Genomic DNA, 70,128 nt, shown 5'->3' on the forward strand with positions numbered 1-70,128 from the left:
CAAAAATTTTGGCCAGGGGCTGAAGAGATAGTACAATGGGATAGATACTTTCCTCGCTGCAGTTAATCTAGTCTCAATCCCTGGCATCCCATATAGTTCGCTGAGCCTGCCAGTAGTAACTCCTGTGCACAGAGCCAACAGTACACCCTGAGCACTGTGCCAGGTATGGCTCAAAAACCCAAAGAAAAAATATATGATTTATAGTTATTAGGGCTGGAGCGATAGCACAGCGGTAGGGCATTTGCCTTGCACGCGACTGGCCTGGTCGAGCTGGGTTCGATTCCTCCGCCCCTCTAGGAAAGCCCGGCAAGCCACCGAGAGTATCTCGCCCGCACAGCAGAGCCTGGCAAGCTCCCCGTGACGTATTCGATATGCCAGACACAGTAACAACAAGTCTCACCATGGAGATGTTACTGGGCCCGCTCGAGCAACTCGATGAACAAGGGAGGACAGTGCTACAGTGCTATATTTATTGTTTCATTAACCCCATACATATTGCAATGTGCACTGACAATAATCACATGTTCTTGGGGCTGGGGAGATGCAGCCCAGCTGGAAAGTCACTTACCATGCAAGCAGCTGCCCCGGATTTGATCTCCAGCACTACACACGGTTCCTTGAGCAGTTCTAGGAGTGACACCTGAGCACAGAGCCAAGAGTAAGCTCTCAGAATTATAGTGTGTGGTTACAAAAATAAAAACTAGAAAACAAAAATATCCACATTCTCAGGTCAGGCTCAAAGGGCTGCGTGCTTTCAGGAATCTCAGGTTTAATTCCTGGCCACCTGGTCACCTGAGCGCTACCAGGGAGTGACCCCATGAACACAGGTCCAGAGTGGATGTTTTTTTTTGGTTTTTGTTTTTGTTTTGTGCCTGCTTTTGTTTTTACCGGAAGCTCAGGTGGCACATGACAGTTCATGAAACAGCTTCAGAGGTAAGAGGAGAGGGAAACAGAAAATAAACTGGGATGGGGCTGGAGCCATAGCACAGCGGGGAGGGCGTTTGCCTTGCACGCGGTCGACTGACCTGGGTTCGATTCCCAGCATCCCATATGGTCCCCTGAGCACCGCCACGAGTAATTCCTGAGTGCATGAACCAGGAGTAACTCCTGTGCATCGCCGGGTGTGACCCCCCAAAAAATAAATAAAATAAACTGGGGTGGGAAAGAAAAACCGCCAGGAGGAGGTAAGAATTGGCTGTTTCCTTCTCAAACTGTTTTAGGAGCAGAAGCGGCTGCCTCAGAACAAGGACGGATTCCTTCTTTCAACCCTTGGCGAGGGAGAGGTCAGGGAAAAAGCGATCACGATCACGACCATCCTGTTGTTCGTCGATTGCCTCGAGCGGGCCCCAGTAACGTCTCCTTCGCCCTAGCCCTGAGATTTTAAAAAGTGCCATCTTCAAGGCTCTTTCAGGGTTAGGAGAATGAGGCCCATCCTTGTTACTGGTATTTGGCATAGTGGGTACGCCACGGGGAGTTGGCCAGACTCTGCCGTGGGGGCAGGTGACATTCGGTAGCCTGCCAGGTTGTCCAAAGTAAGAATGATATAAGAAAATAGATAATAAGAAAAAGCAAAAGGTGTCTATTGCTTTGGTCCTCTTGAATCTCAAGGAAAAGGGGGAAAGTGCTGTTTTTGTTTTTAACTTAGATTTCTATTTGTTTAACATACGCCTCAGAGACAGGGCCCGATGCAAACAGGATGAGAACGCTATTGCTATTTGAAAGAGCTATCTGGGAATATCACGTTTCACTCAAATGAGAGAAAGAATCCGGAGTTCGGACCTCCTTTGACAGTCAAGAATCAGGGACGCTGTGTTTGCCAAAGCGTCGAAAATCAGATGGGCTGGTCACATAATGAGATTTAAAGACGACCGCTGGACTAGAGCCGTTGCCGACTAGATTCCACAGGATGTCAAAAGACCGCGTGGCCGCCCACCTACCAGATGGTCAGACTTCTTCATCAAGATCATGAACGATCGGTTTGAGGCTCTTTGTGTTCCTAGAGTGAACAGACGCCATTGGGCTACACTAGCACGTGACAGGGACAAATGGACATGTAACTGGCGCCCGCTCGAGCAAGTCGACGATTAACGGGAAGTCAAGTGATCAAGTGATCTATTTGTTTCATGCTGATTTATTCTCAGGCCATAAGTTTACACCCAGGCAGCACTGGGCCTAGCCCAGATGGCCAGGCCCACCCTCCCCATCCCCCTTAACAAGAATAACAACAACAAAACATGTTTTTGTGGTTAGGAATATAGCTCCATGGTAGAGCACTTGCATGGGTGAGGCCCTGGGTTTGATCCCCAGTACTTAAACAAATCAACTCCAAACCAAAGCACGTGTTCTTGAGTGATCCTATAGTACTGTCTTGTTCCACAAACCAACAATCATTTCTTTGTAGGGGCAGACTCAGCAATACTAGGAGACACCCTGTGTTGCTGAGTTTACTTGCTGTGAAGCATGTCCACTAACTCTCCCTGGCCTAGAAGGTGTTTCTGTTGGGGAGGGGTACTGTACCTGCAGACATTTGGGGTCTCCTCCCAACTCGGTGCTTGGGGGTTGCTCTCTGCAGACCATACAATGCCAGGGGTGAAATAAGGGTCAGTCACAAGCAAGTCACATGCATCTTAACCTTTGTACTATTTCTCTGGTCTCGAGGGGGTGATTTATTTATTTATTTTTTGCTTTTTGGGCCACACCCGGCGATGCACAGGGGTTACTCCTGGCTCTGCACTCAGGAGTTACTCCTGGCAGTGCTCAGGGGACCATATGGGATGCTGGGAATCGAACCCGGGTCGGCCACGTGCAAGGCAAACGCCCTACCTGCTGTGCTATCTCTCCAGCCCCCATCGAGAGGGTGATTTTAGATACTGTGGAGTATTTAAAATGCAAAGCACAGATACTATCATGTAATAGTCTATCAAGTTGTCTACAGGTCATTTATTTCTTGTTTTCAATATTTGGATCATTTCAACATTTTTAGTATTTATTTCTCAATAGACTTATTGTCCCACCTTCACCTTGCGTCAACCCTGGTGGATGAAACCTAGTTTCGTCTCAGTTCACATTTGGTTGTTTTTGTGTTGGGTCACACCTAGTAATAGTGTTCAGGGCTTACTATTGGCGGGCTGGTGGGACTCTATGAGGTACCAGGGATTTAACCTTGGTGAGTTGTGTGCAAGGCTAGTTTCCTAACCACTAAACCATTGCTCTAGTCCCACATTTTTTTTGGGGGGGGGTCACCCAGCTGATGCTGGCTGTGGGGCTCTCCTGGTGTGGGGCTGGGTGATGATAGCAAGGGGTACTGCGCCTGGTGGTACTGGGGAAACGTGCCAGGACTTAACCCTGGGGCTCCCATAGGGTAGCAGGGACTCCGACCCAATACTCAAGCCCTAGCAGCATCTTCAGCACTCTTCAGCCCAGAAGGAGTGGGTGGCCTGAGAGACAGGACAGCAGGTAGGACAGCAGGTAAGAAGCCGACCCAGGTCAGATCTCTGGCATCTCATATGGTGCCACAAGCTCTGCCAGGAGCGGTTCTGCGCACAGAGCCAGGAGTAAGCCCGGAGCACCACTGGGTGTGATCCTAAAAAGCCAAAACCGAAACGGGAAGGGAAGAAAGAGGAATAAGTGTTCACGAGAGAACACAGCTTTCCCAGAGTGGAAAAAGCAAGCAACCAAAGATACCCACTCAAGGGAGGACACGGGCTTGGGAGGGCAAGCCTGGTTTTCACCCCCTTTGCTTTAGTTTATCGGTTTTCGGGTCACCCCTGTCCATGCTGCTGGCTCTGCGCTCTGGGACCATCACTCCTGGCCTGCTGGAGGAGACCGTACGGGGATCAAACCCGGGTTGGCCTTGGGCCGTACCCAATAGACTATCTCTCCAGCCCCCTCCTTTTCTCTTTTTTTTTTTTTTTTTTGGGTCACACCCGGAGATGCTCAGGGGTTCCTCCTGACTACACTCAGGAATCACTCCTGGCAGGGCTCGGGGGACCCTATGGGATGCCAGGGATTGAACCCAGGTCTGCCACGTGCGAGGCAAATGCCCCACCCACTGTCCTCTCTCCAGTCCTTGGCTGAAGTTTTTTGGAGGGGGTCACACCCAGCCATGCACAGGGGTTCCTCCTGGCTCTGCACCCAGGAATCACCCCTGGCGGTGCTGGGGGACCGTATGGGATGCCGGGGCTCGAACCCGGGTCGGCCGCGTGCAAGGCAAACGCCCTCCCCGCTGTGCTATGGCTCCGGCCCCCCCATGCTTTCCAACATTGTATCACGCATGAAATCTCCGTGAAATTCAGAGAATACCAGGAATGTTCCTGTCCCTCCAGGCCTCAGCGCCCGGTCCTGCGGGGCCAGTGCCGGTACCGGCCTCGGAGCCGCCGGGCCGCGCCCAGTGGGGCAAACACGTGCTCGTGCTCCGGTATTTCTCAAGCACGCCGCTTGCTTTCCAGTGCTCCTGGCGGCCCCGTCAGGCCTCCCCGCGTTAACGACCGCTCCGGGGGGTGGCGAAAGGCGATTCTTGCTGGAGGCCGGCGGGGGCCTCCGTGCAGGGCCTCCGACCGGCTGCGGATGGGGGGAGGGAGCCGGCCGGAGCGGCGCCCCGGAAGCCGGCGACGCGTATCTCCCCCCATCTCGACTCCCTGCACGCTCCCCGCGGTGTCCCCAGGAACGGACACGCCGTTCCCGGCCTTTCCTCCCCGGGGGCCGCCCGCGCCGAGGGCCGCCCGCCGCCGAGCCCGGGCCGCCCGCGCCGCGCACGAAGGAGGCGGCGGCCGAGCCGAGCGGAGCCGAGCGGAGCCGAGCGGAGCCGAGCGGAGCCGAGCGGAGCCGAGCGGAGCCGAGCGGAGCCGAGCGGAACGCAGCCGAGCCGAGCCGAGGAGCCGAGCGCAGCTCTGCCGAGCCGAGCCGAGCCGAGCCGAGCCGAGCCGAGCCGAGCGCAGCCGAGCCGAGCCGAGCGCAGCCGAGCGCAGCCGAGCCCGGCCGGAAAGCGGGGGTGGGAGCCCGGCCGCCCCCACGGCCCCGCGGCCCGCAAGCCCCGCCCATTCCTCCGGGCACCTCGTGGCCCGGGCGGGTTTGTTTATGAATCGGCGCCTCCTCCCCGGCCCGGCCCTCCGCCCGCCCCCAGGGTGGCCCCGGTGACAGCTCGGGGCGGGGAGGGGGCCGCGCCCGCCCGCCCCCTCCTCGCGCTCCTCCCGCCCGGCCGCGCCGCCCCGTGCGCCCGCATCGGGGTCCCGCGCCTCGGCCGGTCGCTCCGGGGAGGACGGAGGGCGCCGCTTGGGGGTTTCCAGTTCAAGAAGGAACTTCTCTCTTTCTCTCTTTCTGTTTCTCTTTCTGTTTCTCTTTCTTTCCTTCTCTTTCTTTCTTTCTTTCTTTCTTTCTTTCTTTCTTTCTTTCTTTCTTTCTTTCCTCTTCTTTTTTTCTTTCTTTTTCTTTCTTCCTTTTTCTTTCTTTCTCTTTTTTCTTAAAATTATTTTTATTAGTGAAACACCATGAGGTACAGTTGTAGACTTACAATTTTTTTTGCTTGGGTTTCAGTTGTAAAATGATCAAATACCCATCCCTCCACCAGGGCCCATTTCCCAACACCACGGATCCCAGTATCCCTCCCACCCCATCTCTTTTTTTCTTCCTTTCTTTCTTTCTCTCTTTCTTTCTTTCTTTCTTTCTTTCTTCTTCCTTTCTCTTTTTCTTTCTCTCTTTCTCTCTTCCTCTTTCCTCTTCCTTTCTCTCTCTTTTTCTTCTTCCTAACTCTTTTTTTTAAACTATTTATTTATTTATTTTGCTTTTGGGGTCACACCCGGCGATGCTCAGGGGTTACTCCTGGCTCTGCACTCAAGAACTACTCCTGGTGGTGCTCAGGGGACCATATGGGATGCTGGGAATTGAACCGAGGTCGGCCTCCTGCAAGGCAAACGCCCTACTCACTGTGCTATCGCTCCAGCCCAGTTTCCTCTTTCTTCCTGTCCTGTCCTGTCCTGTCCTTTCCTTCTTTCCGTGCTGAACTGCCAAACGGGAGGCCGGGCACCCGAGTGGCTTCCTCCTAGGAAAGGGGATTCAGGATGTCAGAGGAGCCTGAGGGGAATGTTTATCTGGAAAGCCTGAGCCCCAGGGGTCCGATTTAATGGCTCGCCAGAGTTCTCTTTTCCCCGCTGGGGGTCTCGGCGCCCCTCCGGCCTGGCCTGCCCTTTGCTAGCTCGGTGGTGGCATTTTGACCACAGTCTCAGCGGTCCTCTTCCCCACCGAGCCTCCAGCCACCTCTGGTTCCCATTTGGTCCAGGGTCTTCGCATTCCCGGGGCTGCAAGCGGGCCTGACCTCTTGCCGCGCTCCAGAGAGATCCTCGAGAAGGTTCGGCCAGAGTTCAGCTCCAACAAGAACTGAATCCTGTGGCCTGAGCTTCCCAACTCAGGGACAGAATCTCTCATGTTCTTCTCCAGGGACTTCACGACCTCCAGAGTCACCAGCGGGTTGCCTGGTTGGAGAAAAGGGTTTTAGTTCCAGGTTCAGCCCAGGTAGAAATAAATGAATCATAGTACTCCAGGAAGGAAGTAAAAACATCAAAGCTAGAGAATGAGTTATTTTACTTTATTTTTTTTTGCTTTTTTGGGTCACACCTGGCCATGCACAGGAATTACTTCTGGTTCATGCACTCAGGAATTCCTTCTGGCGGTGCTCAGGGGACCATATGGGATGCTGGGAATCGAACCTGGGTCGGCCGCGTGCAAGCCAAATTTCCTACCCACTGTGCTATTGCTCCAGCCCCGAGAATGAGTTATTTTAAAGAAATAAAATCTTTATCGCTAGCTGGTCTGAGATTTCTCAACAGGTTCTGGAAGAAATCCCACTTGGTGCAGATTTCTGAGTTTTGTTTCTTTCCTCAGCAGTTGGCAGGGCCTGCTTCCTCTGGCTCCAGGGACCGCGCGGTGCCAGGGGTCCAACCCGAGGCTTCTGCAAGCACAGTGCCCTTGGAGCCTTCTCCCTAGCCTCTGTCGTTCTTTTGTTGTTTTTGCTTCACACCTGGAGATGCTCAGGGGTTACCCCTGGCTCTGAACTCGGGAATCACTCCCGGTGGTGCTCGGGGACTTGATGCAGGGATGGAGAATGAACCTGGATCAGCTGGGTGTAAGACAGGTGCCTTACCTCGCTGCTCCATGTCTCTGGCCTCCTGCCTTTTTTCTTTACTGTACTCCTTTGTCACAGGCAGGACAGGTAAAAGTCATTTTAGTCAGCCTGTGAACCCAGTGCCTTATACATGCAAGGCAAGACTTCCAGTCTCGGCTGCTTATAGCTCAAGGCTTTTTTTCTTTTTTTTTTCTTTCTTGCTTTTTGGGTCACACCCGGCTATGCACAGGGGTTCCTCCTGGCTTTGCACTCAGGAGTTACTCCTGGTGGCGGTGCTCAGGGGACCCTATGGGATGCTGGGAACCGAACCTGGGTCAGCCATGTGCAAGGCAAATGCCCTACCCGCTGTGCTATCTCTCCAGTCCCTATAGCTGAAGCCTTACTGAGATGTGTCCTAATGATGTAAATCATGGATATTTTTTTGTTTGTTTGTTTACTTACTGTTTAAGGCCAGGAGGGAGAGGGAGAAATTTGGTCCACATCTGGCAATGTTGGGGCTACCCCAGTTCCGAGCTGAGGGATTGATGGCGGTAATCGGGACCATACAGGGCTGAAGATCAGGCCGGTCCCTTGCACACAAACCATGTGCTCAGCCCTTTGAGCTGGCTGTCTCTCCAGCCTTCATGTGTTTTTTAATTTGGAAATTGTTTCCAGTTACTAAATGCCTAAGTAGGAAATTGATGTAAACCGAGTAGTGACTTAAAAGGAAGAGGAGGGGCCACAGTGATAGTTGAGCCAGCAGGGCACTTGTCTTGCACACAACCAACTGGGTTTGATCCCTGGCTTGATTGATGGTTCCCAGACCCTCCAGGAGTAAGCCCTGAGCTCAGCGGGGTGTCGCCCAAACCCCTCCCCCGCAAAAAAAAAACCCCAAGAAAAATGAGAGCCAGAGAGATAGTACAAAGGTTAACAAAGGTTAAGATTCATTTGCAGGAGACAGGCATTGGTTTGATCCCTGGCACCTTACACCACTGGAGGTCCCTGGCACTACAGGACCTGAGCGGTTACACAGATTCTGGCTCTCACATTGAACTATCGGTCAAACATCTCCAGGAGAGGGGCTGGAGAGATGGCACAGCGGGTAGGGCGTTTGCCTTGCACGCGGCCGACCCGGGTTCGATCCCCAGCATCCCATAGGGTACCCTGAGCACCTCCAGGAGTAACTCCTGAGTGCAGAGCCAGGAGGAACCCCTGTGCATCGCCGGGTGTGACCCAGAAAGGAAAAATAAAATCTCCAGGAGAGGCAGTGTGATACAGCATGGGTAAGAGGCTGCCTCGCATGTGGCCAGCTGACCCAGGTTCCATCCCCAAGACCACATATGGTTCCCCATTACTGCCAGGAGCGATTTCTGAGCGCAGAGCCTATAGTCGACACGGCTGTTTGTTTACCATAGTGAACGCCACTCCCTTCCCCTCATCCCTCCCACCACAAAAAAGGAATTGCCAGGAAGGGCTGCACAAAAAAGGAATTGCCAGGAAGGGCCGCAAGGTTTCCTGAGCACTGTTTGGGAACCCCCGAAATGAAGAAGTATAAGGCTGAGTGTCAGTTCTTAAAACTGATATCTGGGGGCTGGAGTGATAGCACAGCGGGTAAGGCGTTTGCTTTGCACGCAGCCAACATGGCGAACACAGGTTCGATTCCCAGCATCCCATATGGTCCAGGAGTAACCCCTGAGCATCACCGGGTGTGACCCAAAAAGCAAAAAAAAAAAACCCAAAAAACAAAAAACAAAAACTGATATCTGGTGGCCAGTGATAGTACAGCTGGCACCCCATCTAGTGCCCTGAACCTGCCAGGAGTGATCCCTGAGTGCAAAGCCAAGAGGAAGTCCTGGGCACTGCTGGGTGTCAGCCCCCCTCCCAAACTAAACAACTAATATCTGGAGAACCATCCATTATATTTAGTACTAGTCTTCCACTTCCAGCTTGGGTTACAACTCTATGCCAGGCCCGAGGATACAATGGGAAAATGGATAGGGTCCCCAGGATTGCTTAGTCTAAATTAGATACTTCTAACTGATGGCTGCTGGAGCGATAGCACAGCGGTAGGGCGTTTGCCTTGCACGCAGCCAGCCTGGCCGAGCCGGGTTCGATTCCTCCGCCCCTCTCGGAGAGCCCGGCAAGCTACCGAGAGTATCTCACCCGCACGGCAGAGCCTGGCAAGCTCCGCGTGACGTATTCGATATGCCAGACACAGTAACAATAAAGTCTCCAATGGAGACGTTACTGGGCCCGCTGAAGCAAATCAATGAACAACAGGAGGACAGTGACCGTGACAGACCGAGTATTAAATATCTGAATGAAATAGGAAAAACTTCATGATTCTTATCAAGGATAAAAGTAAGATGTAAGCATGAGACCATGAATTTGACCCCTGGTGCCACCCTCCTATGTCTAACACGGTCCGCAGCTCTGCTGACTGGGCTCCAAGGCACAAAAGTGTACATGAAGGTGTGCGCAGCCCTTCTGTTGAGCGCGGTGGCCAACAAGTGCAACACTGGCAAGCACATGTGTGAGCACTACAATCAAAATGTGGGTGAGCACCACAACTTAATGAGTGAGATTCTTGCTCATTGCACCAACGTTAACAAGGCCAGGGTTCTTTTTTGCTGTTTGTTTGTTTTTTGGGTCACACCCGGCAATGCACAGGGATTACTCCTGGCTCTACACTCAGGACTTACTCCTGGCGGTGCTCAGGGGACATATGGGATGCTGGGAATCGAACCCGGAGTCGGCCGCGGCGGTGCTATTGCTCCAGCCCCCAAGGCCAGGGTTCTTTCAGAGCCTTTTTGGCACTGCAAAAACAACAGGCTGCCAGAGAGATAGTATAGTAGGTAAGATGCTTATTTACCTTGCACACAGCTGCCCTGGGTAGGTTTGATTTCCAGTATCTCATAGATACTGGAGTAATCCGAGCGAGGCAGAGCCAGGAGAAACCCCTCAGTATTGCTGGGTGTGGCCCCCAAACAAACAAATAAGAAACCAAACCCTGGGGCTGGAGCAATAGCACAGCGGGTAGGGCGTTTGCCTTGCATGCAGCCGACCTAGGATGGATTCCCAGCATCCCATATGGTCCCCCTGAGCACTACCAGGATACTACCAGGAGTAATTCCTGAGCGCATGAACCAGGAATAACTCCTGAGCATCACCGGGTGTGATCCAAAAAGAAAAAAAAAAAAGCAAACCCTACAATAACAGAGGCTGGAGAGATAGTATAGAAGGTAAAACTCCAATATAAGTTTTGGATATATAAAAATATAAAATAAGGCATTTGTCTGACCTGGGTTTGATCCCTGGCACCCCATATCATCCCTCAAGCTGGTCAGAAGTGGTTCCCTGAGTGAGTAAAGAACCAGGAGTAAGTCCTTAGGACAGATGGGTGTGGACACAAAACAAACAGAAATCAAAAGACTAAGAAATTGTTAGTTCTGAGGCTGGAGAACTAGCACAGGGGTTAAGATACTTGCTTTGCAGGACTTGAGAAAGAGTGCAGCATGTATGGTACTTGCTTTTATACGACCAACATGGATTCAATCACTGGCACCCCATTTGGGCCTAAACCCCGCTAGGAGTGATCCCTGAGGGGCTGAGGAGTGATAGCACAGCGGGTAGGGCGTTTGCCTTGCATGTGGCCCGACCCAGGTTTGATCCCCAGCATCCCATATGGTCCCCTGAGCACCGCCAGGAGTAATTCCTGAGTGCAAAGCCAGGAGTAACCCCTGAGCATCGGCCGAGTGTGACCCAAAAACAAAACAAAACAAAACAAACAGAAAAAGGAGTGACCCCTGAGCTCAGAGCCAGGAGTAATCACTGAGCACTGCCGGGTGTGCTTACCCCAAAAAAGGAAAAAGCAAGAGAAAGATACTTGTATGTAAGTGACCCTGATTCAATCCTCAGCACTATCATTGGTCTTTGAACACCACCAGATGTAGACCCTAACTCTCAATAATGATTTTTTTTCTTTTTTGGGTCACACCCAGCTATGCTCAGGGGCTACTCCTGGCTCTGCACTCAGGGATTATTCCTGGCGGTGCTTCAGGGGCCATACAGGAGGCCAGGGATTAGAACTCAGGTTGGCCACATGCAAGGCAAACGCCCCACCCACTGTACTATCCTCTGGTCCTCAATAATAAATTTTTAAAGATTGGTAGTTCAGAAGAAGGAAAAGTTGATTCTGATCTTAGGTTTTTTTCTCTTCCTCCTCCTCCTCCTCCTCCTCCTCCTCCTCCTCCTCCTCCTCCTCCTCCTCCTCCTCCTCCTCCTCCTCCTCCTCTTCTTCTTCTTCTTCTTCTTCTTCTTCTTCTTCTTCTTCTTCTTGGAGTACTGCTATTTATTCAGCCACTGATTAGCTGATTGAATTGGGCATGACCTCCATCTTGCTTTATTTTTTTTATTTTTATAATTTTATTTACTGAATCACTGTGAGAGCAGTTATAAAGCTTTTGGGTTTAAGTCTCGGTCATACAATGAAACACCCGTACCTTCACCAGTGCCCATTCTCCACCCCCAAAAACCCCAGTATGCCCCCACCCCACACCCTCCCCCTACCTGGGGGGCAGATGATTTCCACATTACTCTCTCTCTCTACTTCTATTACATGCAGTATTTTGACACCAGACCTAATATTATTATTTGGGATTTTACCCTAACACTCAGACCTGCTGAAAAGGCAACAGTAGACATTTGTTTTCTATTGCTGGTTATGAATAACATATGATGTTGTGTGGCTGCAGTAGTGGCTGCATGATTTTGAAATTTCGAAATGTTAACACTTAAATCTGGAGGGACCCATCATTGTTACTGGTATTTGGCATATTGGGTACGCCACGGGGAGTTTGCCAGACTCTGCTGTGTGGGCAGGCTACATTCGGTAGCCTGCCAGTTTGTCAAAGATGGGTCTCATTCTCCTAAAGAGCCTTGAATATAATCTCAGGGCTAGGATGAAGGAGACGTTACTGGGGCCTGCTCGAGGCCATTGACGAATAACAGGATGATCTGTGATCTGTGATCTGAAATCTGGAGGGATTTCTGCCAAAACCTGCTGGCTTCCGAGATTCGTTCCTGAGTCTCTGGGATCATGGCCCTTAAGCAGCTTGATCAGGAGCCAGAAAGGACATTCATGGGCGGCGACTCGGGGTTTCACTGGGACATGGAGGAAAGGGTCGGCTCCACTCCCATCCCGTGAGGGCCCACGTGTCTCGTCACTGAGGGTCCAACCCTGACTGCCCAATGGCCTCTGGAGGATGGCGGCCACCAAGCCGCCTAAGGGGAGCAGGCGGAGGGACAACACCCTTTCCCCCCTCAGGGCTTATTTCTGACTGTGCTAAGGGATCACTTCTGGCAGGCTCAGGGGGCCTTATGGGAAGCCAGGGATTGAATCCAGGTCAGCTGCCTGTGAGGCAAGAGACCTCCCTGGTTTTGGCCTTTTGAAACCCAAGAGAAGTATGCTCTGGGGCACTCCCAGGAACTTCAACAAAAACAACAAGAAGGTAAGTTAGCAATTGCAGTGTCCAGTCATGCAAAATGGGCTGGAGTGTGTGCAGAAAAGGCTATGAAGAGCCCTTCTGGAACATCACTAATTAGTAGACATGAGGCTTCTTATACTACAGCCGGGAATTATTTTTTTCTTAGTCTTCGGGTTTGAACCCAAGTTCTCATACATGCAAGGCAAGTGCTCTATCATAGAACTATATCCCAGGGGCCGGAGCGATAGCACAGCAGGTAGGGTGTTTGCCTTGCATGCGGCCGACCCGGGTTCGATTCCCAGCATCCCATATGGTCCCCCGAGCACCGCCAGGAGTAACTCCTGAGTGCTGAGCCAGGAGTAACCCCTGAGCATTGCTGGATGTGACCCAAAAAGCAAAAAACGAAAAAAAAAAAACTACATCCCAGTCCCATAATTTGTGCTTTTGTTTTGTTTTGTTTTGCAGTCACACTGGGCAGTCCTCAGGCGACTACTGGCACTGTGCTTGGGGATGATGATGTCTGGCATGCTTGGGGGATCATTGGTACTAGAGACTGAACTCCTGAGCTCCCTGCATGCAGAGCCATGTACTCAGTCCTTAGAGCTCTCTGGACCCAAACTTTGTTATTCCAAGTGATTTTTTTTCTTTTTGGGTCATACCCAGCGATGCACAGGGGTTACTCCTGGTGGTGCTCAGGGGACCATACGGGATGCTGGGAATCGAACTCGGGTCGCCCGCATGTAAAGCAAACACCCTACCCGCTGTGCTCTCTCTCCAGCCCCAGAGTGATTCTTAAGGAAAATAAACTTCAAATCATTGATATTGCTTTCTAAACAGTCATCAGGAGTTATTGACATGATTTCACAAATGATTGTCTAGACACTGGTGAGAGAGGAATTTTAAGTTTATTTTTAAGTTTATTCTTTTTTAAAATTTTATTTATTATTTTTAGCATTTTGGGTCACACCTGGCAATGATCCTCTCAGAAATTACTCTTGATGTCGCTCTGCGGACCACGTGGGATGCTGGTGATCAAAGCCTGGTAGGCCAGGTGTAAGGCAAATACCCTACCTGCTGTACTATCGTTCCGGCCCCTAAGTCTATTCTTTTATTCATTTTTTTGCCTTCAAGGAAAATGTGTTGGGGCTGGAGCTATTGCACAGCGGCTAGGGTGTTTGCCTTGCATGCAGCTGACCCGGGTTCGATTCCCAGAATCCCATCTGGTCCCCCGAGCACCTCTAGGAGTAATTCCTGAGTGCAGAGCCAGGAGGAACCACTGTGCATTGTTGGGTGTGACCCAAGAAGAAAAAAAGAAATGTGTTCAGGTTTTGACAGATGAATTGGACAACCCGGATCCTAGACTATTATCAAGAGGCAAACATATGCAAGGGCATCTCTTGCTGATACATGACAAATTCAGTCCTATCTGGGATGAACGAAGGAAGCGCTCAAATTGAGAAAAAAAGCCATGGGTCTTGGATTTCTGGATTAACACTTAACTCTTCTCTCGGGTCTGGGATCACGTTAAACCCTGGTTCCCATTTAAGACCAGGAAAGGAAAATAAACCTTGGCAGTTTAAAGCATTTGAGTCTCGGTCTTCCCGTCTGTAAAAGGGTACACTCATTGGGCCAAATTTGTTGAAGGGTCGGAGTCAGGCTGTAGTCCCCAGAAAGTTGGTGAGATTGAGCCAGGATGTTAGCTCCGCCCGGTGACTGCCCGCAGCCAGTTTAGGTGTGGTCTTTCGCTGACTCCACTAAACAGCTGTCTGAATCTCTCGAGCGAGCTTGGTTACCGAGATGAGTAATGCAGTTTCTTCCCTCCAGGAAGTTTCTTGCCTTCTGGAAGTTTCTCCTACCTAGTTTCTTCCCTTAATGTTCCTTAAGTCGGTCGAGGGGCTAACTCTATTTTTAAAATGCACATGCGTGGGCTGGAGAGAGGACTTGACAGATGAAGACACACACGTGCCTTGCACACCGGTCTGAGCCCTGGGTTTGAGCCCGTGGTGGCCAAAACTTTCCCAAAATTTTTTTGGAAAGAAATTGCTTTCTTTCCAAAAAAAAAAAAAAGAAAGAAATTCACTTTCTCAAGAACCTCGAGACCTCTGCCTTTTTTTTTTTACTTAAAAATGACCTCACAGTCGGGACAGGCTCTCTCCACCAAAAAAAGGGGCCGAAGGAGAGAGGAAGAATGGAAAGTCAGAAACTTTGGGATAACATTCAGCTGGCAAAGCGCTCGCCTGGCACGCGGCAGAGCTGGTCTCGGTCGCCTACACCCCCGCGGGGTCCAGCCGAGTGGCCCCGGCAGCGAGGCAGAACCTCGGAAGCTCAGCCGGGTGTGGCGCCAAAACCAAAGAAGAAAAAAAAAGAAAGAAAAAAGCCCGAGGTGCCTCCGGAAAACTTTTTTCGACTTTGGCCGTTGCAGAAGCCGGGGGCTCGCTCCGCTTCTGCGCTCACGGGGCGGTGCCAGTTAAGGTTGGGGGTGTGGGCGGGAAGGAAGTGACTGCGGGGACCTTGACCTTGATTGGAGGCTCTCGGCACCGCGCGCCCGGCTCAAGGACAAACTTTTTTTTTTGCAAAAGTGAGCGCGGCCTGGCGGGGGTTGGGGGTGGGGGGAACCGTGACCTCTCGGGATGGGGCTCGGCGAGGCTCCCGCGACTCGGCCGGCCGGGCAGGGACCGGCTGCGCGCGCGCGCGCGTGGCCGGACCTTGCCCGCTGCCCCCCGCCCGCCCCGCCCCGCCCCGCCCCGGGTGGACACCCACGTCCAAAGGCATCTGCCCGCCCGGCCGCCGCGGGGGAGGGGCGGCCCTCAAAGTCACCGTGAAGGGCGACGGGGCCCGCGGAGCCTCGAGCACGCGGCGGCGAGGCGGCCGAGCGCCCGGGCCCGCGCCCGCCTCGGGGGGCGCGCACGGCCCCGCCCGGGCACCCCAGCCCGCCGCCGCGAGGCCGGCCCCCGAGGAGGGCCAACATGGCGACGGGCGCTCCTGGCACGGCCCTGCTCCCTCCCCCGCGACCCGCGGCGCGGGGGACGCCCATTGGCCGGGCGGAGGCGGCGCCTGGGCGGCCGCCCGGCCTCGAGCGACCGCCGCGGCCGCCCATTGGCCCTCCCGGCGCCGAGGGTCCCGCCCCCGGCGCCGCCGCGCCGCCCGGTTGGCGCCGAGCGCCCGTCTCGCTCCGCGCCGGCCCAATCACAACTTTCTTGGCCGCCGGCCCGGGTCCCGATTGGCCTCGGTCCTCCCCGGTCCCGCCTGCCTCCCCAGGGCCCCGCCCGCTGGGGCTTTGCCCAGGCACGTCCCGCGCCCGGGTTGGCCGACGCGCTGTCACTTCTCCCGCGCGTCGCCCTATCCCGGCCTCGCGGGGAGCCCGCCTGCCGGCCGACTGGCCCGCCGGGACGCCCGTCAGCCGCAGCTCCCGCCCAGCCCCACTTCCTGCGCCCGCCATTGGCGCTCGCCGCGCGGGCGGGCGTCCTGCGGGGCGGGCCGCCGGCACGCAACTTTGTCTTACGCGCCCCGCGGCGCGGGCGCGCCCCGCCATTGGGCCGCGCCGCCGCCGCTCTCCGGGAAGTCCCGCCCCCCGCCCTCCCTCATTGGGCGGGGCGAGGGCGGCGGGGCGGGGCCGGCCCGGGCTGGTGGCGCGCTGCTCCCTCCTCCCGACCCCCCCCCGTCCGGTCCGGGCTCGCCTGCCTCGTCAGCGTCCGCGTTTCCCCGGCCCCCCCGGCCCCCCCGGACGGGACCCCGGCGCTCGCCCCTCGGCGGCCACCATGAGCGGTAAGGCGGGCCGCGGCGCGCTCGGGGCGGGCGGGGGCGGGGGGCGCGCGCGGGGCGGCGGGCCGGGCCGGGCCTGAGGGGCGGCGGGCGGGCGGGCGGCGGCGGCGGCGGCGGCCTTGGTCCCGCCCGGGGCGGAGGGAGGGGAGGGCGGAGGGGCCGTGGCGGGGCCTCGCGGGGAGGGGGATGGGCCGCCCGCCCCGGGGGAGGGGGCAGCGCGGCCTCGCCCGCCCCTGGCCCGCCCCGGCCGCGGGGGCCGGGCCTCGGCCCCCACTCGCGCCCGCCGCCCGCGGCTCCTCCCGCGGGGGGCTGGCGCGGCGGGCGGGGGCGGCCCGGGGCGCGCAGGCCCCGCCCGGGCAGCCAACCGCCTCCCGGCCGGGCGCGCCCCGCCCCACCCCACCCGCCGCCCTCCCCCCTTCGCCCCCCCGCCCCCTCCCCCTCCCCCGCGGCCGCCCCGCCCCGCCCCGCCGCCCGCGCCCCGCCCCGCGCCCCGAAACCGCGCTCTCCCCGCGGGGCCCGCCCTCGGCGCCCCGAAACCGCCCGCCCGGACCCCCGGGCCGCCGCGCGCGCGGGATCAGCCGCCGCGGACGGTTCCCCGCGCGCCCCCTGGGCGCTCGTGCCCTGCCCGGTCCCCTCCCTCCCGGCGCCGCTCGCGCACGCACGTCCTGCTGCTGTCTGCACCGAGTCTCACCTCGCCGCGTCCCGGCCACTCGCCCGTTTTCCCCCTCGTCTTAGTCCATCTCTCGCCCCCCCCCGCCCCCCCCCCCGCGGCCCCTTCCCGTCCAGGAGGCGGCACACGCCGGACGGACATGCCCTTGCGCGTGGTTGTCCGCGTGCGCCCGGGCGGCGGGCGTCGAGGCCCGGCCTGACCCCCGGGCACCCTCCGCCCACCCCTGCCCGTCCCGTCCGGAGGCCCGGCCTGACCCCCCGGGCACCCTCCGCCCACCCCTGCCCGTCCCGTCCGGCGCCCCCGTGGGCCCGCGCTCCCTCGCTTCCTGCACCCTCTCCTCCCCCTGACCGGCCTCCTCTGTCTCCCGCCCCTCCAGACCAAGACCACCCCCTGGACGAGATGGCAGCCGTGGTCAAGATCGAGAAAGGAGTCGGCGGCAGCAACGGGGGCAACGGCAACGGCGGCGGCGGCGCTGCCTTTCCCCAGGCCCGGAGCAGCAGCACCGGCAGCAGCAGCGGAGGCGGCGGCGGCGGCGGCGGACAGGTGAGCGTGGCTCGGGCCAGAGCGGGGACGATTGGAGAGGCTGTCGGTGGTCCTGCTCGTCCAGCGAGGACCTTTTCCGCAGGACGGAAAATTAGAAAGGGCGCAACCACCTCACACCACCACTCCGCACGCAGCTAGGGGGACGAGCACAGAGGCAGGTGACTTGGAGACCCCCACCCCCACCCGAGAATCTCAGCAAAAGAGGTCAACTTCTGTGTGCCCACCCGGTTTCGCTCTTAGCACTGCTTTGCTGTTGATCTGCTACATACGCCCCTCGGGCTGGCTGCTGGGTGTCACTAACTTCTTTCCTCGCCCTTATTTTCTGGCCAGGAATCCCAGCCATCCCCTTTGGCTCTGCTGGCAGCAACTTGCAGCAGAATTGAGTCACCCAATGAAAACAGCAACAACTCCCAGGGCCCGAGCCAGTCAGGGGATACAGGTGAGCTTGACCTCACGTCCACACAACTCTCACAGGGTGCCAATGGCTGGCAGATCATCTCTTCCTCCTCTGGGGCTACCCCTACCTCAAAGGAACAGAGTGGCAACAGTTCCAATGGCAGCAATGGCAGTGAGTCTTCCAAGAACCGCGCCGTCTCCGGTGGGCAGTATGTCGTGTCCGCCACTTCCAACTTACAGAACCAGCAAGTCCTGACGGGACTCCCCGGAGTGATGCCTAACATCCAGTACCAAGTGATTCCGCAGTTCCAGACCGTCGACGGGCAGCAGCTGCAGTTCGCTGCCACCGGGGCCCAAGTCCAGCAGGACGGCTCTGGTCAAATACAGATCATCCCCGGTGCGAATCAGCAGATCATCGCCAACCGAGGCAGTGGGGGCAACATCATTGCTGCTATGCCCAACCTGCTCCAGCAGGCGGTCCCGCTCCAAGGCCTGGCCAACAACGTGCTCTCAGGACAGACTCAGTATGTGACCAACGTGCCGGTCGCCCTGAACGGGAATATCACCCTGCTGCCCGTCAACAGCGTCTCTGCGGCTACTCTGACTCCTAGCTCTCAGGCAGTCACGATCAGCAGCTCTGGGTCCCAGGAGAGCGGCTCGCAGCCAGTCACCTCAGGGACTTCCATCAGTTCCACCAGTTTGGTGTCATCACAAACCAGTTCCAGCTCCTTTTTCACCAATGCCAATAGCTACTCCACAACGACCACCACCAGCAACATGGGAATCATGAACTTCACCACCAGCGGATCAGCAGGGACCAACTCTCAGGGCCAGACGCCCCAGAGGGTCAGCGGGCTGCAGGGATCTGAGGCCCTGAACATCCAGCAGAACCAGACACCGGGAGGCTCCCTGCAGGCAAATCCGCCGAAAGAGGGGGAGCAGAACCAGCAGGCGCAGCAGACGCAGCAGCAGCAGCAGCAGCAGATTCTGATCCAGCCGCAGCTCGTCCAAGGGGGACAGGCCCTCCAGGCCCTCCAGGCGGCGCCATTGTCAGGGCAGACCTTCACAACCCAAGCCATCTCCCAGGAAACCCTCCAGAACCTCCAGCTTCAGGCTGTTCCGAACTCTGGCCCCATCATCATCCGGACACCGACAGTGGGGCCTAACGGACAGGTCAGCTGGCAGACGCTCCAGCTGCAGAACCTCCAGGTCCAGAACCCGCAGGCCCAGACAATCACCTTGGCCCCGATGCAGGGTGTCTCCTTGGGACAGACCAGCAGCAGCAATACCACCCTCACACCCATTGCCTCAGCTGCCTCCATCCCTGCGGGCACAGTCACTGTGAATGCTGCTCAGCTCTCCTCCATGCCTGGCCTCCAGACCATTAACCTCAGCGCGTTGGGTGCTTCAGGGATCCAGGTCCACCAGCTTCCAGGCCTGCCGTTGGCTATCACGAACACCCAAGGTAAGGCCCCCGATCTTCGGCTCGTTTTCAAAGCTGAACCTGGAAGAAGAAGAGGGGAGACCGAGGAGGTCGGGGGGCGGGGATGAGTAGCTTGTCTCAAGGGCTAGAGGGCTAGTCTTCTAGACAGATTAACTAGAGGGACAGCAACAGTTCTATTTTAGGTCTCTTGGAGCAGACTCGGTGGAAACTTTCTCAGTTAATCTGAGGAAGGAGTTTTTCTGATGAGTGTCTCTGGGGTCTTTATACCTCACTGCCTCTGCGTAGAACAAATGTCAGCGGATTGACTCTGCGAAGGGCTGGATAGCAGGTATTTTAGGCCTTCTAGACTGCTTACCGTCTCGGTCTTTATTTTTTCCTTCTTCTTTTTCCATTCTGGGTCACTCGAGGTAGGTGCTTGCCGAGCACATGGCCAACCCTGGCTGGCTCCTCAGCACCCCACGTGCTCCCCCAAGCCCCGCCAGGAGGAACCTCTGAGCATGACAGGGTGTAGCCCTGCCAAAAGGACTACCTAAATAATTTTTTTTTTTTGCTTTTTTTGGGTCACACCCGGGCGATGATCAGGGATTCCTGGCTCTGCACTCACGAACGACTCCTGGCGGTGCTTGGGGGACCACATGGGGTGCTGGGCCTCACACCCGGCTCGACCACAGGCAAGGCAAACGTGCTTCCCGCTGTACCGTCGCTCCAGTCCTTTCTTCTTTCTGCGTTCTTGACTTCTAAAAAGTAAAACCAAGCCAGAGGGGGGGCTCAGGGATCTGAGTGTGTGCTTTCCACACTCTGCCTTCGGGAGGCCTGTTCGGCACCCTCTCGGTGCTCGGCGCTGCTGCCGTGGTCTCTGGGCGCAGAACCTGGAAGGGCCCTCCCAGCGCCCCCTCCCGTGGCCCCCCAATTCAGAATGAAATATAAAACTGTTACTCGAAGCTGGAGCGATAGTACAGAGGGCAGGGTGTTTGCCTTACATGCGGCCAACCTGGGTTCAGTCCCCGACATCCCATATGGTTCCCCCGAGCACTGCCAGGAGGAACTTCAGCGTATCTCCAGGTGTGACTCAAAAAAGCAAAACAAAACTTTTCTCTAGGTCCTAATTTGGCCTGTGGGGTCCTCTCCATACGATAAGAAATGTGTGTGTGTGTGTGTGTGTGTGTGTGTGTGTGTCTGTGTGTGTAATGTGACCTATTTGTAGGACAGTCATGTCGGATACTTACAAACTGTAACTTTTATGCATGGAAAAAGTGATAAATTCTAGAAGGAGTTTTTTCAACAAAATTAATTATTGCGACTGGAGTGATAGCACAGCGGGGAGGGCGTTTGCCTTGCATGTGGCCTGACCCGGGTTCGATTCCCAGCATCCCATATGGTGCCCCGAACACGGCCAGGAGTCATTCCTGAGTGCATGAACCAGGAGTAACCGCTGTGCAACTCCGGGTGTGACCCAAAAAAAGAAAAAAAAAAAAAAATATTTAGGTACCTCTTTTGGTGGGGCTACACCCCGTGATGCTCAGAGGTTCCTCCTGGCGGGGCTTGGGGGAGCCCGTGGGGTGCTGAGGAGCCAGCCAGGGTTGGCCATGTGCTCGGCAAGCACCTACCTCGACTGCCCCGGCTCCTGGACAAGTTTTAGTTAACCAGAGCACCTCTGTGAGCAAGCTGGTTTATTAAGGTTGAAGGTTCAATTTTTGTTGTTTTTCATTTAAGTTTTGGGTGGCACCTGGTGTGATCAGGGCCGACTCCTGGCTGCTCAGGGATCGTCCGTGAAGGTCCATGTGTGTTGCTGGGGATTGAACCATCTCCTGGTGCAAGGCAAATGCCTTACCCGCTGCTGACTGTCTGGCCCTGACCCCGATGTTTAGTTCTTTTCCTTTAACTGGAGGTCACTCCTTGTGGTGCTCAGGGACGACCAGCTGCATCTGGCATCATCTCGCGTGGGGGTGGAGGCGTCTTGGGTTGGGAATCCGGCTCAGGGTTTTGTACGTCCTGGGCTAAGTTCTCTGCCACTTGAGCCATACTTCGGACATGGTATGGTTTTTAGTTTTGTTGAGGGGGTCGTTTGGGCGAGACCTTCCAGTGCTCAAGGACTACTTCCGTTCCTGCTAGAATTGTTGGAGCTTCCTTGCGATATTCATGCAGTGCCAGGGATTGGACCTGGGTCTCCAGCATGCAAAATGTATCTCCAGCCCATTGAACTATGTTTATATGTGTGTGTGTATATATATATATATTTTTTTTTTCTGCTTTTTGGGTCACACCCAGCATCGCACAGGGGTTACTCCTGTTTATGCACTCAGGAATTACCCCTGGCGGTGCTCGGGACCGTACGGGACGCTGGGAATCGAGCCTAGGTCGGCTGCGTGCAAGGCAAACGCCCTACCCGCTGTGCTCTTGCTCTAGCCTCTATTTTTTTTTTGAGGGGGGTTGTGTTATAACTGTTGGTCGTAACACAACTCAGGCTTACTCCTGCCTCTGTAAGTGCTCAGGGGATTGAATCAGGATCAGCAGCATGCAGAGCACGTGCCTTACATAGCCAACTAGGGTTTGTAGCCTGGCATCATTCCATATGGTCCCCCTGAGCCCCTCCGTATAGAATGCCAGGGTTCGAGCCCTGATTGGGTGCTTGCAGGGCAAACCCTTAACCACGCTACTCTCTCTCTAGCCCCAATAGAGCTGAATTTTAATAAAGCACCTAGCACTGTAGCACTGTCCTCCCATTGTTCATTGGTTTGATCGAGCAGGCACCAGTAACATCTCCATCGTGAGACTTGCTGTTACTGTTTTTGGCGTATCGAATACGCCACGGGGAGCTTGCCAGGCTTTGCCATGCGGGCGGGATACTCTCAGTAGCTTGCCTGGCTCTCCGAGAGGGGCAGAGGAATTGAACCTGGGTCCCTGGGTCGGTCATGTGCAAGGCAAACGCCCTACCGCTGTGCTAAGAGACCACTTGTTATTTTGTTTCGTTTTTTTAAATTTTTTAAAAATGTTTTGGGTTTTGTTCACATCCGTGGGTGCTTAGGACTCTCCTCTGCGCTGGGCTTTGGGAACCCCTCATGGTGGGGCTTGGGGAACTGTATGTGCTGCCATGGATCGAGTTGAGTGGGTTTCCTTCGAGGCAAGCTCTGCTTGGCTCTCTCTGGTGATTTAATCTTTTTCGTTGTTTGTTTTGGGGCCACCAGGTGATGTTCGGGCTTACTTCTAGTTCTGCACTTGGAAATCACTCCTGTCCATGCACAGTGGACCATGTGGGATGCCAGGGATCGAACCTGGTCATCTGTGTGCAAGGCAAGCGCCTTACCCCCTGTTCTATTGCTCCGGCCCTGTTTCTGTCATTTTTATTCTAGCATGTTATATGGAAATTAAGACTGGAAATAGTTCAGTGCCACTGAGTTTCTAGTCCTATTGGAATATATGTATGGGTTTATAAGTCGTTTACTTGATTTATAATTGTTTCGATTCCATAGGCAGTCGTTTCCTGCGGCAAGGGTAGGGGATGCGAGCGGGGAAGCTGTTCAAGTTTCCTGACTTTCATACATTCTAGAGATGTGTTTTTTAAAAAAATTACATTTTGGGGGCTGAAGAGCGAGTACAACAGGTAGGGTGCATTCCTGGCATGTGTCTGGTCCTGGTTTCATCCTGGTACTGCACATTGTCCCCCGAGTTCCTGCAGGGGTGATCCCGAGCAGAGATTTACTTCTGAGCACGGCTGGACTGGACTGGTGTGATTGAAAATCCCCCCATCCTCAAAAAAAGACTACGTTTTGGGGCTAATCTTGTTGTTCTTGCTCAGTGGTAGAGCGCATGCCTTGCGTGTTTGAGATTCTGAGTTCATTTCTCTATGTCAGAATAGAAGAATAAAACGGAGACCAGAGCAGTAGTACAGCTGACGGGACATTCGCCTTGCAGGAGGCCAGCCCTGGTTGATCCTTGAGCGCAGACGCAGGAGTAAGCCCCGAGCACTGCTGATGTGGCATGCCCCCCACCCAATCCATTTTGAGCTTTAACAAGAGAGCAGTTTTCTTTTCCCCTTCCCCCCTAATTTTGTGCCGCGCCCGGTTGTTCTCAGGACTGCTTTGGTTCTGCGTGGAAGTTAGTTGCTCCTGGCTGTGATGAGGGTCATGTGTCATGCGTGTCAGGGATCAGACTTCGGCGCTTACCATGGGATCCGTGCACTCTGCTGGTTGGGCTATCTCTTTGGCACCAAGACAGGAATTTTCACGGCGACCAGAGCTCTTGGAATAGAAATTGAGCGTTGGACAGGACTTAGAAGGCTAGTACAGCTGCCTTGTTTTCTAGATGAGGCCCTTCATTAATACAGAGAAGCACTTAAGCGGGGAGCCGGGACTTTTGTTCGATCCGGCTGCTGGGTCCTTACCTGTTACTTGAACGTGGAATGTCACAGAAGTTCTTGAGATGGTTAAAAAGGTCTTAGGAAAGGTAGCTTTGCCCCTTTGAAATGTAATGCTCTAGAGCGGGCAAGTATCTTCTAGGCTAGAATTATAACAGTAAGAATGGAAAAAGTTTAATAAAAACTCATCTCTGCAGCCTGGAAAATGAGACCTCTCTGGGAAATCTACATGAGCATGTTTATTTTATGGTTTTTTCTTCTTTTCTTTTTTTTTGCTTTTTGGGTCACACCTAGCGACGCACAGGGGTTACTCCGGGCTCTGCACTCAGGAATTAGCCCCTGGCGGTGCTCAGGGGACCCAATGGGATGCTGGGAATCGAACCCGGGTTGATTACGTGCAAGGCAAACGCCCTACCCGCTGTGTTGTTATTGCTCCAGCCCCAGTGTTTTGTTTTTCTTTTTTTTAGTTTGTTGCATCCAGCAGTTTTCCTTTTTTTTCCTGGGGGAAGCAAATCGTGGAATTTTTCCAGTCGTAGTCACAACAACAATCCTTGCAGTTTCTAAAAGGTTTATAATCCAGGCTCTGGAGAGTAGTTACGAGGTGCTCTTCTCATTGCTAAATCATGCTCTGGGGAAGCCTGCCATTTAATATGTCATAGGACAGGTTTACCTAGTTGTTACGATCGATCTGTGAGCTCCAGGAAGTGCATGCCTTTCCGTGTGGCAGTGACGGCCTGCCTTTCACTGTTGGAGGACCAGGCGCTGAAAGGGCATCTTGAGGGTTGAGATATGTGCTTCATTAGCAGTGAGTTTTTGAAGATACCAGCTTTGTTTTTTGTTAGACAAAACGGTACAACATTCGGACTATCCTTATTGATAGATAGAACTATTTTCTGGAAATAGTGCTGTTCATTTACTTGACTGCTGTAAGTTGCCTGGTTTGCCCACTTTTTGGGTCGAGGGTTTTTTCTGAGGAGGGCCACACCAACAATGCTTAGGGTTTAACTTGGTTCTTCGCTCAAGGATCATTCCTGGCAGGGCTCAGGGTACTAGTGTGGGGTACCGGGCATCTAATCCAGGTCAGCCACACGCAAGTCAAGCAACCAACCTGCTACACAGCTCCAGCGCTGCATGTGGTCAGTTCTTCGACTAGAAAAACTCCCCACGTTGGTAATAAGGAACAACTGGGTGTGAAATCATGTGGAAGATGTAGCATTTTTGGTGCCCGGAAAATAGTACAGGGACAGCCCTGGTTCAGTCTCTGTTGCGTACAGTTCTGGAGCACAACCTGTAGTGACTCGAGCACCGCTGCATGTGGCCGGAAAACCAGGGAAAACAGAGAGAACAGAAAGGGCACTTTGACGGAGCGAAGGAGGAGTGTTTGGTTGCAGAAGGCTGCCGTTTCCAGGTTGACTTACTCTGCCTTTTTTTTGTTTTGGGACCACACCCATGCCCCCCCCCCAAATGATTTGAAAAACAGTAAAAAATAAATAGGATTAGGGAGATGACTCAAATGGCTGGAGCACATGCTATGTGCATGAGCTCCGACTGGACGTGGCCCACGTGATAGCCCAACTACCAACCCAGGGGTCGTGTCCAGCACTGCTTGAGACTCAGTCTCCCCCATCTTCTTTGAAGTGGCCCCAAAACAAGACACAACATTTTCTGAAGTATTTCTATTGACTTTCACTCTGTTTACTTCTGTTTGCTAAATACACAGGCTCGAAGTTAGAACCAAAATAAAATAGCCGCTCCTGTGTGCCTGCTTTTTTCATGACTTTGCCTCCCGTGGTGTTAGTGAGGAAGGGACCACCCAGTAAACTGGGCTTCCTTTCCAGACTGAAATGATCTGTGGGCTTTTAGGGTTTTTTTTTTTCTGGGTTTGTTTTGGGCCACACCCAGTGGTGCTCACAGCTTATTCCTGGCTCTGCTCTTGGGATGATGCTCCCTGGTGGAGTTTGGAGGACCGTGTGTGGTGCTGATTTTGAATTTGCGGGGAAGTATTATCACTTCAGCCCCAGCTTTTTTGTTTTTTGTTCTTCTTTAAATTATCAGCAGCTACTCTGAAAAAAGAATACCCTCGTTTCCGCTCGTATTTGTACCCTTTCCTTTCATTTTGTAGTCACAATCTTACTAATCTTGTTCCCACCCTCCCAATCCCCCTATGAATCTTCAGTTTTTAAAAAATTTCCTCAACCACTGCTAAATCCGGAAAGAAACAAAAACAACAGAAAAAAACTTGCTCCTGGTTGAGGGGTACGAGGGCAAGCTTTGAAAGCGCTCAGATGACTGACTTCGTGGGAGTTCTGCTAATAAAGAGTGCAGGGCTGGGTTTTGGCAGGAGAATAGAACATATTTCCTTGATGGCTATAATTCACTCAAGAAGCAACTTTCAGGCACTAAAAATAAAAGTTTAGCATCTGCTCAGTTTTATCAGGGTCAGGAAAATGTCTCCTCTCAGAAGGGAAGTTGAGTGTGACGCTGGAGTTGGTTTGCCAACGGCTGCTCTGCTTGGGCTCAGATTGCTGAGACCTCGTTTGTTGGAAAGTTGTAGTTTCGGCTAGTGCTTTCGAACCGTGTTAAGTAGTTGTAGATGCTTTGAGTGTGTTCGAAATTCTCATTCTGGAGCAAGAGGTCATAGGAGAGAAATTTTCTATTTTATTTGTATTTATTTGGGGTTTGGGGCCATTCCCACCAATGCTCAGGGCTGGCTCCTGGCTCCGCACTCGGGAATTACTCCTGGTGCTGCCGGGGGACCCTGTGGGATCCAGGGGATCCAGCGGATCCAGCCCAGGTCGGCCGCGTGCAAGGCAAGAGCCTTACTGCTTTATATATCTAATTTTCTATTTTAAAATGATTTAGTATGTTGGAGCTGGAGAGATGGTGCAGCATTTGCCTTGCATCTGGCCGACCCGGGTTCGATTCCCAGCATCCCATAATCTCCCCTGAGCGCCACCAGGAGTGATTCTGGAGAGCAGTCAGGAGTAATTCCTGAACATGGCCAGATATGTCTTCAAAACAAAAGTTTTAAGCATATCAACTATTTTTATCAATTGCTTTCTTTAGTATACTTTTTAGGACAGTGTTAGTGCTAGAAAAGTAATTTCAGTTTAAGTATTAGAGGCCTTCTTTAAAACATAGGTACTTTGGTGGAGTCCATGGCCAATTCAGTCAGCTTAATCAATGGCTGAATAAATAGCAGTACTCCTACATTATATTAAAAAATAAATAAAATAACCCTTACGTTAGCAGAAAGTTCTGTCTCGTTATATTTTAACATTTTTAAAGTGATGTATAGAAAAGGACACATGTAGAGAAAAGAGCACAAAAATTGTGTCAGTATCAGTGATCTGTCACAAATTTCATGTATTTCTTAGCCAAGAAATCAGTGAGTAACCCCACAGCTGCAGCCTCCTGGTGCCTCCTCAGAAGCGCTCCTCCCCACGGGCACTCTCCCGACTTACATCTGCAACTTGATTTCACTTAGTTTTTGATTTTTAAACAAAGGAACAATTTAGTATTTTATTTCTAAAATTTCCTCAAACATTTTGTCAGGTATATTTTATTTTCATTGCTACATGACATTCTTTCATATGACCATGCCGCAGTTGAACTATTTTACCTTTGATAGACATCTGGGTGGGTTGGAGAGACAGCACAGCGGGTAGGGTGTTTGCCTTGCAAGCGGCCAACCTGGCCAACCCGAGTTCGATTCCTCCGCCCCTCTCGGAGAGCCCGGCAAGCTACCCGTGACGTAGTCGATATGCCAAACACAGAAACAATTGTCACAATGGAGACGTTACTGGGCCTGCTCGAGCAAAATCGATGAACAGCGGGAGGACAGTGACAGTGACAAACACCTGGGTTGCTTCCAGTGTTCTTGTTGCTAGATTTGCTGCAAAATGCTTTTTTTTGGCAGTGCCAGGGATCATTAAGCTCAGGCCCTCACGTATATAACCCGCATTACTTTGCCACTAAGCCACATCCCTGGCCCTGCAAAAACGTGTCTTTCTGATGCACTGTGTGTGTGCTTTTAGTATATGTGGGCATAGGTACGGTGTTTGTATCTTCATTTAAGGTAGGTAATGCCAGTTGTAGTTTTACCAGTTGCTAATTTCTCATTAATGTATAATAAGGGTGACCCTCACATTCTCTTGAAAATAAACCATCATCTTAATTTCCTTTAATAGAAAAACATAATACTTAGGTACTTTGGAGCTGAAGTGGTAGTACGGCAGGTAGGGCATTTGCCTTGCACTTGACCTTCTCAGGTTGGATCCCCAGCACCGATACGGTCTCCTGACCCTTTCTGGAATGACCTCTGAACACAGGGCCAGAAGCACTGCCAGGTGTGGCCCCAAAACAAACAAAATCCCAAGTGAAAAAAAACCAAACAAAAACCCAACGAAGAAAAAAAACTTAGGTGTTGAAAAGATCGAGCATACGGCCTTTAGACCTTTCCGTTTGCTCCTTCGTATTCATTCCAGTGGTTTTCTGTAAAGGGTGTCGTCGTTCAGTCACGTTGCATTGTGTAATACTGCCATTAAAAGAAGGGGTGCCTCTTATTTTCTTATTGCCTTTTGTCTTTAATTGTACTCCTTTGTAAATTAACATATAAATATTGCCACTAATAATTTAGCTCTGCTAATTTATTAATTCCTACTAACAGCTTTGTCTCCCCTGGAAGATCTGTCCAAAGTTTTTTGTTTGTTTCTGGGTCACACCGGTGATGCTCAGGGTTTACTCCTAGCTCTACACGAGGAATTCCTGGTGGCAATGTTCAGGGAACCGTACAGGATAGTGAGGATCGGACCTGGGTTGGCCCTGTGCATTGCTTCACAGAAGATGTTACAGTAGCACGATTTAATTTTTTTTTTAATTTGTAAAATTTTTTTCTATAACTTTCTCAAATGTAGAAGTTCCTGAATTTATTTGACCTGTCACTTCCCTTCTTGGAAACAACAACAACAACAAAAACCTTACTCTGATGTCCTGGAAATCAACCTTTTAAGCAAACAAGGAGAAAATGCTCCCAGTTGTTACTACTACCATGCCCCCCTTCCTGGAAGTGTTACCCACTTTTGGAAAAACTGCTCTAAGATTGGCGTTTTTATAGACTGCTGTGCTGACGCATTTTGTTTTATGTTTTAGCCATACCCAGCAGCGCTTACTCCTGGTTCTGTGCTCAGGCATCACTCCTGGTGGGGCTTAAGGGACCATAACAAATGCCTGGTATCAAAGCTGCGTCTCCCCTGTGCATGGCGAGAGCCTGATCCACTATACTATACTATATATCTATATAGATACTGTATGTGTGTGTGTGTGTGTGTGTGCGCGCGCACACCATGTATATAGATATTATATATCCCTGGTCTCCTGAAAATCTTTTTCATTTTGGGGCCGTATCTATGGTGCTCAGGTCCTCACTCTACACTTAGGGATCACTCCTGGCGTTGCTGGGGGACCATATGAGATGCTGGGGATCGAACCCAGGTTGGCCACGTGCAAGACTGGTGCCCTACATGACATCTCTATGTCCCCTGAAAATGTTGTGAAGAAAATGCTTTTTCCAGAGCTGATTGCAAATTTAGACTCTAATTTTAATTTGTATCTTTGCCCTTTTTTTGTTTGGTTTGTTGTTTTTGGACCACGTCCCGCAAGACTTGGGCTTTTCGGCTCTGGGGAAGAGTGACCCCTTGTGGTGGTGGTGGGGGACCCATCTGTGCTCCCGGGGATTCATCCCAGTCCGCAGCATGCGAGGCTAATGCTTTTCCTCGTGTCTGTAGAGACCACCGATGTCCCCGTTGTTCTCCCCACAACCTTCCTTTTCTCACCCCGATTTCATTAGAAGTCTTTATTTCCAGAGGATCTGAAAGAAAGATGTAGAGAAAACACTCTCGGGCCAGAATGATAGCACAGTGGGTCGGGCACTTGCCTTGCACGGGGCTCGTTTGGTTTGGATCCCCCGCGTCGCATATTGTCCCTTCGGCGGGCCAGGGTCTCTGAGCACAGAGCCAAGACTAAGCCCTGAGCTCTGTCGGCTGTGCCCTCCCCCTCCCCCCGCAAAAAAAAGCATTCTTAAAAGCATTCTTAGAGTGAGAAGAGTGAAAGAACCTTTTTGCCAGGGACTGTGCGTCCCAGACAGAGCTTAATAGGGAAGGAGGGAGATTCGGAGCTCCCAAAGAGTAGCCTTGGGCAAGGCTGTCAGTTGTCCCATCACCCCTTTCTGGGCCCTGCCAGACAGTTAGCCAGAGGAGAGAACTGCCAGCCGGCCTTGCTTCCATCTGCCCGGAACGAGCTGCTGCCAGCTGCACTAGGCACTGGAAGGCTGCAGGAGAGAGGCAGAAGCGGAATCTGCCCGGTTTCCCTTGGAGGAGGATGACAGCGGAGACGCAAGCTCCGGACTGGCTTTCGCTAAATGTTCTGATGGGCCCAGATGTTCAGGTTCTTGTCCTCCAGCAGTTAGAACTGAAAGCAAGAGAACAGGGAACACATGGCTGAATGCAGTAAAAGAGTTTATTTGGGGAGACAAAGGAAGAGAGAGTAAGGTAGGGAAGCCTCTAGACTGTGGGAGGGGTCTCCGAACGCACAATTTCCCTGCCAGTGTGTTTCCTTTTTATTTTGTTTTGTTTTTGTGCCACACCCGGTGGTGTTCAGAGTGTATTCCTGGTTCTGCACTCAGGGTTCACTCCTCATGGGGCTAGGGGATGCTGGGGATCGCGGGCCACTGTACGCAAGGCTGGTGCCCTCCCACTGGACTATCTGTGGCCCCCCTGCCAGTGTTTTATAAATGAGAAATGAATGATGAAGATGGATGGCTTTGGTTATGTGAGTTTTGGATACGCTCACACAACTTGCTATCCTCCTTTCTCGTCCTCTCACGTACAAAATAGACGATCTCTAGCACCAGGTATGTTCCTGAGCATCCTGTATCAGGAGTATGTCCCTGATCATAGAGCCAGGAATAAGACCTGAGCACTGCTGGGTGTGCCCTCTCCCCAGAAGAGAGGAAAGGTAAGAGAATTCAGTTGATATTTGCATATTTTGAATATGTAAATGTTAAGAGTGTTCGGTGGGTAGGATGTGGGCAGCGTGTTTGCCTTAGAAGCGACTGAACTTGGTTCTCTCCAGGGTCGATCTCCAGCATCCCACATGATGCCCAAGCACCGCTAGGAGCAGTTCCTGAGTTGAGTCCTGTGTGACCTAAACCTCCCCCCACCCTACCTCCAAAATTTACATCTCAGTGATTCTTTTTTTTTTCTTTTTGGGTCACACCTGGCGTTGCACAGGGGTTACTCCTGGCTCCCTGGCTCATGCACTCAGGAATCACTGCTGGCGGTGCTTGGGGGACCATAGGGGATGCTGGGAATCGAACCCGGGTCGGCCGTGTGCAAGGCAAACGCCCTACCTGCTGTACTATCGCTTCAGCCCCTGTACTAACACTCGAATCAGAATTTCTAGCCAGATTAATTCAGAATCATCTAGTCTGTGATTTTAAGTGAAAGAATACTGATTTTTTGAAAAAATACGGAGCCAGGGCCAGAGAGATTGCGCAACTGGCTGAGCACATGCTTTGCACGTGGGAAGCCTGGGTTCAATCAGTGACACCGCGTGTCCCCTAGCACAGCCAGAATGACTCTTGAGGAGAGCTGGTAGTAGCAGCTGATCATTACCAGGAGTGGTCCAAAAACCAGGAGAAAAGTTGGGAGGAGCAGGATAACAAAAAAGAAATCAGAGGCTCCCATAATTAAACTTTGAAAACATGAAGGATCTTTGTCGTGTTGGGTGTTGGTGTTGGCGGATTATTTTCTCCTGCGTCATTATCAGTTTTACAGCTAGGAAGGAGATGGGATATTTCACCCTCATGATTCCTTTATTTTTTTTATTTATTTATTTTTTTTTTGCTTTCTGGGTCATGCCTGGCATTGCACAGGGGTTCCTCCTGGCTCTGCACTCAGGAATTACTCATGGCGGTGCTCAAGGGACCGTATGGGATGCTGGGAATCGAACCCGGGTCAGGCCATGTGCAAGGCAAATGCCCTCCCCGCTGTGCTATCTCTCCAGCCCCCTTAGCCTGAAATACTTTTTTTTTTTTTTTTTTTTTTTTTTTGCTTTTTGGGTCACACCCGGCATGCTCGGGGGACCATATGGGATGCCAGGAATCAACCCAGGTCTGCCACAAGCAATGCAAATGCCCGACTTGCTGTCTTAGCTCCTTGGTGCCATTGTTTCTTTGCTTTTTGGGGACCAAGTCCAGCGGTGCTCAGGATTTACTCCTGGAGATGCGCAAGGGACCATCTACAGTGCAGGGTTTGGAGCCTGGAAGGCAAGTGCCTTCCCTGTTGTACTGTTTCTCTGGCCCCAGACACACACACACACACACGCACACACACATGCTCACACTCACACACTGACACAGAATCCACCAAACAAGACGCTGAGGGGACTCCCCTGGTGGTGGGAGCGTGTTGGTTTCTTGTTTTCTTTTCATTTTTTCATATTTTTCCAACTTTTTTTTTTCTTTTTGGGTCACACCCGGTGATGCACAGCGGCTACTCCTGGCTCATGCCCTCAGGAATTGCTCCTGGCAGTGCTCGGGGGACCATATGGGATGCTGGGAATCGAACCTGTGTCAGCCATGTTGGCTGCGTGCCAGGCAAACGCCCTACCCGCTGTGCTATCGCTCCAGCCTCAGCCTGAAATACTTTTAAAAATTTAATAATAGTCATGGTTCAGTTAACATAGGCATTTACTGAACACCAGTATACATAGTAATATAATTGCCTCTAGGGGACTTGGGAAATTTTTCTTGTCCACACCCAACGACACTCAGGGCTTCCTCCTGGCTCTGCACTCAGGATCGCTTCTGGTGGGCTTAGGGGCCACGTAAGACACTGGAGAGTCGAACCTGGGTCAGCAAGGTGAGCGCCCTACCTATTGTATTATCCAGTCCCGGGAGTTGGTGACTTTGCTTGCTAGAGGCCTGGGTTCAATCCTCAGCACCGTGTGGTTCCCTGGCACTACCAGGAATGATCCTGGCTTAGTTCCAGGGTAGTTCAAAGCCATGCCATACAGGGGCTGGACCAATAGCATGGCGGGTAGGGCATTTGCCTTGCACGCAACTGACCTGGGTTCGATTCCCAGCATCCCATAGGGTCCCCGAGCACCGCCAGGAGTAATTCCTGAGTGCAGAGCCAGGAGGAACCCCTGTGCAACGCTGGGTGAGACCCACTGAGGCACTGTAGCACTGTCCTCCCGTTGTTCATCGATTTGCTCAAGAGGGCCCAGTAACGTCTCCATCATTGTGAGACTTGTTACTATGTTTGGCATATCGAATACGTCACGGGGAGCTTGCAGGCTTTGCTGTGCGGGCGAGATACTCTCAGTAGCTTGCAGGGCTCTCCGAGAGGGGCGGGGGAATCGAACTGGGGCCGGCCTGGCTGGCAGCGTGCAAGGCAAATTCCCTACCGCTCTGTGCTATCGCTCCAGCCTGGGTGACACCCAAAAAGCAAAAAAAAAAAAAAATGCATTACAAAATTTAAAAAGTATTTGATTAGTTAACTATCCTTTTATTTATGACTTTCAGCCCAGGGGGGTAGCTCAAAGGACAAGAGCACATACCTTGCATACGTGAGGTATTCAGTTCCCAGGTTCAGTACCCTGCACCGTAAGGCATTCTAAGCTGACCGGGAAGGTCCATTCACAAAATAGGAAAATGGGATTCTTGTCATCTTCAGTTCTGTATGTTCTTCAAAAGAGGCAAGAGAATGACTTTAAGTATACTTTAAGATACTCCCTGGCGGTGCTCGGGGAACAGGCGGTGCTGGGGTCTCCCTCTGGCACAGCGTGTGTTCCCTTTCCCGCATCCGTCCCTTTATCTTTGTTGTGCCTGCTTACACCTGATGGGCAAGAGCCCTGCCACTGAGCTCCCCTCCCCGCTTAGTCCTAATTGTGCCCAACACATCCCCCAAACCACTTTCATCTCTAATTGAGTCGTGTCGAGGACACTCCTTTTCTAAAGCGAACTCCAGGGCTAGGGATGTGGCTCCGCATTGAAACCCAGGCCTTACTTGTTCAGCCAGGTGTGAGACCCTGGGTTCCATTCCAGCTGGCGCTAAGTAAGTGCCATACAAAACTGACATGAACTTGTTCTTTTTCCCACTCCTTGAATTTGTCTACTCTAAGTAGGTCAAATAAGTAAAATCAGAGTAGTTGTATTTTGGCGGTCCGGGGTGTTTCGGACTAGACCTTCCAGTGTCCACAGGTTCTCCTGGCTCTGTGCTCAGCAGTGACCCCTGGCGATGCTTATGGAATTATACGCAGTGCTGTGGATTAACCAGGGTTTATTGCATGCAAGACAAGTTATGTCTTGGACCCCTGAATTATTTTTATTTGTATAAGATGTATTTTACTTAGCATAATTCCCTTCAAAGTTCAACCACATGATAGCACATGGTAGGATTTCCTCCTTTGTAAAGGCTGAATAATACATCATTGTATGTGTGTGTGTGGGGGGGGTGACTATGAGAGTTGGGAATCACCCCTGGTGGGGCTCAGGTCACCATAGTTGGTGCTGGGGATTGACCTTGGGTCAGCCATGTGCAAGGCAAACACCCTACCCACTGAATCGTCGTCCAGCAGTGCTCAGGGGTTGCTCCTGGCCCTGTACTCAGAAATGACTTCTGGCAGGCTTGGAGGACCATATGGGATGCCGGGGATTGAACATGGGTCGGGAACAAGTTGGCGCTGTCTCTCTGACCCCAAGAATATAGCAGTTCTAATCCATTTTGCTTCTTGAAAAGCAGTTCTCTCTATGAGTGATGTTGACAAGGTGAGAAGTAGTGAAAGCCTTGAACATTGAAGATTTTCATAGTGTCATTAAATAATGACAATGTTTTGAAATGATAGTTCCTCGAATGGTCCCATCTAAAGATTTTATGTTCCACTCCATCCTCCCCATCCTTCCCCTCCCCTCCCGTCCCCTCCCTTTTCTCTTGGTGCCAGGGTGGGGGGGCACGCCTGGTGGTGCTCAGTGGATATTTCTGGCTCTGCACCCAGGAATCACTCCCGGGGGACCTGAGGGACTGTATGGGATGCTGGGGATTGACCCCGGCTTGGCCACGGAAAGGCGAGTGCCCTCCCTGCCGGTTGTTCAGATAGAGGGTTTTAAGAACGCCCATCTATCATTTAGTTACAGTGACACCTACTGGCCGGAGCCTTTGCAGTCACTGCTGTGACGCTGAGTGCTCAGGGGACCATCTGGGACGCCAGGGATGTGGGTTGGCCTTGCACAAGGCAGACTCCCTACCCACTGTACTATCACTCCAGCCCCTCAGGTGATTGTTCACGATTGAAAATGTTTTCACTGATGACTTTTTGTTTTGCTTTGGGGCCTCACCCAAGGGTGTTGAAAGCTTACTCCTGGTTTTGTGCTGGGCTTTGTGCTCTTAGTGGGACTCCGGACCTAAGCGGTGCCGGGAATCAAACTCAGGTCGGCTGGACGCAAGGCAACCCTGAATTTTTCTAGTTCGTAGCTTGTTGTTTTTGTTCAGGGGCTTCTCCCAGTACTGCTGTATTCAGGGACTACTCCGACTCATGACTCAGATTTCTCATAGCAGTGCTCAGTTGACCATTTCGTGCCAGGGATTGAATCCAGGCCTCTTACATGCTGAACACATGCTTTGGTCTTGATACCTTTGAAAACATTTTAGCACTACAGCACTGTCCTCCCGTTGTTCATCGGTTCACTCGAGCGGGCGCCAGTAACATCTCCAATGTGAGACTTGCAGTTAGTGTTTTTGGCATATTGAATATGCCACAGGGAGCTTGTCAGGCTCTGCCGTGCGGGGGGGATGCTCTCAGTAGCCTGCCGGGCGCTACGAGAGGAACGAAGGAATCCAACCCGGGTCAGCCGTGTGCAGGGCAAACGCCCAGCTCCAGCTATCACTGCAGCCCCTTATTTTTCATATTTTCTTTGAGGGGGTATCCCAGAGGGTGTCCAGGGTTTCTGGGACCACTCCACCTGAGCTGAATTAACGCGATGCTGGATGACCTTCGATGCACAGGATGCAATCGAGCTTAAGCCTTGTGCCAGGGCCCGCAGGGCCACCCCAACAATGCTTGAGGACCTCCAGAGACACACTGGCGATTTTGGGGTGGGAACATTCAGGCAAACAATAGGCCAGAGTCCTGAGTGTATCATTATCTCCTCATCCCTATTTTCCGTATTTTTATTTGTCTGTATTTTCAGTGATGGTGCTTGGGATTTGCAAGGCACCGTCAGTGGATTTGACATTAGAGCTTTGAAGAAATGGTGCTGTCGCTGTAATGTGCCACTGAGATGCCTGCCGCTGTGGTGAGAGCTGCTTCTTACCTTGACTTTGATTCTCAATTTTAGGGGATCACGGAGCTCACCTTGGCCTCCAAGGGGCTGGTGGTGATGGAATACACGATAGCGCATCAGGTGGAGAGGCAGGGGAGAACAGCTCGGATACCCAGCCCCAGGCCGGCCGTCGGACCCGGCGGGAAGCGTGTACCTGTCCCTACTGTAAAGACAGCGAAGGAAGGTGAGTTAACCAGTTTGTCTCGACCTCGTTTCTTTCCTTCATTTTTTTATTGGCTTTTGGGTGGCACCTGGCAGTGCCCAGGCCTTAACTCCTGACTCTGCGATCACTCCAGGTGGAGTTTGGGGATTGTAGGGGGTGCTGGGGGTAGAACCTGGATTTGCTGAGTGTACAGGAAGTGCTCTACCTTCTGTACTATTTCTCTGGCTCCCCCTCTCCCTCGTTACTTAAACTTTTTTTGTTGTTTTGTGTTTTGGAATATACCTGGTGCTGCCTGGGGACGGCACAGTGCCAGCCATTAAATCTGAACCACATCTGGGCCTCTGCTTGCAAAGCATGTGTTCAGTCCTTTGGACTCTCCCAGCCCCCTTAATTGATTTTTTTTATTATCTATTTATTTATTTTGGCTTTTTGGGTCACACGCAGTGATGCTCGAGTTCTGCACTCAGAAATTACTCCTGACAGTACTTGGGGGACCATGTGGGAGGCTGAGGATCGAACCCTGGTTGGCCATGTACAAGGCAAATGCCCTACCTGCTTTGGCTTCCAACCCCTTTAAAAGTTTTTCATTATCTTCCCTTTTGTTGTGATGACCAGGCCTTGCACACACCTGATTGCTCTTGAGAGCGTAAAGGAAACAACTGAGCAGGGAAGAGAGCTCACTGCGCTTTGCATGTGGGCGGCCTGGGAGTGATCCCCAGCACTGCTGGGTGTGGCTGAACCCCCCACCCCCAAGCTTTCTCCCTGAAAAAGGAGAATTAATGGACCTGGAGGTTAGAAAAGGGTTGATTACTTTATTATTTTGGTAGTAGAGGGTTCTAGACCACACCCAGAGTACCTAGGGAATGCTCTGCTCGAGGGACCCTGTGGTGCCAGGGGTCACACTGGGGTCAGCTGAATGCAAGGCAAGCACCTTTACTTCGTTCATCTCTCTCTGGCCCTTAAGACACGGTTTTTTTGTCAATAAGACTTGACAGTGTTCTAAAGGGATCGTAGCAAGATCCATTTGATTAGGTTTTATGATAGCCTTAGTTCCATTGACTCTTAAGACCTTGCACCTTAATAGGGGCCACCTTTCTTCTGAAGATAAGGAAATCATATGGAACTAGCTGGTCTAAAGATTGTTGCCGTATGTCTATTTTTAGATGGTTTTAACGAGGTTGCTTGTAAAATAGCTTTGCGAAGGAAACAAATAGACCTGCTGTAATCATGTTTTAACTGCAGCTATGTGAGAATCTTAAGAATTTTTTTTAGTTCTTTCCCCCTGCAAATTAGATAAAAATGCATACTCACATAGAAAGTACTCTAGCAGGAATCTAAAGTTCTGATGAGTTTTCTCATTAGTAGCAACTGAATGTTCTCTCTAGAGAGTTCTGAGTTTCATTGTCTTCTTTCAGGTCACTGTTTTTTGGTTTGTTTCCGTTTGGGGCTGCATCCAGTGGTGGTCGGGAATCATTCCCGGCAGGTGTGGGGGGTCATATGGGGTGCCAGAGATTGAACCTGTGTCAGCTCTGTGCAAGGCAAGCGCCTTACCTGCATATGATCTCTCCCGTTCTCGTCATTGCTTTTGAAAGAGAAAGTCAAATCGTTTTTTGATGTCTTTGGGGAACAATCTGCTAGTTTTGTACTGAAATAAATAAGCATAAACATATAAAAATACCAAAACAGAAAAGTAATTTTAACTGTCTTCGTGTTGCCCAACATTACAGAATAACCTGAATCAAAAGCACTGAGAATAGTCTAGTATCCCTTTTAACCAATAACGTGGGTTTAAGTTTCTGGTTTTGGGTTGTGGTTTTTGCTGTGTGTGTGTTTTTAATTTGGGGGCCATACCTGGTGATTCTCAGGAGTAACTCCTGACTCCGCACTCAGGAACTACTTGTGGAGCTTGGGGTACCTTAGGAGATGGCTGGGAATCAAACTCATGTTGATTGCGTGCAAGGCAAGTGCCCTACTGCTTCTCTCCAGCTCCTGAACTTAAATTTCTGAAGACATTCTCTGATTTCCACCTGAGTGTGATGTCTTAGGTCTCCACCCCCTGCTATTTGTGCTATAAAATCCCAAGAATGGGGAGTTGGGGAGGGGGCTTGGAGGGTGAAAGAACGTGCTTCGCGTCTAGGAGGCCCCGGCTTACGCCATCCAGAGAGAGATCTCAGTGAGCCGAGCACGTTTTGCGTGCAGGAGGCGCTGCATGGTTCCCTGAGCACACAGCCTAGAGTAGCCCCTGCCACATGTGACCCACAACCCGGAAGAGAGAGAGAGGTCTCTCCTGAAAGCCTCCCCAGGGCTCACTAATGTATCATCTATGGAGGAAAAATGGTTTGGTAAGAATACTGGGGGTTGGGGGGCTGGAGAGAAAGTACAGAAGGTGAAGGCAGCCACGACCCTGGTTCTGATCCCCAGGACAAATCTGGCCCCTGACACCACCAGGGGTTGCTGTTGAACACAGCCGCAGAGTGTCCTGAGCATACCTGGCGGAGCCCCGACTCACTGTGCCCCTCGGGTTTTTTGTCGAGAGGAGCCTAGAGGAAGTCGGTCTTTATTACCACCTTCCCACCCCTTTTTTAAAAGTGCGGTTCATTCAGTTGCTGTTTCCCAGGTATTGTTCCCAACCAGACTCTGTTTCTGCTCAGGCTTAGCAGAGCCACGGGGCCACCACCGTAGTCTCTGGGGGCCATTTGGCCCCTGGGGTCAGACTCAGGTCCTTGGCATTCCAGGCATGTGCTCCAGCACTTTGTTTTTTGTATTTGTTTGGTTTTGGTTTTTGTCCTGGGGTGACATCTAGCGATGCTGAGGGGTTATTTCTTGCTCTGCACTCGGGAATTACTCCTGGCAAAGTGCTCAAAGGACCGTATGGGATGCTGGGGGTTGAACCCAGGCCGGCCGCAGGCAAGGCAAACACCCCATTCACTCTACTGTCACTCTGGCCCCTGCTCGGCCCTTGAAACTATCTCCCTGGCTCTAGTTCCCCTCTTTTTTTTTTTTTGCTTTTTGGGTCACACCTGGCGATGCACAGAGGTTACTCCTGGCTCTGCACTCAGGAGTTACTCCTGGCGGTGCTCAGGGGACCCAATGGGATGCTGGGGATCGAACCTGGGTCGGCCGCGTGCAAGGCAAACGCCCTACCCGCTGTGCTATCTCTCCAGCCCCCTAGTTTCCCTCTTTTGACTTCGATCTGTTTTGTATTTTTCTACTAAAGTCTTTTTAAAATTGCTGCAGCTTTTAGCCTTTTTTGTATGTTTGTTTTTGGCTCTCCCCAGCGGTGCTCTGGACTGAAACATCTGGCTCTGTGCTCAGGGCTCACTCCTGACAGTGCTCAGGCAACTGTCTGTGGTGCTGGAGATTGAACTAGGGATGACCCTGTGCAACACATGCACCTTAATCGCGGTACTTTCTCTCCAGCCCCTAAAACGTCTTACTGTTTCTTTGTTTTTCTCTTTTGATTTTGGGAGCCACACCCAGCAGTGCTCAGGGCTTATTCCGGACTCTGTGCTCAGGGATCAGTCCTGGTGGGGCGAGGGGCCTGTCTCGGGCGCTGGCTCTTGAGCCTGGGTCAGCCACGTGCAAGGCTGGTGCCTCCCCCTCTGTACGGTCTCTGCGAGCCTCCAGCCCCCACTGGGAACTGAAATTCGAAGTCGGCCTGAGTGGAGCGTCTAACGCCCGTCGACATTTGTTTGGCCTCCGTCTCCAGAGCCGTGGATGAGCCGCTGTCACCTTTCCTCTTTCAGGGGCTCTGGGGAGCCTGGCAAAAAGAAGCAGCACATTTGCCACATGCAAGGCTGTGGCAAAGTCTACGGCAAGACCTCACACCTACGGGCACACTTGCGCTGGCACACAGGCGAGAGGCCATTCTTGTGTACCTGGTCCTACTGCGGGAAGCGCTTCACACGTTCCGACGAGCTGCAGAGGCACAAACGTACCCACACAGGTGAGCAGGAGCTGTTGAAGGAAACAGAAACACAAAATCGAGCCTGTTGAAAGTGCAGGCTGTTGAAATTTCTGAGCAGCTTATGTTGGAATCTTATGTGTGAATCACACATGGAATCGGAGTTAATCTGGAAAACTTCTAAGAAGGATAAGAGCTGGGGGTATAGCTCAGCTGAAGAACACGTGTCTTCCGTGTATGAGATCCTTTTTTCACACCTCAGCTCTGCCCCAGAATACGGAAGAAAATAAGTTCTTGAAGGTCCTTTCCATCTTGCTTTACATTTTTTTTTTTCTTCTTGGGTCATACCCGGCGATGATGCGCAGGAGTTACTCCTGGTTCATGCACTCGGGAATCACTCCTGGCGGTGCTCGGGGGACCGTATGGGTGCTGGGAATCGAACCCGGGTTGGTCGGCCGCGTGCAAGGCAAACGGCCTACGTGCTGTGCTCTTGCTCCAGCCCGTTGATTTACTTTTTTAAAATATTCTTTTCATAGTCTGATCTCTTCACTCATCAGAGCAAGAGAAACAGGATTTTTCTTGTCCTTATCACTTAAAACTGACCTTATTTCAGCTAATGCAGCTTGAAAATGTTGAGTTAGGCGAGATAACTGTAATTCTTGTTTTTTTGGTTTTTTTTGGATAACTGTTATTCGATATGCCAAACACAGTAACAAGTTTCACAATGTTACTGGGCCCGCTTGAGCAAATCGATGAACAGATCGATGGGAGGATAGTGATAGTGATGGTGGTAATTCTTGAGCTGACGTTGCTTCTTTTTTGCCCTTAGGTGAGAAGAAGTTTGCCTGCCCTGAATGTCCCAAGCGCTTCATGAGGAGTGATCACCTGTCAAAGCATATCAAGACCCACCAGAATAAGAAGGGAGTCCCGGGCGTAGCCCTGAGCGTGGGCACTTTGCCCCTGGACAGTGGGGCAGGTTCAGAAGGCAGCGGCACTGCCACCCCTTCTGCCCTTATCACCACCAATATGGTTGCCATGGAGGCCATCTGTCCAGAGGGTATTGCCCGTCTTGCCAACAGTGGCATCAACGTCATGCAGGTGGCGGATCTGCAGTCCATTAATATCAGTGGCAATGGCTTCTGAGATCAGTCTCCCGGGGCAGAGACACGTGGGCCGTGCCCATCAACCCTGGGATGCAAAGTAGCGTGGGTCCAAGAGACGTGTGGGAAAGAGAGCCATGAGGCATTGAAACGCATGGTGGTGGGAAGAGTGGGGAAGGGAACGAGAAGATCCGGGGTCCCGGCACCCGCCTCTCACCAGTACCTCCTCGAAGTGGGGACTAGTAGTGGAAGCTCGTTGGTGCCTCCCTCCGAGCGTTGTTCGACCCCAGATAGCTTCTTCTTGCCCCAGCCTCCCCTGCCCGCGTTTGTCTTCTCAGCTTCCCCATGATGGGCCCCCCCTTTCCTAAAGCCATCATGCCTTGATAAATATATATGATCATTGAAATACTTTTTAACAAGAAACAGATTCTATATTATATATATATATACATATATATATAAAAGATATTTAGAGATGCATTCGCAGGGGTTGGCTGGGGGGAGAACAGAGACCATTCTGTGACCAAAATACCTTGGTCCTTTTTTTATATTGCCTTATTTCCTTATGGCTGAGCCTTGTGGTGGCGCGTCAGGCTTTTCTGTAGCTGTCGTCTTGGCTTCCCGCCAGATCACGCATTCATATTGCTCCGCTTTCAGTTCATAGACACACGCCTAATGTTTTCCCTTCCCCCTCGTCCTTTTATTTGGGATCAGCTTCTCGCACTCCTTTCCTGACTCCGCCCTTCTGTCTCCCCTTCTCTCACCTGGTCACTTCCTGTTTCGCTTTCGCTAGTGATCCCGGATGAGTGAGTGATGTCCATCTTGAAAACTCATAGTCCCAGCAGCAGAATGGAGAATCTTTGAGACCCAGGGTGATGCTTGAGGTGGCTAGAGAGTCTTCGAGATTCCGCCGACGCAGGCACCCTCTTGGTGCTGGAGAATCAGCCGCACCAGTCTTCGTTAGCTGCTCTGAGCATTTAAGAGGCAGAAGAGAAGTCTTTCTCTGGAATGGTGGAAGAGACCCTTTGGAGTTAGAATCTGGGATCAGTTAGTATAAACTGCCAAGAGGTCAAAGAATAGGTAGGGGCTTCCGGTAGGAAAATGATGTGCTCAGAAGGGGAATGTGACTCATGGTGGTCTGGAGTTTGTGAGACTTTTGGACTGGTCCGGCCGTCTTCCAGAGTAGCTCTGAGCTTTGAAATTTGGGCTTCTGAGTTCCCATTTGAAAGGAAATACGTTTCCTCTTGGACATCCCCAGTAGTTTCTTTTCCATTATGTTCTTAAGGAGGATCAGCCAGTGAGTCTGTCCCGGTTCCGTTCTTCAGAACTCCAGCGCACCCACTAGTGGTCAGGCAAGGTTCTTTGATCTTTTCCCTTAACCTTATTTAGGTAGTTCCCAAGGGAAAAGGAAGCACATGATCATGGGAATGGTAGCCCAGAACAAAAAGGAATCTTGTCTTGCCCGCTAGGGCGCACGGGAGAGATCGGTAGAAACCATTCTGTTTTCTCCACGGCCCGATTCCTGAAGAGACTGATCCAAAAATTATAGCGGCAGGGAATTCTTAGTGCGTTTGGCACTGAGATTTAAATGTAACCAGAGTTGTCCTCAAGGCCCAGCCATTAAAACATTGTCTCTCTCGACCTTCTGCTATCTTGCTAGAGAGATTTTCACTGTGAGTAAGTGTGGAAATGACTGTGTGAATGTGTGTGATCTGTTAGGTTGGGGATAGGTTTTCTGCTAGCCAATACTAAAAGAGACCGGCAATAAAAAAGTTACCCTAATCTGATAGAAAGTGAAGTGTTTGTGTATGACTGTGTATGACTGTGTGTTTGTGTCTGTATATATCTACACACAGATGAGAAATTATATTTGAAATCGTTATAAAATAAATCAAATTCAGATCAAAATGCCTTTCAGGCCATAACCTAGAAATCTACCTTAAAAACTGGGTATGTTCCTGAGGTCATTTCTTTGCTTATGCTAAATTAGTTACAATTATGAATGGGGGATATATCCTATTGCACTTTTAAAAGAAGAAACTATTTTTTGTTTGAAAGTGAAACCAACATCCAGATCTATATCAATCCTAGTACCTTTCATAAGGCTTTTTTACCCTGACTACAGACAGATGATGCTATGATCGTTCTGCATATTTTATATAAAATCTATCCGAGTTTCATGTTTAACTTGAGAAACAATAATTGCTAATATTCTAAACATTGTTCACGCTACTTGGTCATTTCTATGCGACTTAATACTGTTTGTAATACTCAGGAACTATTGCAAGGAACTTTCCCCAAATCAAATTTTATTAATGCCGAAGTGTAAGTTGTCCAAGCCCAACCACATAACACCCTCTAGTCCCACGGAAAGGCAGAACCCAATATCTGGTTTAGCAATCTATAATCATGTACATAGGCATCTTTGGGAGGAAAGTATAGGATGACTCGAAAGTGTGCAGTATTTTGCTAGAACATTTCAAGTTATGAAATCTTCAGTATGAAATTATTAGATGTAAAATAGCTTGATGATGCTGAGGACTCCAAGTGTTTAGAAGGTTCTTTGATGATGTTTTTCTCTGGGATGGAACGCTGGTTTACCTTGAAATCTTTGTTAACATTACTACGAGTGAATTTATATCCCGTTCTTTTCACTTCCCCAATTTCCTTCTCACCGAAGAAGTCCCAAATATAGTAGTGTCTTGTTTGGTCCCCAAACTGAAGCAGCTTCTGCTTTTGTTCCCTCGAAGCAATGAGTCACTCAGTCTTGCCCACAGGAAGACAGGAGCCTGCATTCCTTGAGTCAGGAGCTCATTGCTGAAAATCCCTTCCCCGAACTTTTGGCCAGCAGAAATTAATGTAGCCTACAGGTATCTTGATTCCCATTTTTTTTTTTTTTGTTTTTTAATGAGTTGCTTGTTCATTTAATTTTTCTAGTGACCAAACCTTGCAAGGCGGGGGATGCCCAGAGGAGTGATGATCGCAAAACACTCATTTCCCTTGTCCTTTCAGGTTGTCCATTCACATTCATCTGCCTGTCATTTGACTCACTTTCTACCCAGAGCAGTAAGGACTCACACCATCTTCCTTCAGGGAACTTCCAGTGGCACCGCGCTCGCAGGTGCCACGCGGAATTCAGCTGGATAGCTGTTTCTCAGCCTGGTTCTGAATAAGTAGAACCATTGATCCCAGAAAGTATAGACTGAAGAGTGGGGTAAAGATTATGATTGGGGGAGGGTTAGAGACAAAAGCTGTAAATTACTATGGCTGATTGATTTATTTCTACTATATACATATATATATTTTTTGCTTTTGTATATCCTATATAGGAAACTAAGCATTGTATTTTTTTAACAAATCTGAGAAAGCACTATGAACTGCAGATGTTTGACTTTCAGAATATATTTTGTATTGTTAATATCTTCACATTGTGTGAATACTGGAAGCTGCAGATCTTTGCTAGAACGCAATAAATTTATAGACTTTTTGAGGGGTTCTGGGGGTATTAATCAGGCCCCTGTTACGCTTTGGGGGAGCCCTGGTGCTACTTGCTTAAAGTTTGCATTCAATTGTCAGTACCTTGATGCCTTTTCGATCTTGTGATCAGATCAATGAGTTTTGGAGAGCCAACTGTGAGGAAGGGAGGATGGTCTTGCGGCCGGCCTTGTGAGGAGCCCTTGGCACGCGGAGCTCTCCGCCCCCTGCTCAAAGCTGGGTAGCCTCTTGGGCTTGGGAGGGGAAGCGGGAAGTCTCAGCCTCATCTCCCTCCGAAGAGAGCCAGCAGCTTACAGGCAACGAGGCTTTGGGGAAGGGGAGGAGGGGATGGCATTTCTCCAGCCCCGGAAAACGTGGCTCTTGGAAACTGCTGATCAAGTCCGGGCAGGTTATTCCTTGAGTTCGGGAGCCTGGGCTCTCTCCAGGGCCTCCCTTGGCGCTCCTCCTGGGGTGCAGACCTCCCTGAGGAGGATGAGCAGACCAGCTTTGAGGTTGACCTGCTTCCTTTGACGTCCCGCAAGGCCACTCCCGGGAGGACATTAAGCAGCCTTGAGGCTTCAGTTCCTGTTCCCTCTTCCAGAGTTGAGTCACTTGCCCGGACCGAAGGCTGGGACAGTCAGGGGAGGACCTTGCTGCGTCCCTCCCCTGATCGTTGTCTGCTCTGACTCCCCTAAACCACAGAGATCTCCTCTATGATTTTCAAGGAAAGAAATTAGTATTTTGCCCCCCCTTTCCCCGTCCTTACCAGACAGCCTCGGCCTGCCTCCTCTCGCTAAGCTGAAAGAGGTTCTTCGCTCTCCTTCGGGAACAGGGAGAAAAGCTCACTACGGATGGAGATTTAGCTGGGGCCGCAGGCAGGGTGTTTCTGAGACCTGGCCCGGGATGGGGGAGGGGCGATCCTTCGCTTTCAGGAATTACACTGTGCCTTCACACGGAATAGACTTTGTCTACCCAGCTCTCTGCCTTCCCGGTGTGGAGAAGGGCAGGTCTCCGTATTTCTGACCACCGACTTTCCCCCAGGGGCCCCCACGGCCCGCCCCTGAGTCTAGGGTCTAGTCTTTCGGGGAAAGGGGGGATATGCCGAGACCCGAGACCGACTAGAGGCGACCCGGCCCCTTCTACGCACAGCGGTGGCAGCTGCCCCAGGCTGTCACCGCAGGGGGAGCGGAGGGCAGGGGAGAGGTGGGGGTCCGGTCTGGTGCCTAAAACAAGTTTCTCTTAACACTTTTCTGGTGATAACCAGTCTCCTTACCACTGTTGCCTTTTAAAGTCTCAATAGTCTCATGCTGTGTGGTTGGTTCCAATCCAATTATCACCAGGGCTGTGGGGAAATACTTTTAAATGCACTCTCATCTTTCTGACTCTTCTCCTTGATCTTGTGTATGTATGACGCTAATCTCTCGTCTTTTGGTTTCTTCCTGCTCTTGTATCTTCCTTTCTTGTCTTTGCAGCGGGTGACCTTTTGTCTCTGGTGTTTGTCTCTGGTGTTTTGGGGCTTTTTTCCTTTTTCTTTTTTCCTTTTTTTCTTTTTTTTTCCCTTTTTTTTGGCTTTTTTGTACAAAGATTAGTTTCAATAGCCTGTAGTTCCTTTGTAAACCAATTAAAAAAAGTTTTTTTTTTTTAATAAAAATCCATGTCTGGTTTGTTGAGAGGGTTGGGCATGGGAGGTTATGGTTATGACTTCTATGCTGAACCCAGCAAAGGGTTCCTTGCCACACTGTATCGTGCTTCCATGTTAAACTGGTTATTATACTTAACACAAGTATATAGTTTCGAAACGAAATCATTGTGCCACAACTACACAGAAAAGTGAAGAATCAGTCCCAATTAAAAAATATATAGGTATTTCTATTTGGAGGGTTTTTTTATTTAAGTGAAAGTTGCAAAGCTGCCTGCGTTCCCCTTACCTCGTTTTCTCCATTAACATACGGTATATTGTCAAAACTAAGAAATTGGCACTGTTAGATTATACTAGCTCAGCCTTACACCTGATGAATCGCATCATTTTCCCCATTGATACTTCCATTGCAGGATCTATTTAAAACATTTTTAGATGATATATATACATATATATCTCTTCATTCTCTGATCTGATAGTTTATTAGACCTGACTTATTTTTCATGATAGACAGTATCAGCCGGGTGTTCTACAAGCACTCATTTTTCTGGATTTTGTACGTGTGATGTGGGGACACCTGAAGGTACTCCGGGATCTACTTTCAGCGATGTGCTTGGAAGCGGGGCACCCGCCTCATGGTGCTGGAACCACACAGTGCCAAGGAGCAGACCTGGGACTCCTGGTCAAAAGCATGCGCTCAGCCGTTCCAGTTTTTCTCTCTGGCACAGAGGAGTGGGGTTTTTTGGGTTTTTTTCCCTATTTTTTTGCGGGGGGGGGCTGGGTCATTACTTAACTACTATAATCTTGTTTACTCCTGGCTCTGTTCGGAGATCACTCCTGGCTGGCTCAGAACCGTATTTGATGCCAGGGTACTTATCTTGGTCAGCCACATGCAAAGCAAGCACCCTTCCCTTGTGCTCTTGCTTTGGCCCTGGAACAGTGATTTTCAACCTTTCGTGCCTCTGCCTGACGCAGTCTGAGGACTATGGTTCCTACTGCTGTGCAATCTCCAAGTCGGCTTTGATGTTTTTCTGATTATTAGATTGAGTGTTGAAAGTACAGCAGAAGTCACAAAGCTGGAGAGCGTATTCCAAAGTCTGAACCCCAGCATTCCTTGGTGCCCTAAGCCCCAGGAGCCCCCTCAAAACTGAGCTAGACGCCTCCTATCACCATTTGGTGTAACCCCCAAAAGCCATTAGAAGATTGTATGTTGTGACCCAGTGGTAGAACACGGGCCTTTCAGGTTTGAGACCCGAGCTTAAATCCCCAGTACTACAAAATAACCGTGATATTTAGTGACTCTACGATGTTCTGACCACTCCATTGTGTTGAAAATAAAAATAAGTCGGGCCCAGACACAAGGTTCATCACTGACAAGTGAGGCAGATAACCACTAATCACGAGTCAATCCCGACACCCGTTTTCACCACGTGCCCTATTTCATGGAGAAAATAGGAGCATGAATTTCCTTACTCTGTCTTCTCACGCCCAGAAGGCAATCAGTGGACTGGAAGGACTGGGTTTGAGCAGCAACTTCACAAGATTGAAAAGAAAAACTCGTTGCACCCCACTTTTTGCGAACAGATTTGTTATGTAATCTAGGGTGAGGGTGAACAGCAGGGCACCGGCCCGGGTTTGATCTCCAACGCCACAAACGTTCCCCTGAGCCCTGCCAGGAGTGATGCCTGAGTGCAGAGCCCAAACCCAAAACAAGGCCAGAATGCTAATACAGTGTGAAAAGGCACTTGCATGCATCTGACCCCACTGGGTCCCAGGCACCTCGTGGTCCCAAAACCCTCTTCAGAATCAATGATTCTGCGGCATATAGCATACTTATCAATGCCAATATACTTCTCTCAGAAGATAATTTTTTCCCTTTGTGCTTTCAGCCTTTTTAAAAACCTTTATTTTTAAATAGTATTTATAGTTGCTGTTCTGACATTTTCTCCTTTCATCATCAATCTCTCCTGGGTTCCTTTTGTTAGCCTATAAGCGTGTTAAAGTCTTTCTCTGAGCCCATTATGAAAAGCCTTCACTTCCTACTTCAAGCATACCTTTCCATTTTCAAACTTGAGATAGTTTACAGTCAGTTTGTTTCTTGATTGACTGCCCAGACTGTTCAGCACCCATTAGTTACCAAATGGTTCCTTGTAACGTGTTTACTACAGTTGACAGCTGAAAAAAAAGGAACTATGGTTGACTGCACCATCTTAAAACTTGCTTCCTGTAGAGTGTGAAACTGATACTTTCCTGGTTCTCCAACCTCTCTATTTTTAGTCACTCGTGGTCACATCTTCCCCTCTTCCTCCCATATTGGCGTTCCTGCCAGGCAGTTATTGCAACAGGCTGCAGACATGCTTTCCATGCAGGGTGCCTGGGTTTGATCTCTGGCACTGCAAGGTCCCCTGTGCAAGGCTGGGACTGACCCCTGAGTACTACCAGGTATAGCACAGAAAAATAAAGCTTAGTGTTTGTCTTGTGTTTTTTCCTTATTCCGCCTCCCTTAAACATATTTCATATTTCATATAGCTATTACATTCATGTTGATTCCCACATCTTAAGCCCTAACTTTTCTCTGGCAGCCTGCAAACTGAACATTTGCATCTGGATGTCCCACAGTTCATGCGTAAGAAAGGGACAATTCTGTTTCTTATCTCACTTAACAGTATAACTTGTTGATCATTGAACAGTATTCATTTTCCTTGATTTGAAACCTCAGAATTCTTTCTTTCAACAGCATTTGACTATCAGTCTTAGCAATCTTACCAATTCAACATAATTCTCTCCCCACTTTTTTTTTTTAACCACTTCTCCAAGTGCCTTACCACTGAGCTATGTCACAGCCAGCCCCTCCTTTTAAAAAGGTTAATTTCTGGGCTGGAGAGAATATAGCAGATTAGGCGCTTGTCTTGCAGGCAGCCAAGCATGGTCTGATTCCCTAACACCACCTAGGATTCCCGGAGCACCTGTAGGAATAATTCCAGAGCACACAGCCAGGAGTAAACCCTGAACACACCAGGTGTAGCTCAAACCAACATTTTTATTTCCACTGCCCTGGCATTTTAGCTACACATTTGTGTAGGGGTTTTCTTTTAGCACGTGCTGTGTGTGTGTGTGTGTGTGGCAGGGTGGGGGTGGGGGGCGCAAGGGAGGGCTGGGGCCACATCAGAAGTGCTCAAGGGGCTACGGCTGGCTCTCCTCAGGTCAGCCTGACCAGGGAACCAGCTGGCGAAAGGGAGCAGGGAACATACCTGGCATTCGAAGTATGCAAACCAGTAAGCTTTGTCCCCCATAGGACATCTGTATGTCATCTCCCTGCTTCGAGTCTCCTGTACCCCAGTCACCCATCTTCCAAACTGAACATTAATCCCAAACTAAAGTCAACAGATTAGGAACCTCAGGCCAGAGGGATGGAATAGCAGGTAAGCATTGAGCCGAGGACCTTATACAGGTCAAGTACTGTACCTTGCACCTGGCTGACCTGGGTTTGTTCTGCAGCACCCCACAGGGACCTCTGAGCTCTGCCAGGAGTGAACCCTGAGCGCAAGAGCTAGGAGTAAGACCTGAGCATTGGGTGTGGCACACAAAGAATTGAACAGTTTTCTAGTGTGGTCCCAGTGTGTCTTTAAAGTTAATTCCAGGGGCTGGAGCGATAGCACAGCAGGTAGGGCGTTTGCCTTGCACGCGGCCGACCCGGGTTCGATCCCCAGCATCTCATATGGTCCCCCGAACACCGCCAGGAGTTCCTAAGTGTATGAGCTAGGAGGAACCCCTGTGCAACGCCACGTGTGATCCAAAAAAAAAAAACATTTATTTCCAGGGGCTTAAGCGATAGTAGGGCACTTGCCTTGCACATGGTCAACCTGAATTGGATCCCTGGCATCCCATCTGTTTCCTCCAGAACTGGCAGGAGTCATTCCTGAGTGCAGCACCAGGAGTAACCCCTGATACTGCCAGGTGTGGTCCCCAAACAAAACAAACCTTCCCCAAAAAAAGAGATTATTTTCAGCTTTCCCTTTCTCCTATACTCCCAATCTGTTTCAGACCTCTTTATCCTTGGTGTCTGCCTGTAACAATCTTTTATTTGTTATGAGTGGGTTGACTTTGCTTTTGGTTTTCCGGGGATTGAACGGAGATTGTTGTCTGTGTGCAAGGCAAACACTGTCACTCCACCCATCAGTGGGTTTTCTTTGAGATCATTCAAATATTTCTTCTCAGTGACACCTTCTTGTTTTCGGGCCACGCCCAGCTCAGCTGGGGTGGTGGGCAGGAGTGTTGCCCCAGGCCATGCTGGAGGACAATACAGATCTAAGGTGCTGGGCTCAAACCTGGGCTTCCTACCCTTTGAACTGATTTCTCAGGCTCTTGGGCAACTTTCCCCCTTGCTTTCTGTGCCCTGGACAGAAAACCAGCACATACCGACTGTGTGCAAGACAAGCGCCCTACCCGCTGTACTCTCGCTCAGCCTCTGAAAATAACTTTGAAGACACACTGAGACCATATTGGAAAGTTGTTCAATTTTTTTCTTTTTTTTTCTTTTTTGTTTTTTGGGTCACACCCGGCAGTGCACAGAGATTACTCCTGGCTCTGCACTCAGGAATGACCCCTGGCGATGCTCGGGGGATCATACGGGATGCTGGGAATCGAACCCAGGTCGGCCGCGTGCAAGGCAAAAGCCCTACCCGCTGAGCTATTGCTCCAGCCCCTGTTCAGTTTTTTCTTGTGTGCCACACTTGGTGCTCAAGTCTTATTCCTGGTTCTTGTGCTTAGGGTTCACTTCTGGCTAATTTGATCTTCCTGCTCTTGTTTATATTCTAGACTTGACACAAACTTTTCTGGTCGCTCATTGACATATGGGCTGGAGCGATAGCACAGTGGGTAGGGCGTCTGCCTTGCACGCAGCCAACATGGCTGACCCGAGTTCGATTCCTCTGCCCCTCTCGGAGAGCCCGGCAAGCTACCGAGAGTATTCGATATGCCAGACACAGTAACAACAAAGTGTCCAATGGAGACGTTACTGGGCCCGCTCGAGCAAATTGATGATCAACGGGACGGCCTTTACTTTTACTTTACTTTACATTGACATATCTTTTTGCCTTTCTAAACTATGAATTCCTGGAGGATATATCACATGTACATTTGAGAATGTTGTACCTGAGGAAACTCTTGGGGGCATGGGAGGTGGTTTGGTTCACACCTGGCAGTGCTCGGGAGCTGCTTGGGGATTGCTCCCGGCAGTGCACAGAGGATTAGGCAAGACTGGAGATCAAATCTTGGCCGCCTCCGTGCAAATCTGCAAATCACACATTGAAATTTAGGAAAGAGAACACACCCAAGTACTACTTCCAGCTCTGTTTCGGGATCATCCCCAATGGTGATTGAAGCCTCCTGAATGCAAAACGGACTCTAGACCTGAAATATTTGGATCCCGAGGGGCCAGAGAGATAGCTCAATAGGGTGAGCACATGCTTTTCATGTGGGAGGTCTGAGTTCTATCCCCAGCATCCCCACCATCCTCGCAGCACAATCAGGTGTGCCTGAGGACAAGATCGAGCACCTGGGGACCAGGGAGAAAAGTCCCAAGTTTGATTCCTGGTACCACATGGTCCCCTGAGCTTGCTCCAGCACTTTTGGGGGCGGCCCCTAAAACAAAACAAAAAGACGTTTTCAGATGTTCTCTGAGTCAAAGAAATAAACAATTCACTTTAGATAGTTGTTGGCATCAAAAGCAAATTATGACTGCAGATTTCAAGAGGTCATAGTGATTTTGGGTGGGGCAGGTCACACCCAGCGATGCTCAGGGGTTACTCCCAGCTCTGCACTCAGGAATTACACCTTACACCTGGTGGTGCTTGGGGAATCATGGCAAACTCGGGATTGAATCCGGATCGGTCGTGTGCAAGGAAAACACTCTATTGCTGTACTATTGCTCTGGCCCCATAATGATTTTGCGGGGCAAGGGGAGTTCAGAGCACTCAGTATTTTTATCAGGACAGTAAAACTGGAGTAGCTCTTTAATTGGGTGGCAGCTTTGGGGTGTGGATGTGATTGTCGAGGGTTCCAGAAGTACAGGGAGGTGGGGAAAGGTAGCCCATCCCGACCCCCAGGAAACCTGGAGATTTCAGTCACAAAACCCACATACCCAAATTTCCAGCAAATTATGTCTCGGTGAGGTCTGCCTTGAGACAGTGGAGTCAAGCTGGGAGTCTGTTGGCGATTTTGGACTGTGGAATCAAACAGCTGCCAGGGGCTCTGTTTGGGTGAACACCAGGCTGACCCACCCCCCTCCAACTTATTGTCGTCTGTTCAGCCATGCATGAGTCCAAGATTAACTGCGATTTTTTTTTTGTTTTGCTTTTTGGGTCACACCCAGCAATGTGCAGGGATTACTCCTGGCTCATGCACTCAGGAATTACTCCTGGCGGTGCTTGGGGGACCATATGGGACGCCAGGGATCGAACCCAGGTCGGTCGCATGCAAGGCAAATGCCCTATCCACTGCTCCGGCCCTTAACTGCGATTTTTTTTTAACTCTTTTGAGATTATTCATGGGTCTCTGAAATAAGTCTGACAAATGAGCTTGTATAGATGAGCTGGAGGTGGTTTGTGGGCATGACTCCCACATACCTAATTTTGGTCGTTTACTCTCTTGGTAAACTTGGTCCCAAGTTGTTGGGGTCCGGCCAAAGGCGCAGCAGCAATTTTGGGGTATCAGGAAGCCTGAAGCCACCCTCAGGCTGCTGATACACTTGCCCTGCAGGAACAGGATGACCTGCTGGCGGAACACGCCTCCTCCTGGCCCCCATAATGATTTTATTTTGCATACAGAACTAGGAAGCTGTGCTGAGACCCCTTCTGAAGACTTTCCTAATTCCTGGGTGGGAGACAGTACAGTGGGTAGGATACTTGTCTTGCACATGGCTTGCACACGGGTTTGATCCCTGGCACTGCATATGGTCCCCTGAGTCCCACCAGGAGTGATCCTTAAGCACAGAGCCCAGGTAAACCCTGAGCACTGCTGGGAGTGGCACCAAAAATAAACCAAAAAAGGATAATTTCCTAATCCCTCAACTCAGGATCTTCACATTTCTTTTTTTTTCTTTCTTTCTTCTTTTTTTTTTTAATATAACATAGGAGCAAGAATCTTCACATTTCTGTCCCCATCTAAACTCTAACTTCTAGAGGGCTGGAGCGATAGCACAGTGGGTAGAGCGTTTGCCTTGCACGCAGCCGACCCGGGTTCGATCCCCAGCATCCCATATGGTCCCCTGAGCACCGCCAGGAGTAACTCCTGAGTGCAGAGCCAGGAGGAACCCCTGTGCATCGCCGGGTGTGACCCAAAAAGCAAAATAAATAAATAAATAAATAAACTCTAACTTCTAATTGCCCAGAGAATGGCAAATGTTTCTCTCTGTCTCTCATCTCTCTCTGTCTCTGTCTGTCTGTCTGTCTGTCTGTCTATTGCTCTCTCTCTCTCTCATTCTCTCCCTTTCATCTCTCTCTGTCTCTGTCTGTCTCTCTGTCTGTCTGTCTGTCTATTGCTCTCTCTCTCTCTCATTCTCTCCCTTTCTTCTTTTTGCAGTGCTAGAGATGGAACCCAGGACCTCCTGTATGCAAGGCAAATGCTCTAGGCTACACTCCCAGGCCTGGAATGTTTCTCTCTGAGAGAAGTAATTATTGAAGACTGCCTTCTGTCCTGCTCCTTACCTTGCTGCCCTTTGGAGGAGAGTCCCCTGAGACACTCCAGACACAAGAAGCTATTTGACCCTCAACCCCTCTCCTTATCTGATCCAGGAGCCAGGCCAGGAAGAAGCTCTGAGAGCAGCATCCCACACCCCTTGCGGGGCCCAGCAGATGCCTCCCGGAGTAGGAGGAGGAATGGGCGGCCATCCGTCCGCCCCTAGCTCTGCTCATGCCTCCGGCTCTTCTTCATAGCTACCGGAGTCTCTACTCTCTTTTCCCACGGAACCCACGGAAGGGATCCAGAATCAGGGGTTACTACTTGGGTGAAAACAGCTCTGCACATGCCCCCTTGATCCTGGCCCTTGCAGAGGTTCCAAGATGGTAGCTGGTCACCGAATCTTGAAAAGGTAAAAGGTGATCGTCAATTTGCTCGAGCGGGCCCAGTAACGTCTCCATTGGAGACTTTGTTGTTACTGTGTCTGGCATATCGAATACTCTCGGTAGCTTGTCGGGCTCTCCGAGAGGGGTGGAGGAATTGAACTTGGGTCGGCCATGTTGGCTGCGTGCAAGGCAAACGCCCTACCGCTGTGCTATCGCTCCAGCCCGAATCTTGAAAGCCTGATGAAATCTTGCAAAGTCCAGAGGTTAGAACTTTTGTGTTAATTTTCAAGAATACTTGGGAAACAGCCTGTCAAGGGCATGCAGATCCCTTTTTCTTTTTTTTCTTTTTGGGTCACACCCAGCGATGCTCTGAGGTTCCTCCTGGCTCTGCACTCCGGAATTCCTCCAGGCGGTGCTTGGGGGACCATATGGGATGCCGAGGATGGTATCCTGGTCCACCCCAACTGCTATGCTATCAAGGGCATGCAGATCTGAAAAGTCACTAAGTATCTGAAGGATGTCACTCAGCAGAAACAATGTGTAGAGGCTGGAGCAGAAGTACAGGGGGTAAGACGCTGCCTTCACGTGGTCACCCTGGGTTCCATCTCTGGCACCCAGATGGTCTCCCAAGCACCGCCAGGAATAGTTACTGAGTGCAGAAGTAGGTGGTTGGGTTGAGTTTTTCTTTTTTTTTTTTCCCCTTTTTGGGTCAACCCAGTCAAACTCCCTACCTGCTGTACTTTGACCCTCAGGAGTAATTCTTGAGCACAGTGTGGCCCCAAGACCAAAACAAAACAAAACAAAACAAAAAACAATGTGTGCCTGACTGGCATTACAATGGTGGCATTGGGAAGTGCAACCAGGACTGAATTTTCACTACATAGGTTTAAAATGCAGAGAATAGCTGACCTTACGGGTTTAGATGTAGATTCTCCGGTCATTGAATATATCCAGGTGAACCCAAGATCTCCTCGGAATTTACAGGGCTCATGTCAGATCAGCCCGTTCATGAGTTTTTTGGGCCACATTGAATGACCCGACTGAAAGGGAGCAAATTGTTCCTAAACCTGAAGAAGAGGTTGCATTATTGCGGAAGAATCCGAAGAGGTAAAAACAGCAGGAGAGGGGCTGGAGCAATAGCACAGCGGGTAGGGCGTTTGCCTTGCACGCGGCCGACCCAGGTTCGATTCCCAGCATCCCATATGGTCCCCTGAGCACCACCAGGAGTGATTCCTGAGTGCAGAGCCAGGAGTTACCCCTGGGCATCGCCAGGTGTGACCCTAAAAGCAAAAAAACAAAAACAAAAACAAAAAAAAACAGCAGAAGAATATGCTTGACATAAAATAAATAGAAATCTAAGTAAACCGTTGGTTGTATTTATTAGTAAAATATTTCAAATGTTCCTGGCAAGCTACCTGTGATGTATCTGATATGCCAAACACAGTAACAACAAGTCTCACGATGGAGACGTTACTGGGCCCGCTTGAGCAAATCAATGAAAAACGGGAGGACAGTGCTGCTAAGTGCTTATAAAAGGGATTTTTTTTTTAAAGTTACTACTCAGGATCGAGAGAGCTATCTGGATAGGCCTTGCATTCATCTAAACAGCACCCTATAGGGGCTGGAGCGATGGCACAGCGGGTAGGGCGTTTGCCTTGCACGCAGCCAACCTTGGCGACCCGGGTTCGGTTCCCAGCATCCCATATGGTCCCCCGAGCACCGCCAGGAGTAACCCCTGAGCATCGCCGGGTGTGACCCAAAAAGCAAAAAATAAATAAATAAATAAACAGCACCCTATATTGTTTCAAAGTCCCACCAGAGTGATCCCTGGGTGCAGAGCCAGGAGTAAATCCTATGCACCACTGATCATGGCACCAACACCTTCCCCCCCAAGTAAGTAAGTAAGTAAGTAAAGGCCCTCCCGTTGATCGTCGATTTGCTCGAGCGGGCCCAGTAACGTCTCCATTGGAGACTTTGTTGTTACTGTGTCTGGCATATCGAATACTCTGGGTAGCTTGCCGGGCTCTCCACAAAAAAATTAAAAAAAGAGTAATTTCTGAGCACAGCTGTATGTAGTCCACAACCAAACAAACTAAAAGGTACTTCGGGCCTGGAGCTATAATACCGCAGGTGTGGCACTTGCCTTACACAGGGTTGACCCAAGTCCCACTTCCGGCATCCCAGGAATGGTCCCCTGAGCACTGCCAGGAATAATTCCTGAGTGCAGAGTCAGGAGTGTCCCTTGAGCATCTCCAGGTATGACACCCAAACTAAAAAAAAAAAAAAAAAAGAACTGCAGAGTCCCAGGAGAGGGCTCAAAAGGCTCTCTTGCATACAAAATATATACCCTAGCCCTTGATGCCATCTCTCCAGCCCATTTCTCACTGGTTTCTATTTTTGGTTTGTTTTTGAGCCCCACCTGGCAATGCTCAGGAGTTACTCCTGGCTCCGCACTCAGGAACTTCTCCTGGCAATGTTCTGAGGACCATACAGGATGCCAGGGATAAAACTCTAGTTGGCCCTGTGCAAGGCAAGTGCCTTGCCCACTGCACCATCTCCCTGGCCCCTGTTTTTATTTTTCTATTTTAGCTTTCTATTTTATAGATTTTGCAGCTTGACAGATAGAGGAGTGTCCTATGGGTATTGGACAAAAAGTTTCTGCCTTTTACTAAACTCTGAATTTCTCCATATGTTTGCTGACCCCTGGTGGTGATCGTTTGAACTGTAACCTCTTTTCTAGTTAGTGACCTCCTGGCAGAGAATGGTACCTGTTGTTTGTTCGGCCACGCCTGCAGTGCTGGAAGGCTGTTCCTGGTGAGGCGGGTCTGTGGACCTCGCAGTGCTGGGAATCACATCCAGAGCTTCCACAGGCAAAGCCTGTGCCCCACCACTTTTTAATTTTATTTTATTTTTGCTTTTTGGGTCACACCCAGCAATGCACAGGGATTCCTTCTGGCTCTGCACTCAGGAGTTACTCCTGGCGGTGCTCAGGGGACCATATGGGATGCTGGGGATCAAACCCAGGTCAGCCACATGCAACACAAATGCCCGACCCACTGTGCTATTGCTCCAGCCCCATGTGCCCCACCACTTTGAGCCATCTCCCTGGCGTCCGGGTTGCATTTGCCCCCTCAACAATCTAAATTAAGGGCCAGGGAGGTAACTCAAAGAGTTGAAGTGCATGATTTGCATGCAGAAATCTTAGATTTAATTTTCACCACTACCCGGTTCCCTAAGAAGTACAAGGCATGTCCCCCAAACTAAAATTAAAATATTCAAATATTATATTAAATCTGGGTGGAGGAGGGCCAGTCCCGATCTGAGCAGGCTTGGAGATCTCAGTTCCGGGTCCCGCACACCTGGGTTCCCCTGCCGGCTCCTTCATGTGTGAGGCTCGTTGGAGCATGTGGAGAGTGGGCTTGAGCATGGCTGTGACTGGGTTCCGGAGGTCTTCAGCTGGCAGGGCTCTGATCGGAGCAGGGAGGGAAACTCAACCTGCCCCCCCTCCAAGGGACCCTGGTGAAGACGGCCGGGCTCAGGGGCAGCTGACTCTGTCTCCTCCACCCAGATCCCCCTTCTTCCAGTAGCTAGACAGTTACACCCACCAACTACCCCCAGCCCCATGTAATGCCAGCAACTGCCAACATCCAGAGAATATAAAACCAAGTTCCTGGAAGCGCGCAGCCATGCGACCTCTTATTGTCTAGTTCTTGCTCTCAGAGAACCTGGCAGGCTACCAAGAGTATCCTGCCTGCATGGCAGAGTCCGCAAGCTCCCCGTGGCGTATTCGATATGCCAAAACCCGGTAACAATGATGGGTCTCATTCCTCTGACCCTGAAATAGCCTCCAATGTGGCACTTGCTAAAGTCTCAGGGCTTGGACGAATGGAGACGTTACTGGTGCCTGCTCGAGCAAATCGATGAACACCAGGATGATAGTGATACAGTGATACTATTTTAAATGAAAAATTGGGTTAAGGGGGCTCTCAAGTGGTGCCCAGGGAACCCAGGAGCTACTTCAAATGGTACTTGGCCAGCCAGGCTGTTGGCTCGTGCTAAGACCCAAAGACAGGATGGCGTTTGGACTTCGCCATGCTAGAGATCACCACGGCTACCTGGGAGATCCTTGGAAGTCTTCGGGCCACACCCAGTGACATTCAAAAGGCTGATGCTGGGGATCAAACCCTGGTCGAGTGCTTCAAAATATGTGTCCTAAGATATGTGTACTATCTCCCCTCCTCTTAAATGGATTTTTATTTATTTATTTATTTATTTTTCAGATCATAAAAATGGCCTGTTTAGTGCAGAACTGGAAACATGCTCAAAGAATATCTGGGAAGGTTTGAGGTATAGGTGTGACTGATCATTTACAGAGAGGTAAAGCATTTTGAGGATTCTTTTGGGATTTTTTTTAAATGTAGGAGTATTGCTAATTATTCTGGAATTTTAAAAGGTTGCTTTGAATTAATTTTTTTAGGCATCATGGCCTAATGCAAAGAACAGAGCCTGGGCTTCAGACTCAAATTTTCCTGTTTTAAATCCCAACTCTGGGGACCAGAGAGATGGTACAGTGGGTAAGGCACTTGCTTTGCATGTAGCCCACCTATGGCCCCCCAAGTACCACCTATACCCTCTCCTATGGTCCCCCAAGCACCACCAGGAGTGATCCCTGAGCAGAGGAAAAACTATCTCCTGAATATCACCAGGTGTGACTCAAACACAAAAAAGTTCCAACTTTTTTTAAATCCCAACTCTGTTGTTGGGATATTAGTAGAGTGTCCTTAACTAAGTTACCTAACCTCAGCTTTCTTTTTTGTGTGTGTGTGTGTTTTGGGTCACACCCGGCGATGCACAGGGGTTACTCCTGGCTCTGGACTCAGGAGTTACTCCTGGCGGTGCTCAGGGTACCATATGGGATGCTGGGGATTGAACCCGGGTCTGCTGCGTGCAAGGCAAACGCCCTCCCCGCTGTGCTATTGCTCCAGCCCCAGCTTTCTTACATATAAAGTGAAGATATTAAATAGCCAATGAGGGGCAGAGAGATAATAGCAGGTGAGATGCTTGTTTTGCATGCAGGAGACCTGGGTTTGATCCCTGGCCCCGCATATGGTTCCTCCAAACCTGGTGGGTTTCACCAGAAGTGATCCCTGAGTGCACAGCCAGGAGTGAGCCCTGAACACAGCCAGGTATATCCCTCCTCCTCCCTAAAGAAATCCCAAATTAATAATGATTTCTTTGGCGTATGACTTAATGTAGTTGAAAATTTTCGTGTAATGTACCATAAAATTTATCATCATACACATTTACACTGGATATACAAATTTTTTAACTTGAGAAATTTTATTACGGCTTTCTGATTCCTGGATTTGGAAAATAAGGTCACCTCTGGGATGGACTGCGAAGTCTCTCCTGAAAATCAGGTTCAGAAGAGGTGTTGGTGGCCCGGAAAGCTAGCTGAATGGGCTGAATCCATCCTTTGCGTGCGGGAGACCATGGTTCGGTCCCCAAGTACCGTCAGGAAAGATGCTCCGGGCACTGAGCCAGATCAAAATTACGAACCCCAAAGGAAGGGGTCTTGAACCCTAAGGAATGGGAATGGGTGTTTTTTGGGGGGGGGTCACATCCAGCGATGCACAGGGGTTATGCCTGGCTCTACACCCAGGAATTACTTCCGGTGGTGCTCAGGGGACCATATGGGATGCTGGGAATCGAACCCGGGTCAAGGCAAACGCCCTCCCCGCTGTGCTATTGCTCCAGCCCTGATGAATGGGTCTTAGCACTTGATCTTGGTTTCCAGGTTCAGGGGCGACAGAACTCAGCACCTTCCCAGGGCCAGCTCAGGGCAGATGTTGGAATTTCGGCATCACTGGGCTCTCTGAGGGGCCTCCAAGGCCCCCTCCTCCCACTTTGCAGAGTAAAAAAGAGGATGCGAGGTTGGTTCTCTGCTCCCCCGTCCCTCTCCCTGCTTCTGCCCACACCCATTCTCTCCCCCACAGCGGCATCTCCCCCACAGAGGATAAGAGGCAGGAGGCGGAGCTGGGGACTGGGATGAGAAGCCCCACAGTGCCCTGTGTCTGCAGGCAGCTCTGGCCCGGGCCAGCTGGTCAGCTCTTGCTCGCTGGACGCCGCAGCCTCCTTCGGCCTGATGCTGGGGACACTGGGGCTTGGGGCCCTCCTTCCCACAGCTGTGCCCACAGGTGGGTGTCTGCAGGGCGGGTCCCTGAAGCAGCTCCCGCTCCTTGGAAGAGGGGTGAGGGGGTGGGCAGGTGAGGGCGAAGCCCCCATGGCGAGCGGTGGCCGGTTCCCTCTTCCTCCTGCGGCGTTCTCATGCTGGAGAGGTTTGGCCGCTGGTCTCTCTCGCCTCTGCGTTGACTTCCCCTTCACGCCTGGCCCTCTCCCTCTCCTGGGCTGCAGCAGGACCCCCCAGCAGGCGAACCTGTGTGTTCTTTGAGGCCCCCCGAGTTCGGGGAAGCACCAAGGCACTGGGAAAGCTGCTGGACACAGGACAAGAGTCCCCCAGGGTCATCCGCTGCCTCTACAGCCGATGCTGCTTTGGGATCTGGAACCTGACCCAGGACCAGGCACAGGTGGAGATGCAAGGTGAGCGGTGAAGTGCGTACCTGGCAGGTGATAGCGCTGGGACGGGTAGACTCTGGGGGGCGGGTTGGGGGTCAGAGGGCAACAGGGGAAGGACAGGAAATGGGATGTGCAGGGGGGGGGGATTTTTGCCAGGAAAGGGGATGCTTTTCCTCCTCCTCTGACTCTCTCACCTTCCTCCCCTTCCGCTGATGCCCCACTGCAGGATGCCGCGACAGTGACGAGCCGGGCTGTGAGTCCCCCCACTGTGAGCTGAGCCCCAGGGCCCAGCCCCGCCCCACCTCCACCCTCTTCACCTGCTCCTGCGCCTCTGACCTCTGCAACGCCAACTACAGCCAGATGCCTGCTCCTGGGGGCCCGGGCGCTGCCGGCTCCCACGGCCCCCAGCCGGCCCCAGGTAGCACGGGCGGGGCTGGAGCCAGGGGCGCGGGCGGGGGCCCAGGTTGGCAGGCGAGGTTCCTGCGCGGCTGCCCGTCCCGAGCAAGACTCCCTCCTCCTGGCCTTGAGAAGTTGGGTGGTTGCCCTGGCGACTGGAGATAAGGGGGCTTGTGTGCAGGGTGGGGGTGGGGTGGGCAGCGAGTTTTCTGAGCAGGGGGGTGGGCAGCGCACCGCTGGGAGCAGGGCTCCCTGGACTGGTTCTTGCCCCCTGTCCAGGCGGGTCCATCTGGCTGGCGCTGGCGCTGCTGGGCGTCCTGTTGCTGCTGCTGCTGCTACCGGCGAGCGTCGTGCTGGGTACTCACCTGCCCTGTCCCCGTCCGGGTACTCACCTGGCCTGTCCCCGTCCGGGTACTCACCTGCCCTGTCCCCGTCCGGGTACTCACCTGTCCTGTCCCCCTCCTGGGTACTCACCTGCTCCCTCCGCCTCCCGGGTACTCACCTGTCCTGTCCCGCTCCGGGTGCTCACCTGTCCCGTCCCCCTCCCGGGTGCTCACCTGTCCTGTCCCCCTCCTGGGTACTCACCTGCTCCCTCCCTCGCCCCCTCCCGGGTACTCACCTGCCCTGTCCCCCTCCAGGTGCTCACCTGTCCCGTCCCCCTCCCGGGTACTCACCTGTCCCGTCCCGCTCCGGGTGCTCACCTGTCCCGTCCCCCTCCCGGGTGCTCACCTGCTCCCTCGCACTCCCGGGTCCCCGCCCAGAGCCCCAAGCCCCCCGACTCCTCTCCCCGTCTCCGGACCCGGGCCCGGGGCGGTCCTTCCCGGTGCGTGCGCGTCCCCCCAGCGAGCGGCTTCTCCCCCGCAGCCCTGCGCCAGCGCGCGGCCCGCCGAGCGCGGGTGCGGGGAGGCCCCGCCGCGCCCGCGCCCGAGCCGGGGTCCGAGCGGGACTGGGCCGCGGGGCTCCCGCGGGTGCCCGAGCTGCGCCTCTCGCAGGTGGGTGCCGGGCCGCGAGGGGGCGGGGGCGGGGGCGTCCCGCGCGGCTCCCCGAGGCCCACCGCCCCGTCCGCCCCGCGCCAGGTGATCCGGGAAGGCGGCCACGCGGCGGTGTGGGCCGGGCGGCTCCGGGGCCAGCCGGTGGCCGTCAAGGCCTTCGCGCCCAGGGCGGCGGCCCGGTTCCGCGCCGAGAGAGCCCTGTACGAGCTGCCGGGCCTGCGGCACGACCACCTTGTGCGCCTCATCGCGGCCGGCAGGGGTGGCCCGGGACCCCTGCCCCCGGGGCCGCTGCTCGTGCTGGAACTGCACCCCAAGGTGAGCGCCCACCCCCGGGAGGTCCCTCCGTGTCTCGGCCGGCGGGAGGGGGCTGCCGCGGGGCCTGGCCTCGCTTGCTTTTCCGCTCTGGTTTCCTCCTCTCTGAAAGATCGATGATTTTTTCTTATGACTTTTTACATTGAAGAACTATGATTTGCCTGGTTCGATTCCCAGCATCCCATAGGGTCCCCCGAGCATCGCCAGGCCTGATTCCTGAGTTCATGACCAGGAGGAACCCCTGTGCACCGCCGGGTGGGACCCAAAAAGAAAAAGAAAAAGAGCTATGATTTGCAAGGTTGATGATAATCGAGTTTTAGGCCTGTAATATTTTGACAGCTCGAAGGGCCGGACTGCACACTTGGCTCCAGGTTCGATCCCTGGCACCTTCTGGCTTCCCGAGCACCACCAGTTAAACCACTGGGGAGCCTAAAAACAAGAAAATAATCCAAATGCAAAGAACGATTTTTGGGTTTGCTTTTCCCCTGTTGTCCCATAAGCAGTACTTGCTTCATTATTCCTGGCGGACCATATAGGATGCCGGGGATCGAACCTGGGTCGTCTGAACGCAAGGCAAGCGCCCTACCCACTGTCCTCTCCCCCTGGCCCCGTAGCTGATATCTTTAACTCAGGAAGTCTAAAAAAAAAGGAAAGGAAGTCATCAAAGCAGTTGATACTCCCAACCTTAAAGAAAATCGTTGTTGGGTCCAGGGATGCAGCTCAGCGGTAGAACCCTCGCCTCGCGTCGATGAGGTCCAACCCCCAGCACCCCTAAGAAAGAGCCTCACTTTTATTTTGCCACTTCAACTGGTGGTCAGGGGCTACTCCCCGCTCTGGGGTTTGCTCCTGGTGGTGCTTGGGGAGACAGTGTGTGGTGCTGGGGCTCATATGCCAGCCTCCGGCACACAAAGCATCACACCAACAAAGCATCACACCAACCCATTGAGCTGAATTTCTCCATCCCCTAGAGCCTAGCTGCTGCTTCTTCTTCTTCTTCTTCTTCTTCTTCTTCTTCTTCTTCTTCTTCTTCTTCTTCTTCTTCTTCTTCTCCTCTTCCTCCTCCTCCTCCTCCTCCTTCTCCTTCTTCTCCTTCTCCTTCTCCTCCTCCTCCTCCTATTTCTTCTTCTTCTTCTTCTTCTTCTTCTTCTTCTTCTTCTTCTTCTTCTTCTTCTTCTTCTTCTTCTTCTTCTTCTTCCTTTTTGGATCACTCCTGGCAATGCTCAGGGGTTACTCCTAGCTTTGCACTTAGGAATCACTCCTGGCGGTGCTCGGGGGACCATATGGGATGCTGGGAATCGAACCCGGGTTGGCCTCATGCAAGGCAAATGCCCTACCCGCTGTGCTATTGCTCCAGCCCCGAACCTAACTTTTTTTTTTTTTTTTTTTTTTTGCTTTTTGGGTCACACCCAGCGATGCTCAGGGGTTACTCCTGGCTCATGCACTCAGGAATCACTCCGGGCGGTGCTCAGGGGACCATATGGGATGCTGGGAATCGAACCTGTGTCGGCCATGTTGGCTGCGTGCAAGGCAAACGCCCTACCTGCTGTGCTATCGCTCCAGCCCCCGCGAACCTAGCTTCTTAAGCTGTGTTGTAATATGAATGAATGTGGGGATCACATCGAAATATATTCTGTGGGTTTTTGCTGTTGTTTGGGGGCCACGCCCAGCAATTCTGAGGGGTTCCTTCTGATTTTGCACTCCAGGAACCACTCCTGGTGGTGTTTGAGGGACCATATGGGGTGCTGGGGATCAAACCTGGGTCACCTGTGTGCAATCCACTGTCCTATTGCTCTGGTCTCACGATTAATAACTGATAAATATTTGATTTGTATACTAAAATATCTAACTTCCCTGGGGTCATAAAAATGTTTTTGAGGAGAAAAGAGCCAGGAGTGGAAAAAATTAAAGAAGTCTTGACTTAGAGCATCTGCCTTGCGCATGGTCATGAATCCAAGTCCCCAGTGTCTCACATGAGTCGAGCATGATCCTGGTCGCTCTGCAGTTTGTTGTCACGCACAACACACGTGATTTTGGGCCACATGGCAGAGAGGTGTATGTAGGCACCACATACGGGGTGTGACTTCAGGTGGATCTCATAACTAAAAAGATGGATGAACACCATGGCCAGGAAGGGCAAGTTCTGGCAAGGATGTGCGTGAGCACTGTGGTGGCCCCACGAGAGTACTAAAGCCATAACTTAGGGGCCTCGGGTGTGAGCATGAGCTCCGGCAAGCATGTGTATAGACATCACAACACAAACGCCGGTGAGTCCTGAATGTGGTCGAATGTGTGATATGCAATCACCATCAAAAAATAGCTAAAAAACAGCGGGTAGGGCGTTTGCCTTGCATGCGAGTGACCCGGGTTCGATTCCCAGCATCCCATATGGTCCCCTGAGCACCACTAGGAGTAACTCCTGATGTGGAGCCAGGAGTGACCACTGTGCATCACTGGGTACGACCCAAAAAGGAAAAAAAAAGCTAAAAATGTGTGAATAATGAGGCATGTGTGCACCCCAGTCATCACAACAACAATGACAATAAAAACAACAGGGGCCAGGGGTTGAAGACCATATGTGATGTGGGTCACGTACAAGGCAAGTGCCTTACCCCCCCTATACTATCTCTCTGAGCCCCTATTGAGTAATTTAGGAACTATGGGGCGTAGTCGTGAGCGCTAGGGAAAATACACCCAGATCTTGCCTTCACAGATTTTACAGAGGCGTGGAGAAAAGACATGTGGATCGAGTAAGCATAAAAGTATATGTCACTGTCTGCACTTGTTTGTTCATTGCAGCACTGTTTACAATAGCTAGAATCTAGAAAAAACCTGAGTGCCCGAGAACAGATGACTGGTTAAAGAAACTTTGGTACATCTACACAATGGAGTACTATGCAGCTGTTAGAAAGGATGAAGTCATGAAATTCATATACAAGTGGTACTACATGGCAAGTATCATGCTAAGCGAAATGAGTCAGAAAGAGAGGGACAAACATAGAAAGATTGCATTCATCTGGGAAACATAAAGTAACAAAATAGGAGACTAACACCCAAGAGTGGCTGAGATTAGTACCAGGAGGTTCACTCCATGGCTTGGAGGCCAGCCACACATGCTAGGGGAAAAGGCAGCTCAGATAGAGAAGGGAGCACCAAATAAAGGTGTTGGGAGGATCCACCCAGGATGGGAGATGCTTGCTGAAAGTAAACTATAGACCGAACAGGATTGCCACTCAATGCCTCTTTTGCAAACCAAGCACCCAAAAGGAGAGAGAGAGCAAAAGGGAGTGCCCTGCCACAGAGGCAGGGTGGGATGGGGGGTGGGTGGGGGGTGGGAGAGATACTGGGATCAGTGGTGGTGGGAAATGGGCACTGGTGGAGGGACGGGTACTCGATCATTGTATAACTGAAACCCAAGCACAAGAATCTGTAAGTCTACAACTGTGCCTCGTGGTGTTTCACTAATAAAAATAAAAAGTAAGTGTCACTGGGCCAGACAGACAGCAGCAGGAGTAACGCGCTCGCCTCATATCCCACTGATGCTGGTTTGAATCCTCAGTAGTGCATCTAGTCTCCCCAAGTACCACGAGGGTTCGCTCCTGAACACGGATCCAGGAATAACCCCTGAGCACTGCCAGGTGTGGCCCCCAAGCCTCCCCAGTAATAATAACAACAACAGTCATAATAAATTGTACTATGTTAAGTGTGTCAAGTGCTGAAAGAGGGAACGACTGTAGAAGAAGAGAAAGAGGATGAACTAAGGGTGCAGAAGAAGGGGTCCCAGACCATACCGGACCTTGTTCTTGAGACCACACCTGGCAGTGCTCAGGGCTTCCTCCTGGCTTTACACTCAGGAATCTCTCCTGGGGGGCTTGAGGGAACTAGGGGATGCCGGGGATCACACCTGGGTCGCCAAGGACCACCCGCTGCAGCGTCACCCAGCTCTGCCCTGCTCTTCTGTTCCCATCTCCATCCCAGTACACCGAGGCAGTGTCAGGGAGTTGAAAGTGACTCCGATCTGGGGGCGAGTCTCTTCCTGCAAGATGATTGGGCTCTCATGTGCCTCATCTGTGGAAATGAGAGCGACGGGGACATTGACCTCCTGGGGAGGGGTGTTTGTGGGGACCCCCCCCCCACACAATCATGTACGGTTCATCTGAACACGAGGTACTCTTGTTGGTCGGGGTGGTCTGGGTGAGGCGCGTTCTCTGTTGCCGCCTTCTAGCCTCGTCTGGATGTGCCATGTGCTGGTGTGTGGGCGGATGCCCGGGAAAGTCGGACCAGCACTCCCACCCTTGTCTCTGCTTCTCCCCAGGGCTCCCTGTGCCACTACCTGTCCCAGCACACCAGTGACTGGCGTGGATCTCTGCGGATGGCGCTGTCTCTGGTGCAGGGCCTGGCGTTTCTCCACGAGGAGCGCTGGCTGGACGGTGGGTGTGCGGGGAGCAGGAAGCTGAGGGAATCCGGAGCCCCGACTACTGTGTTTCCGATCCTCCCTTAGCTTGGAAGGGAAGGAGTTGGGTGAGAGAGGCAGGAGGAGGATCCAGGCCCCTTCGACCTTTGGCTGCTCCCACAGGCCAGTATAAACCTGGTATCGCCCACCGAGATCTGAGCAGCCAGAACGTGCTCATTCGGGACGATGGGTCATGTGCTATTGGAGACCTGGGTCTCGCCTTGGTGCTCCCCGGCCTCACTCAGCCCCCAGCATGGGCCCCGACGCCACCCCGAGGGCCAGCCGCCATCATGGAGGTGAGGACTGTGGCTAAGGAGGATGGTGGTGGGGCGGGACACTGCATCGACCACGGATGCAGTGAGGGTTGGGTTGCCACGATGGTTCTAGGCCCCCCACATCTCGCTCTCCAGGCTGGCACCCAGAGGTACATGGCCCCGGAGCTCTTAGACAAGACTCTGGACCTGCAGGACTGGGGCACGGCCCTCCGGAGAGCTGACGTCTACTCCCTGGCCCTGCTCCTCTGGGAGGTCCTCAGCCGTTGCCAAGATTTACGACCGGGTCAGAAATCCCGCCACTCGACCCGTCCTCAACGCACCTCCCTCCTGCTCTTCGCCTCGCTGGCCTTTCCACCAAGGAGGCCCCGCTAGGCTTAGCTGACAGCTGCCTTGTGGCTTTTCTGCAGACGGCGCCCCGCCGCCCTTCCAACTGGCCTACGAGGCAGAACTGGGCAGCAGCCCCACCACCTGTGAGCTGTGGACCTTCGTCGTGGAGGAGAGAAGGCGACCCTCCATTCCGCCCACCTGGCCCAGCTGCACCACGGTAAGAGGCCAGCGGCTGCTGGGTGACCCCGGGTTTACTGGATGAGGGGCAGAGTGTCTGATCCCGGCCAGGCTGGCTCCTGTCTCCTTTCTCTTCCTGCCAATCCTGGTTCACCTTCAGCTGAAGCTGGGCAGACTTGCTCTGGACCCCAGTTTATCCTCTTCCGTTGTTACTCTCACACAGTCAGTCCAGAGTCTTCCACCCACTCAGTCTTGCTTGGCCTGTTTATTTTCTTTCTTCTTAGTCTCCGCCTTCAGGAAGCCCTCTGTGACCGCTTCTATCCTGAGTTCTGCCTTCAAGATGGTTTATCCTTTCTCCGGTCCCAGCTGGAACCCAATATTCAATCTCATATTGAGAATTCTTTTTTTTTCTTTTTCTGGGTCACACTCGGCGATGCACAGGGGCTACTTCTGGCTCTGTACTCAGGAATTACCCCTGGCGGTGCTCAGGGGACCATGTGGGATGCTGGGAATCGAACTCGGGTCTGCCGCGTGCAAGGCAAACGCCCTACCCGCTGTGCTATTGCTCCAGCCCCTCATATTGGGAATTCTTTAATAGGCCCTACAGATCTTCGTTTCTGCTATGACCCAGGAATAGACACTCTAGGGTAAAAAAGAGTTAAAACAGTGGTGGGTTTGGAGTGATAGGTCAGTGGCGAGGGCGTTTGCCTTGCACATGGCTTACCCGGGTTTGATTCCTGGCATCCCATATGGTCGCCTGAGCACCATCAGGAGTAATTCCTGAGTGCAGAGGAACCCCTGAGCGTTGCCAGCTGTGACCAAAAAGAAAAAAAAAAAAAAAGTCAAAGCAGTGGCTTAACAGTAAAATTTCAAAGGTCTGCACAAAGGGTGTCTTTTTGTTTTTTGTTTGTTTGTTTTGTTTTTTTGGGTCACACCCGGCGATGCTCAGGGGTTCCTCCTGGCTCATGCACTCAGGAATTACTCCTGGTGGTGCTTGGGGGACCATATGGGATGCTGGGAATCGAACCCAGGTCGGCTGCGTGGAAGGCAAACGCCCTACCCACTGTGCTATCGCTCCAGCCCCCAAAGGGTGTCTTAACAAGAAATCCCGCCCCCTACCAACTCATCTGAAGTTTCCTTGCGCAAATATTTGCTGGGTTAGATATGGAAGCTGGAGTGTTGTTTGTAAAAATCCTGGTTAGCCAAGGGAAGGAGAGAGACTTCCCATTAGCATGTAAAGTTATTGACCTCGACTCATTCTTCAGAGAAGAGGATGAATCCTCGGAGAGGCAAGGAGAAGGCTGGAGAGACAGCACAGTGAGCAAGGCCCTTCCCTTGTCTGCAGCTGACCCAGGTTCAATCCTCGGCACCACATATGGTACCTGGTCAATGCCAGGAGGGACTCCTGAGCACAGAGCTAGGCATAAGCCCTGGCACTGCTAGGTATGGCCCTCCTGCCTCAAAACTAAATAAATAAAAAAAAAGGCCCTCCCGTTGATCGTCGATTTGCTCTAGCGGGCCCAGTAACGTCCCCACTGGAGACTTTGTTGTTACTGTGTCTGGCATATCGAATACGTCGCGGGGAGCTTGCCAGGCTCTGCTGCGCGGGCGAGATACTCTCGGTAGCTTGCCGGGCTCTCCGAGAGGGGCGGAGGAATCGAACTCGGGTCAGCCGTGTTGGCTGCGTGCAAGGCAAACGCCCTACCGCTGTGCTATCGCTCCAGCCCAAATAAATAAAGGCAACCCTAAAAACTTGTTTCATAAGGAACAAGAGGCAGAGGGAAAAAATTCACTGAGCGTGAGGCTCCAGAAAGGGTCAGAAGCGTTAAAAGCAGGGACTGGACCAATCGTAGAGTGGGTAGGGTGTTGGCCTTACACGCGGCCAACCGGGTTCGATCCCCGGCATCCCAAAGGGTACTCGGAGCACCTTCAGGAGTAATTCCTGAGTGCAGATCCAAGCGTAACCTTTGACCATTGCTGGGTGTGACCTAAAATTTAAAAACAAACAAACAAAAAAACAAAATCCTGTTAAAAGTAGGGGGCCAGAGCTATCGAACAGCAGGTAAGGTGCTTGCCTTTCATGCAGCTGATCCCGATTTGATCTCCAGCGTGCCATGTGGTCCCCCAGCCTGCCAGGAGTGGTATCT

At 51.6% G+C, this 70,128-nt stretch overlaps 2 protein-coding genes across 2 annotated transcripts in view; both read left to right on the forward strand.

Moving 5' to 3' along the window:
* The first annotated feature begins 16,280 nt into the window (after positions 1–16,280).
* SP1 (Sp1 transcription factor) lies at positions 16,281–44,787 on the forward strand. The gene is made up of 6 exons (XM_056120107.1): positions 16,281–16,347; positions 17,391–17,557; positions 17,888–19,418; positions 36,149–36,317; positions 40,043–40,242; positions 41,030–44,787. The coding sequence occupies exons 1-6, from the start codon at positions 16,341–16,343 to the stop codon at positions 41,341–41,343; spliced, it is 2,388 nt and encodes a 795-aa protein (XP_055976082.1). The 5' UTR covers positions 16,281–16,340; the 3' UTR covers positions 41,344–44,787.
* Positions 44,788–60,621: 15,834 nt separating this feature from the next.
* AMHR2 (anti-Mullerian hormone receptor type 2) overlaps positions 60,622–70,128 on the forward strand; it is a 10,220-nt gene continuing 713 nt past the window's right edge. Inside the window, exons 1-10 of the mRNA XM_056120108.1 lie at positions 60,622–60,673; positions 60,894–61,076; positions 61,279–61,470; positions 61,728–61,805; positions 62,313–62,440; positions 62,525–62,755; positions 67,065–67,179; positions 67,326–67,498; positions 67,613–67,760; positions 67,885–68,021. Of these exons, the coding sequence (XP_055976083.1) occupies positions 60,622–60,673; positions 60,894–61,076; positions 61,279–61,470; positions 61,728–61,805; positions 62,313–62,440; positions 62,525–62,755; positions 67,065–67,179; positions 67,326–67,498; positions 67,613–67,760; positions 67,885–68,021 (1,437 nt within the window). The remainder of the gene's footprint in view (positions 60,674–60,893; positions 61,077–61,278; positions 61,471–61,727; positions 61,806–62,312; positions 62,441–62,524; positions 62,756–67,064; positions 67,180–67,325; positions 67,499–67,612; positions 67,761–67,884; positions 68,022–70,128) is intronic.

The sequence above is a fragment of the Sorex fumeus genome, unplaced genomic scaffold (assembly GCF_029834395.1).
Source record: "Sorex fumeus unplaced genomic scaffold, SorFum_2.1 ptg000042l, whole genome shotgun sequence".
Taxonomy (NCBI): domain Eukaryota; kingdom Metazoa; phylum Chordata; class Mammalia; order Eulipotyphla; family Soricidae; genus Sorex; species Sorex fumeus.

Bases quoted from the DNA above. Each gene is read 5' to 3' on its own strand.
- SP1 (XM_056120107.1), top strand. The intron at 19,419-36,148 runs GTAAGGCCCCCG...TCTCAATTTTAG, and splicing joins GGCTATCACGAACACCCAAG to GGGATCACGGAGCTCACCTT. The intron at 40,243-41,029 runs GTGAGCAGGAGC...TTTTGCCCTTAG, and splicing joins GCACAAACGTACCCACACAG to GTGAGAAGAAGTTTGCCTGC.